Source organism: Aulonocara stuartgranti, assembly GCF_965226115.1.
Source record: "Aulonocara stuartgranti genome assembly, chromosome: 14".
Taxonomy (NCBI): Eukaryota; Metazoa; Chordata; class Actinopteri; order Cichliformes; family Cichlidae; genus Aulonocara; species Aulonocara stuartgranti.
Window position 1 is genome coordinate 35,370,909 of NC_138950.1, and position 72,089 is coordinate 35,442,997.

Sequence of the window (72,089 nt, forward strand, 5' to 3'; positions counted from 1 at the left end):
TTGTAAACCAGATTCAGATTAGGAATGATGGGGTCCCACATGAAGATAATTTTTTGTCACTGTTAGAAATATGGCCATTAATTTTTTAGTTATATAGACAGTATAGCAAATGGGTGAAGCTCACAGGTCTGAAAAGTGAAGCCAACAAGGAATCCTTCTGAACCTGGATTCCTTTCACTCATCTGCCCTGTGGTTCCACTGAGGTTGTATAAGTGTATGGGAAAACTACTGTTGACTCCCTCGCCCTGCAACCTCTTTAAAAGCTTTACTGATGAATTTATTGGCTCAATAACCAGTTTAATTTCATTTGGGCGTAGCATTCAGTCCATTTTGTGCATCTCAGTGGTTATCAGAATCAGAGAGGAGGATTATGCTCATTATCTGATCAGTTGTAAGTTGTTAGCTAGTGAGTGTGCATGGTCAATCCTCCAGGTAAAGACATCCCAGAAAGTTGATTCTGTTCATCTGGACGTAGCGTTTTCACTGGGAGAAACGTTTCGTCACTCATCCAAGTGACTTCTTCGGTCTGCAGGTTTCCCCCACCTTATTTACATGAAAAAGGAACAACCATTTCTGAATAGAGGAGGGGGCCTGAGGGTACATTTTTCACCATGTTACAGTGCTGTGATTGTTGCCATTCCTCAACTCTCTGTTGGCACGGTAGGTAGCTGTCCCTCTGTGATCATTGGTCATGACAATTTGCATATTAATGATCATAGCTGAGCTCGTGGGCCATTGTTGGTCAGTGGTGCTATCTTCATAATTATGCAAACCAACTGTTTATAAGGTTGAGGAAACCCACAGTTATCTGACATAGTAGAAGTCACGTGGATGAGTGATAAAATGTTCCTCCTACTTAAACTCAACACCCAGTTGAACAGAATCAACCTTCTGGCAATGAGTGTGCAGAGTCAGAGTCAGAGCCACAAATACACAATATTCAAAACACCAACATGGCAACAGAGAAAACACTCATCTTAACGCTTCCTAACAGGATTTTACTAACCAGTGGCTGATGTCATGGTGGCTAGCTTCATCTTTTATACCATCTGTAATTTGGATCATTCAGAATTTCAATCAGAATGTGATGTGTAACAATTTAATGGAACCCCACATAGTACATTTAATGAGGAAAAAATGTGTAAATTCATACTCTTTATTCCATGCTTACTGATTTCCAGATGGACTTCTCAACAAGCGGTGAGTTTAAACAATTTTATGTTGTTTACGGATACATTTAATACTGGATATTTTGTAGTTTTTTATTGCAGTTACTGTGCTTTTGACACCAAAATCCATCTTTCAGATTAACAGGTGTAAGGAAACCCTTTCCTCGTTATTTTGAGAACCCAAGTGGATTCACACCGTCAAGGCCCAATTATTGCCATCTTGGCTACATACATGGCAGGGACAACTGAAAAAATTCAACCATAGGAGGACATGTCATCAGCCCAGATGACAATGTCATGGCTAGTTAGTTTTTTTCATGGCATTGTAGGTAAGACCACCTTACATATGCTGTGGTGTTTTTATGTGTTAAAATGGTATATTCTCTGTTAAAGAGTTTAGTATTATATGCGGCCAGATGATCAACATTATTCAATAAAGAACAAAACACTGTAGGGAACAGATTAGGAACCCAAGAGCACAGTAAAACCCTGAGAGTATGGATTTACACATTATGATCTCATCTTTGATCAGTGCTTTATTAGTTGTGAATCCCTGTTACAGAGAGGTACTGAAAATCAGTGATTACTTTTCACTGATTTTAAGGGCTATAAACTGGCTTAGACACTATGTTCAGTAAGCTGGGTTCCCAGTAAATGACATTAAGAAAAAAATGTTCAACAATAAATTTACATCAACATTTAAAATCTGAGCACTTTTTACTCTTGGACTTTGGCAGCTTTGCATAATCTATCTTATGCAATTCTTCAGTGCAGCACCAAAGTTCATATCTCTCTCTCTCTCTCTCTCTCTCAATTGTATATTCTCTGTTAAAGAGTTTATACACACACACACACACACACACACACACACACACACACACACACACACACACACACATATATGAGTGTATCTATGTACAGTGGGGCTAAAAAGTATTTAGTCAGCCACCGATTGTGCAAGTTCCCCCACTTAAAATGATGACAGAGGTCAGTAATTTGCACCAGAGGTACACTTCAACTGTGAGAGACAGAATGTGGAAAAAAAAATCCATGAATCCACATGGTAGGATTTGTAAAGAATTTATTCGTAAATCAGGGTGGAAAATAAGTATTTGGTCAATAACAAAAATACAACTCAATACTTTGTAACATAACCTTTGTTGGCAATAACAGAGGTCAAACGTTTACTATAGGTCTTTACCAGGTTTGCACACACAGTAGCTGGTATTTTGGCCCATTCCTCTATGCAGATCTTCTCGAGAGCAGTGATGTTTTGGGGCTGTCGCCGAGCAACACGGACTTTCAACTCCCGCCACAGATTTTCTATGGGGTTGAGGTCTGGAGACTGGCTAGGCCACTCCAGGACTTTCAAATGCTTCTTACGGAGCCACTCCTTTGTTGCCCGGGCGGTGTGTTTTGGATCATTGTCATGTTGGAAGACCCAGCCTCGTTTCATCTTCAAAGTTCTCACTGATGGAAGGAGGTTTTGGCTCAAAATCTCACGATACATGGCCCCATTCATTCTGTCCTTAACACGGATCAGTCGTCCTGTCCCCTTGGCAGAAAAACAGCCCCATAGCATGATGTTTCCACCCCCATGCTTCACAGTAGGTATGGTGTTCTTGGGATGCAACTCAGTATTCTTCTTCCTCCAAACACGACGAGTTGAGTTTATACCAAAAAGTTCTACTTTGGTTTCATCTGACCACATGACATTCTCCCAATCCTCTGCTGTATCATCCATGTGCTCTCTGGCAAACTTCAGACGGGCCTGGACATGCACTGGCTTCAGCAGCGGAACACGTCTGGCACTGCGGGATTTGATTCCCTGCTGTTGTAGTGTGTTACTGATGGTGACCTTTGTTACTTTGGTCCCAGCTCTCTGCAGGTCATTCACCAGGTCCCTCCGTGTAGTTCTGGGATCTTTGCTCACCGTTCTCATGATCATTTTGACCCCACGGGATGAGATCTTGCGTGGAGCCCCAGATCGAGGGAGATTATCAGTGGTCTTGTATGTCTTCCATTTTCTGATGATTGCTCCCACAGTTGATTTTTTCACACCAAGCTGCTTGCCTATTGTAGATTCACTCTTCCCAGTCTGGTGCAGGTCTACAATACTTTTCCTGGTGTCCTTCGAAAGCTCTTTGGTCTTGGCCATGGCGGAGTTTGGAGTCTGACTGTTTGAGGCTGTGGACAGGTGTCTTTTATACAGATGATGAGTTCAAACAGGTGCCATTCATACAGGTAACGAGTGGGGGACAGAAAAGCGTCTTACAGAAGACGTTACAGGTCTGTGAGAGCCAGAGATTTTCCTTGTTTGAGGTGACCAAATACTTATTTTCCACCCTGATTCTTTACAAATCCTACCATGTGAATTCATGGATTTTTTTTTCACATTCTGTCTCTCACAGTTGAAGTGTACCTCTGGTGCAAATTACTGACCTCTGTCATCATTTTAAGTGGGGGAACTTGCACAACTGGTGGCTGACTAAATACTTTTTTGCCCCACTGTATCTATGTGTGTGTGTGACAGCAATGAAGAAAAAAAAAACATAATAGGTCCCCTTTAATATAATACAAAATTCCTTTAAGTGCAGTATTCCTTCAATCTGAGCAAGCAAAGTGATACTTTCTTCAAAAACACGTAAATTCAATACATAAATCACATGCTTACCATTACGTCACCAACCCTGCAACAATTATATATGACACACTTTCAAATAGTCACACACTGATCAGCACAGTCGAGCTCGATATTCCAGGCCAGACTTGGTGTCTTGGTGTGTGCTGGTTTCTATGGCTGTGGTTCATGCTACACTAACATTTATTCAGCACTAGTGTGATAATAAAATGGGCAGGGGAGGGGGTGCCTTATTCAAGTATACCAGTGGTATTACAAAATGAACTTATAGTTGGAAGGGAAAAGAAGGGTTTACATATTTGTTATAGACAGGGTAAAAAAAAAAAAAGATCAAAGCGCATTGAGATGAGTCTTCTATAAGCAGTGGATGAGCCGGCGCTACAGACATTCATTCCCAAACAGCCACTAACTGTGAATATTTCATTTTGTGGCTGTAAATATAGCAGTAACACTGTCAGGAATCCAGCACTCTGCTAGGTTGCTTGCTATAGGAAAAATCAATGGCACCAAACATCTCACATCTACACTCTTCTAATACAAGATGAATGCTGCATATTAAAATCAATATAACTGTATATATATTCCACATTACTATAATACTACCAGCATCATGAGCTATCTTTGGTGAAATTATATCTGTGCAGAATGGACTATAATGTAGAATACACTATATTTTGGCAGATGAAGCACTAACATTGGAATATATCAGTATTTCACTGTATAGCGTTCACTTCAAAGTAGAACTATTGGCTTAATATCAGTATGAGCCCTTCTGACTGATATACGGGCATTTGCTGATGTTAGTGGCCAATACTTACACATTGTGTACTTCATACTTGTGTTGGCTAACTGTTCAAAAATAGTGTATCAAGGAGGTTGTTTTGTGTTTGTTTGTTTTTTTATTAAGATTTCTTTGTTTTCCAGACAGATGTGGAAATAAATATCTTCCTCCCCTCACCCTTAACCTGGCACGGTAGGTAGCTGCCTCTCTGTGATTTGCTTCTGCCAGATGTCTTTTCCTTCCTACCCACTGCCAAGTGCTTGCTCACAGAGGATTATGAGATCACTGAGGTTTTCCCTCTAATACAGTTGGGTCTTTACTTCATAACATAAAGCTTCTTAAAGCAGGTATTGTTGCTAACTGGTTATATACAAAATAAATTGATTAGACTACATATCAAAAGAAGAAGTCAGCTATCGGCCAAACAGTCATTTTAAACACTGGTATAAATACCCAGTGGGTGCACTTAAATGCCTTCAAGTGAGATCAGCATCTGTTAAACAATGGTTGCTGATTATATATTCTTAAAAATCCAAATAAACTGTAAATAAATTATCCTGATTATGCATTTAAAGTTACATAAAAGTCATTCTTTGGGTGAAAAAAAAGCATGGAGCAGTGACAACATTGAATGCTGTGTCCTAAATGCAAAATTATAATTTCAAACTAATATCATCATGTAGGCCTACACAAAAGGGGGCCTGCTGAAGCAACGTTGCACCGTGGCCTGAATGTAATCAATAATATCTCAAATGCAGATGCTATGATGTCCTGATGACTCTTACCTTATGTCTTTTGTGTACTCTGGTCTGTGTGTGTGTCATTTCTTCCTGCACTGGCAGAACACACATCCAACCAAAAATACAGTGAAGCTTGTAGAAGGCAGCACATATAACATGACACAGCAACAGCTGCTCTGTGTGGGCAGCCGTGAGAGTGCACAGAGCACTATCAATGATAGGAAACGCAGTAGCATCAGTTCTTAATCTCTGACAAAGGAAAACATGGACTGGCAGAGAGTGTGCACTGTTGCTCCTGAAGCCATTTTGTTGCTAGGTGGTGTGCTTTATCTTTTCTCTCTGTTTTGCCTCGTGTTGCTTCATGTGGATGTTTGAGCTTCACTGTAGGGATGTTAAACAGAGCTAATCATCATCCAGTATAGAAGTGCCAAATCTGCTTATTACATTAGTTTCACACAGTGACATTCACGTCACTATGGCCTTTTGACTGAATGTCAAAAGTCTATAGTGAATGCGATTCAACAACCTAACTTAAGAAATTTGCCACATTAAACAAGGCACAAAAAACCCCACCTGACAACAAAATGGAGCTTAATCACCAGTCCTTCAGTTTACAGTGCTTTTGGTGCGAGCCTTCCTCTGCTCTTCCTCGTGTTGTGCCTCAGGTAAAAGTGCAGATGAGAGCAGTTCTTTTCCACTTGGTGGTACTGCCTGACTACCAATCAGTGTAACTTTTGCGACAAGTGGGAAAGCGAGTGATTTTGGAGACTTGCCTACGCAGGTGCTATAGTACATGCCGTGCGCTAAGAGACAGAGCTGCAGTGAAGCTTTGCTGGTCCAGCAGCGGCCCTCCCCTCCGCTGAAACTGCGAGCTGACTGCGAGGTGCTCTTCTCAGCCCGTTCTCAAGTGTGACACGTTTGTGCACTCGCTCCAGTGGTTCCCCCTCAGAGAAAGCTCAATTAAATAAAGACAGGATCCGCTGCATTCCCAGTGCTCACTTATATTTCAGAGGCACTCAGCAGCCATCTGTAGTCTACTAGTCTAGTCTCCTTGATGGTGCTCATATTGCTTTCATAATTTCTGTGTATGCCCTCTCTCAGTGGGCCACTGCTACTGTTCTATTTTCCAATTATTTTGCTGTATCAGTTAACCAATCAGAAAAAAAAAAATTTTTCAATTCACTCTTGTCAGCCAGCAGGTCATCAGCTGTTCACTTGGTTTTGGGCACCACCAGTATTTCGTCACCATCTTGGATGCTGTAGGAGTGGAGAGCTCGCGTGTTGTACTTCATTTCCTCTGGACCGAAGGCACTGCCCTTGTCGATGTAGTAGAGCCTCATGCTGTTGGTAGACAGCTGGACCACTGTCGTGAGCTGCTTTTTCAGCTCAGCCACTGTCTGGTCCAAACGGATGCTCAGCTGGCACAAAGACAAACAATTTCTACGTTTGCGACTTTCAGAGTAACAGCAAGAGCACAGCAGGTTAAAGTTAGGAGCCGTCTGTAGGTTGACAGCTATACTGTTAAAGTGAACCAACACAACCCAGGTCATGAACTCAAGAAACTGCAGTTCACGCTGTTACGAACAGTGTCGGGAAGGTTACTTTTAAAATATATTCCACTACAGATTACAGAATACATGCCCCAAAATGTATTTTGTAACGTATTCTGTTATGTTAATCAACGAGTGTAACGTATTCTGAATACTTCGGATTACTTAATATATTATCATGCTTTTTACAACTACATGAATTGCTGTGTGATTTATTACTTTTACTGAAGGATACTCTTCATACCAATACCAACTAGATTTTTAAATCTTAATATAAAATGAAAAACAGTAGGGTGGACATTAGGTAAGGCTGCGCTTTTTGCAGCAATCTCGTATAGAAAACTATTCCGTGCATATATAAAACGGCTCCGAACCGTAGTAAAGGGACCTCTGGCTTGTAGTTGAAAAAAAGTTTTTGTTGTCTGGGTCAACTTTGCTAGCGAGAGACAGAGAGATGTGTTCAAAGGCTGATCCAATGGAACTTATTGTTTCGGAGGAAAACACGAACACAGCGTACAGTCAAGCTTACTTACAACTGGGCTTGCCAGGCAGTCTTTTTGGCTGCAGTGGTTATTATTATATTTATATTCTTCCATCTCCCATTTCTGGTGGGTGACAACTTGTACTTTTTCTCCCTCCCTCAGACTCACAGACACATAACAGGTATGGCAGTCCATTCTCCCTGCAGCATGGACTACACTGCCCATTAGGCTACATTCTTTAGGGCTATGCCTGTAACACTCTGCCTATTGCCTTCTAATTAAATAATTTTTGTGAATAATTTTTAAAAAATATTTCTCCATGTCATTTTGCGGGCCGCAAATAGTAGTGACATGGGCCACGAGACTGACACACAGGCATTAGAGCCTCTTAATGCTGGCTTTGTTTAGGAAAAAAGAGGGAGCATAGCCTAATATATGAAACAGGAAAAGACCGCCGTGTAATCCATTTATTTCAACAAAGTAACTGTATTCTGAATACCACCCTTTTAAACGGTAACTGTAACGGAATACAGTTACTCATATTTTGCATTTTAAATACGTAACAGCAGTACATGTATTCCGTTACTCCCTAACACTGGTTACGAACCAGAACACAGATAGTATTATATTAATCAGCATGAACACAATGCTTTGACAATCTGCGCATAGACTAACTCTTTCATTTTTTTGTTTTAATAAAAGTAACTAAAATCTACTTTTGACTGCTGCCTTATTCACAAGTGGCTAGCTCCACATATTTGATTTGCCAAATTTTTATGCCAGATGCTCATCCTGACACAACCCAAAGAGATTTGTGACATGAAGCAAAATAAACTAAAACAAATTGCACTAAAATGCTTTGCAGACCTGAAATATATAAGTATAAGTATATAATAAGCTGTGGGGTTGCCACTATCAGCAACTCCCTCTACATTACATGCAGCTGTGGGGTTTATTGGTAATATAAAAATACTGATTCAAGCACCTGTAAACTGTGACTGAAATGTCAGTGTTTGGGACAAAAATGCATATTTTTATATAAATTTCACTACGATTGTGTCTAATATATGTGCAATCTTTTGAAAATTTAGGATTTGCAAATAAATGTAAAACTATTTTTTAAAGGTTTTGTCGTTTTGAGTTTTTGTGGGCTTGAACAAACATGTGCACTGATTACATCATTGATAAAGTATACCCAAGCAAAATAAATCATCTCCAGGGTCCTTCACAGCAAAGGTATTTTAAAATGTTAAACTGGTGCTGATTGAACTATTAAAATTGTTTTATAGTACTAGTTTTTAACACCGAGTTTTGCAAACTCTGTGTTAAGAGATTTCATCTACTTCTAAATGTCAAGTGCTCAGGCACTAAGGGCAAAGTACAAAGGCACAAGTCATTTACTAAAGTGATTCACAGTGGTATGAGTAGTAGAGAAGGAAAAGAAAGCAACGGTTACATTTTATAATTTCCAAAAGGTATTTTTCATTCGAGGATTCTCCAGAACAGCAGATTATTAAATGCCACACTGACCTGTTCTATTTTTTCCTCACAGTGAACCTCCACCTGGGCACGGCAGCGAGGTCGGAGGTCAATCTCAGCAAGTGGTTCAAGCTTGCCATACTTGTTTACGAGGGAATGGTATCTGAGGAGGAGAGCAGGGTGTGTCGTCTGTTTTAACAGCACTTACTGTAACACACATAAACCAACACTCATACCACTGCTCATACAGTGTAAACAAGGGTGTGGGTGTACCTATAAGGCAGCTCCTCTTCAGGGTAGTCTAAGTAGTAACGGATGAAGAACCTCTCTGCGTCCTCTCTCTCACTGTCACTCACAGCACTGCCATTTAGCAGTGATACTGAGGGAAGCCTGAAGAGGAGATATGACATATTGTGCAGGTATCTGTTTATTGACCTTCTGCAGGTCAGAGTACAGCTCAGATCTGTGGATTATTCAAGTTCTCATCAATGTCCTCTACTTGCTGTGAAGGATGTCATTTCTCTCTAATGTCACAGACTTACTGCGCTATCATGAGGCTGCGTCGCTCTGCATTGGTGTAGGCCTGCAGTAAGGGAATGCCCTGCAGGCGCACCTCCTCCAGCCTGGGGAAGAAGTTCAGCTTCTCTATATCTTCCCACTGGTTTAGACCTGACAGTGCACGTGCGCGCACCAGCACACACACAAACACAAACACACATAGATGTCATGTTTCAAGCTTGCACACCAAAAGGGGTGTGAAACTGCATATGTGATGAAAGTTGGACACTGTGCACGATTTTTATTTATTGAGGAAGCTGTGTGATAAATGCCATCAAGTGGAGTCAACTGAGTTGGGATCGGGGATGTAACGTTAAAATTAAGCCAGCTCACCAGACCTCTACAGTCTGGCTCTGTAGTAGCTACTCATGTCCACTTAAGACAGACAACCTGAGCCTACCTTACTTACAAGACATTATATATACAGTATAATATAACAGATGCAATATAATATCACACAAATAATCCTCCATCATATTACACAATATACATATAACATTATATCACTATATTTAAACATGATACTTCATGTTAGTTTTAAAATGGTCCTATTGTGCATTTCCCCATTTATATATCTACTATTACAATGATGGATATGCATATTTAACCTGGTCACAGTTTTAAATGGTGTGATCAGAGCATAAACAAATAGATCCTTTGAGCCAGACGCTCAAGCTCAGACTGCTGTAGCCTAAGCTTTTGTGCCTGACAGTTTTTCCTACCCTTAACTCTGCATGATGTCAATTACAAAGGAGTGTTCTACATTAGCTGATACTAGAACAGCTATATCTGCAGCTGAACCTTCAGAGGTCATGTATTGCAGGAAATCTAGTTGTCAGGTTTTGATAAGGAAGAACTCTGTGCATGTTCATCTATGCTCTCCTTTTTTTCCTCTTCTTTTTACCCGAAGAAGAATACGAGAGGGGTCATTAATAATTTTGGCTGCCTGTCTAAGGACCTGTTGGCTGAAAACCTGTGCAAGAGTTCTGACAGGCAGGCCAATAATTTTTGAGCACGCTCATGCAGTGTCCTGCAGTCTGCTCCTGTTCTGAAGGCTGAGGGAGTGGAACCAGCAGGTAATGGAGACGGTCATGATGCTTTTCAGGAATACATAGTTAAAAAGTCATCATGATGGGTGTGCTGACTCCAAAGGAGCTGTTTCCTAAGGAGGTATAGCCGTTGGTGACACCTCCTGAGAATCTCCTCTGTGTTAGCAGAGAATTTCAGGAGGTTGTCAAAGATGGTTCCCAAGTATTTGTACTCCTCAACTACCTCCACTGGCTTCCCATGGATGGTGGTGGTGACTGAAGCAGCCAGATCCCTCTGCCTACTGGAGAAGGTCACCACCATCTCTTTGGTTTTGCTCACGTTCAGTTAAAGTTTGGAGCTGTCACACCACTCTACAAAATCCTGAAGAGCGGGTCCGTGGTGTTGTGAGGGGCCTGACAGCAGTGACAGGAGAACTGTGTCATCAGCATATTTCACCAGGTGACAGTTGGGCTGTGTGGATCTGCAGTCATCGGTGTAGATGATGAAGAGCAAGGGGGAGAGCACACAGCCCTGGGGGGAGCCAGTGGAGGTGGAACGGAGACCAGAAAAAGAGCTGTCGACCCGAACTTTCTGAGTCCTGTTGGTCAAAAAGTCCAATATCCACAGGATTAGCTGATCATCCAGGTGAAATCGGGAGGAAAGTTTAGTGGCCAGGATATGAGGCTACAGAGTGTTGAACGCTGATGAAAAATCAGCAAACAGAAGTCTGGCGGAGGAGTCAGGGAGCTCCAGATGTTTGTGGATGGAGTCCAAGATGAAGACTTTTGCATCATCGATGCTTCTGCGTGCACGGTAAGCAAACTGAAGTGGGTCCATCAGGGGTTTTATGATCTTCTCCATGGCCTTCATTTTTTTTTACCCTGGTTCTGCCAGAGATCTATTCCTGTTAAAAGGGAATTTTTCCTCTCCACTGTCACCAAGTGCTTGCTCATAGGAAATTGAATTAGTGCAGGGGTTTTCTCTCATTGCTGGGTTTTTAGCTTACAATTAAAATCACCTTTAGGTGACTGTGATTGTGAACCAGTGCTATCTAAATAAAATTTAGAATAAACAAACAATAAAAAAGTACTATATATGCTGCCACTGCTGGTGTGCAGCAGCAGTGGCACTAGTAGGAGGAGGGGGGCTTGTTAAGTTTCTGTAGATAAAACAGGAAAAAAAGTTAATGGAGTCTGATTAGAATAGTGACAGTGCACAAATTAATAATGCTAAACTAGATTTCTCCTAGAGCATGGGAAATATATACGTGTTGATTCTTGGTACTCTCATGTGGTCTAGCTAACAATGCTAATTACCTTAGCACATATATGAGAATTTCCATTTTATTTCCATTATTTTCCATAATGTTATATAGTACCTGTGTGTCATGAACGTAGAAGTAATCCATTAAAAATACACAGGGGACCAGTTTGTGGAAGCCACAAACCCTATGAAACCCTTGGCCATCTCTCAGTGCGCTTCGTGATGTAGTAACCTGAAATGGTTTTCACTTCACCAGTGTGCCTTGTCAGGGTTCATTTGTAGAATTTCTTGCCTTCTTAATGTGGATGGGACTATCAGTTGTGCTGTGCAGAAATTACAAGCTAACAGTACCTCAGATTAGAGCAGGGGTGGGCAACTCCAGGCCTCAAGGGCCAGTGCAGGTTTTAGATGGGTCCTTGATCCAACACAGCTGATATAAATGGCTAAATTACCTCCTCAACATGTCTTGAAGTTTTCCAGAGGCTTGGTAATGAAGTCATCATGTGATTCAGGTGTGTTGACCTAGGGTGATATCTAAAACCTGCAGGACACCGGCCCTCGAGGCTTGGAATTGCCCACCTCTGGATTAGAGCCTAGAAAATGCCACACAGTTCCAGTAGCAGACACATCTCTACATTAACTGTTCAGAGGAGACTGTGCGAATCTGGCTTTTATGGTCAAATAGCTGCTAAGAAAGCACTACTTAGGAAAATCAATGAGCAGAAGAGATTTGTTTGGGCCAAGAAACAAAAGGAGTGAACATTAGACCAGTATAAATCAGTGATTTGGTCTGATGCGTCTAAATTTGAGATCTTTGGTTCCACCTGCCATGCCTTTGTGTGACGCAGATAAGGTGAATGGATGGTCTCTACATGCATGTCCCACCCTGAAGCATGTGATGAGGTAGAGATGTAATGGTGTGGGGATATTTTGCTTGTGACACTGTTGGGGATTTATTCAAAATTGAAGGCACACTGAACCCCCATGGCTACCACGGCATCCAGCAATGACATGCCATCCCATCCGGTTTGCATTTAGTTGGACCATCATTTATTTTTCAACAGGACAACGACCCCAAACACACCTTCAAGCTGTGTAACAGCTATTTGACCAAGACGGAGAGTGATGGTCGCATGTCTGTGAAGGTTCTCAGTCATCCAGGTCATCATAGTCTAAGAAGCTTGGAAAGAAAAGCGTCTGGACCTCTTTAGGTTTCTTGAAGACGTTTCACCTCTCATCCGAGAAGCTTCTTCAGTTCTAATTCAGTTCAATTTTATTTATATAGCGCCAAATCACAACAAGAGTTGCCTCAAGGTGCTTTATATTGTACAGTGGATCCTACAGTAATAGATACAGAGAAAAACCCAACAATCATATGACCCCCCCTATGAGCAAGCACTTTGGCGACAGTGGGAAGGAAAAACTCTCTTTTAAGAGGAAGAAACCTCTGGCAGAACCAGGCTCAGGGAGGGGTGGGGCCATCTGCTGTGACCGGTTGGGGCGAGAGAAGGAAAACAGGATAAAGACATGCTGTGGAAGAGAGACAGCATGTATTTATGGAATGAGTTCAAAGAGCAATTGGTGGAGAGTCCCAGATTTTAAGCCCTATGGGAGTATCCCCAAAAGAATCACAGAACCCCTATTGATCCTGATACTTAATCACACGAGCCAAGGTGCAAAAACAGGTGTGGGTCATAATCAGCCAAGGTTTCCGGTGAACCCATTGTGAAAGCTAGCCCATCCTATCATGTGATTTACTGAGGTCACAAGGTGCCAGATGTGAGTGGGTGTTAAGGCGTCTGGAAAGGGATCTCAAAACTGGACAATTGGTGTCAAAATCCACTTCCTCTGTTCAAAGATGGTCATTCACAGTGGACATAGCTTCTTTCACTCCTCTTTCAAACCATCTCTCTTCTCTGTCCAAGATAGGAACATTGGCATGCTTGAAAGAGTGACCTTTGTCCTTTGGATGCAGATGAATAGCTGAGTCTTGTCCCGTTGAGGTGGCTCTTCCGAGAGACAAGTTGCCTTCAACATAGAGTCCAGACGCTTTTCTTTCCGAGAAGATGCATCCAAACCTTTGACTGATAGCGTAAAACAGATGTAGGCACCTGTCATATTGACAGATGAGGTAGAAGTGAACTGACAGCTCACCTTAAAAACTCCGGAGTTTTTGAGGTGACTCAGGAGTAAGAACATACCATGAAATATTTAATTGCCTTCTATCAGTTTTTAATTTCTGATTTACTGCCAAGTATTGATATTATTTAAATATGTAAAATATTGTGTGTACAAAAATGTTTATATAACATATAAGCTAACTTGCATCTGAATTCATATTGTTGATCCCTCCTTTTTCTCTCCATAAAAAAACAACAACAACAAAACCTCATGAGCCTTTTTATAATAATAATAATAATAATGGATTGGATTTATATAGCGCTTTTCAAGGCACCCAAAGCGCTTTACAATACCACTATTCATTCACTCTCGCATTCACACACTGGTGGAGGCAAGCTACGGTTGTACTATGACACAAAGGAAGTTTTGGTTTTGCTGATGAAAAACCTGCTGCTTAAAATCCTGACAATCCTTGCTGCCTTGTCATTTCTTCTTTCAAGCCACTTCTAAAACACCCTAAATAATGGAAGCTGGACTTTTTGAATGCTACATTTTAAGAATTAAGGGATAAATATGACCCATAATGGCTTGTTCCTTGCCTCAGGCGTAGGAGATATAACTAATGGATGGACTGCAGTCAATATAAGCATGTCTTTGTTTTTGGGTTTTTTTTCCTCTGAAAAGAACTCTAAAAATAGACTCAGGACTGATAATCTCCAAATAGAAACAATTCCTGAGATAAAAGCTGACACATGGATAAATCTGTTTTAATAAACTACAAAGCCTGTAGGATTCAGTGCTATCTTTACTCATGCTAATTTTATCAGTTGTTACCCAACTGACTGCTGCACACTAAGCTATGAACAGGAACATTTCAGCATTCCCTTCTGAAATGACCCTATCATAGCTAACCACTCACCAAGTATAAATAGTCTCATGTCTAAAACTAACACACAGAACAAGCTGGGAATGAAATGCACTTACCTGAGTTGTGCAGGTTGATGCTGCGTAGTTTGGGGAAGAGCCTTTGCAGGATATCCTTGCTGTCCTGGATGGAGGACAAGTTGTTGTTTGCCATAACCAGAGTGTCCAGACAGGGGAACATGGAGCCAAACTTGCGGACCTCGGCCCAGTCCTTGAGGCAGTTGTCGGTGATGTGAAGAAGGCGCAGGGTGGAGCAGGCCACGCTGGAGGAACTCACACTGCTGTACTCATTATGGCACAGAAACAACTCCTCCAGCCTGCACAACAACAAGGAGAGAGCATTCAGTCACAACCTTTTCAATAAAGACCTACATAAAGCCCTGCTCTACTCCAGAATTTCACAGATTACTACATGGCATATAGTTGTCTATACTGTGCTAAACTACACTACAGTGGAATTGATTATACTGTACTATAGTATGTTGTGTTCTATCGTATGTTGTACTATAGTGTGCAATATATATTCACGGGCCACTTCATTAGGTACACCTGTTCAACTCCTTGTTAGGACAATATTCTAATCAGCCAATCATATTGCAGCAACTCAGTGCAGTTAGGCATGTAGACATGGTCGGTACGGTGACGATTCACTTTGATTGTGTCATGGTTCTCAATAAATACCACATGAGCTAGTCTGAGTATTTCAGAAACTGGTGATCTAATGGGATTTTCCTGCACAACTATCTCAAAGAATGGTCTGAGAGAAAATATCCAAAGAGCTGCAGTTCTCTGTGAAATAATAGTCACTTATTACAACCAAGGTATACAGAAGAGCATCTCTTGAAGCAGAAGGCTGCAATTTGCACAGGTTCACCAAAATTAGACAACACAAAATTGGGAAAACATTGCCTGCTCTGAAGAGCCTTGATTTCTGCTGCAGCATTTGGATATTGATGGCTTCTGATGGCTGACTCCAGGAGGATAACATTCAATGTCACAAAGCTCACATCATCTCAAACTGGTTTCTAGAATATGAAAGTAAGTTTACTGTACTCATACCGCCTCTACAGTTACCAAATCTTAATCTAAGAAAGCACCTTTGGAATGTGGTGGAATGGGAGATTCCCTGTGCAGCCAATGAATCTCAGTCCGTGCTGAATTCAAACCATGAAGGTGAGAGCAAACATGGCTGTAATCCAGAACTATCAGGGTGTACCTAATAAAGTGTCTTTTGATTGTATACTGTCTATGATGTACCATGTTGTCTACTAGTCATGGTCCTGGGTTGTTTGAGCTAGTGTTTGAGTTTTTGAATTCTGGTTCCTTTCATCTTAATTATGTGCTTCATTTATTTTTCATCAGCATATTTAGTTTTGTTCCTAGACCCTGGTTGCTTCAGAGTTTAGTTCTCTCTCGGTGTTCCTCTTGGCTCAAGTCTCCCATATTTCAAGTTCATGTCTGTGTTTTCCCCATGTAGCTATCTCACTTCCTACTTTGTTTTAATAGTTAGTTGCTCCTTGTACCTTACTTTTAGTTTCTCTTCCTTTGTCTTCCCTTCTGTCTCATCATGTCCTTTCAGCCTCGTTGTCCACAGCTGTCTCCAAACCCCCAATTCTCCTTCTGTTTATATAGATTTTACTGTCCTCTCATTAACCCTCTCCAGAGTGTCTGGTCAGCTCACCCCAGTGTTTTCCCAGGCTTTATATTTCAGTTGTTACAGTTTTCAGTTCCCTTTTTGAAAAACTGGCCAACAGTGTGAATGAACAGCTCGCCCTGTGTTGAATTCTGTCCATCTGAGATTCTGCACATCGTTCCTCATCTAGACAAATTAATTCAATACTGCACTTCAAATGTTGTTTATCATATGCACAAAACTATGTATTCATTGTACCTGGAAATTTTCTATTCTTCCATTATCACCTTTTACATTCCTACACAAAGAAAATAAATAAATAGTTATGCATTGGTTATCTAGTACACTATTTGGAGGCAAAGATGAGAAAAAAATTTAATTAGTTTTTTCTTTTATGTCTTTTAGTTCTTTTATTGAGGTGCTCACACTTGCTGATGATCAATTAATATATATATATTTGATTAACAGCACATAGCATACTTACCCTCTTAATTCCTATGGAAGCAGTAAGGCGGTACTTTCTTCTATCTTGAAATAAACTAAAACATGGAAGCACGGCTCATGGAGTAAGTAAGAAAATATGTTTGTTATCATTTGGTTAAGCTGCCATCGTCAAATGCATTCAGTGATTTATCAGTGTTAGTTATGGATAAGGAAGGTGTTGTGCTAGTCATAGTGAGATGAAGTGAAATAAAGCAATGCTGTGTGTGCTTGGAGTTACACCCAGCTTAGGGTAGCTGTTCTTCTTACTCTGGTATTTCTCGAGTGAGCAGCAGCACAGTGTCCCAGGACACCTGAGTGTTGTTGAGGACAAGGCGCCGCACGCTGGAGAAGGCTTCAGCCCACCGTGGCTCAAGGGTCATTCCTGCCAGCGGGTTTGAGCTCAGGTTGAGGAACTCCAGGTTGGGGATGTTAGAAACAATTTTACTAATCTGAAAAAGGACAGTAGCATCTTTCTTAAATACACTTGGTGCTGTCGTCAACAGTATCACCACAGGTTAAAGCCTTAAAAGAGAAAAGTGATTTCCTAAAACAAAAAAATGTTACTGTCAGAAACCCAGGGACTGCACCTCATGCCAATCCTGCAGCTTGTTGTGAGACAGGTCCAGCTCCATGACATGAGCACAGAAGGCAGCAATCTCAGCCTGGTCTCCTGACTTGCTGATCCCACAGCTATTCAAAACCAGCACACTGGGCAGGTTCAGACGGTCTAAGAGGAAGGATTGAATTATTAAGAATTAATCAAACAGAAAAGTGTATGCTGATGCTCCAAACAAAAGAACGTGAAATTTTAAACATTTCCCAAAATAACCGCTAAGTATTGTGTTGTATCCTTGGATCATGTCCTTTCAGTTGTGGGTCGAGTTCAATCACACACAGTTTACCTTCGAGAGGGAAAAAAAACCCCATTCTTAGATAAAGATTTTCAAAACCAACAAACTTTATAAGCAGCTTTTATCAGCTCTGGTGACTATATACGTGCAGTTTTTATGTCCTGTAACCACTGACATTTTTCGTATTTTACAGAGTTTCAAAATAAAGGTCCAAACAAAGTGCCTTGTGGTTGCTGAATGTGAAGGCTTGCTTCAAGAAGGACTTTGGCTAGATTTATTCATGTTACATTATTATTTTAAAACTAGATGTCTAGTTAGGTGCTTGAATATTTTGTACAGTGAAAAATGCCTCGCTGTGGTAGTGAGTGCCACAATCCCAAAGTTTATTATACTCACTGACATTTCTTTGTTTATTAGTGAATCATTACCCTTATTTCACTTCATATGCTGAATTATTATTGTTTCTATGAAAATCATCAAATATCAGTCATTCTCCGGGAAAAAGTGAAAATCTTCCAGAGAATCCTTCTGTAAACAGAAAAATCCTTTGGATTTCTTGCTTTAGCTGGTGTGTAAACGGAGAAGTTCTAAGAATAACCCAGTTACCACAGAAATTCAATTTCAGGATCCCAGGAAAGTCCACAGTTAAGAAATATTCAAAAGGCCTGAGTCAGACATTTGGATTTCCCGAGATCCCACACTTCAGATCAAAAGCCAATCTACAGGGCTAGAAAATGCAGCTAACCCAAAGTGCATAAAATTATAGTTAATGTTTAACCGATGCTAGCTCCAAGAGCAATTCAATCCCAACACACTGTCAGATTCAAATGCACAACAAAAACACAAGTAAAACTTTTGCATGAGTATTAATAAGTGAAATTCTAGTATTTCACTGTTACTTTCCCTAATCGCCTGGACGCTAATCTGATACTTAGCACTAATTAGCAGCTCTCTGCCTGTGTGTAGTGCATGTACAGTTTATAGTCGCAACTTGCTAATCAAACTTGCTAATATAAGCAGATAACCTCACTACCTCTTCTCATCCAAAAATGGTAACTTCCAGCTTAAATGTGGAGTCACTTTGCCTGCATCTATCTTTTATATATAGTTTGTAGCTCAGACCGCCAAAATTCTTCTGAAGGAGTTATCAGAGTTTCTAGCTAAATTAACATGAAAACATAAAGGAAACGAGATGACAGCATTTTTAATACTAGGTCTATGAGTTCACTGTCGTGGTGATGACACTGAATAAAGTGCTCGTTATCGCTTGGAAGTGCTAAAATGTGACAAAGGGACCCGTTAGCCTTTTCAGTTGCCCAATAGTTCTCCTTGGCTCACCTTTCATAGGGGAACCTTGAGGACCTCCAGTGGACACTACTACCACCCCCATACCAGGCCCTCTGCGGTATGGGAAGTTCTCTGGGCTATACTTTTCACTGATCACCTCCACAAAGGTACGGCCATCGTTATCCTCTGGTGGCTCCATAGCTCCTTCCTGGTGCGCAGCCTCCCCTTCAGCTGCCCCACAAACAAAGCAAACACTCCCAGCGATTAGCTGCAAGCATATGCATATTTTAACCAGCCATTGCTACAACACACACTTATTTTTATTCACTGATTCATATACAAGTATTTCTGAATAACCACTACATCATTTGACCTATAAAACATGAAACATGTGTAACAGGGTCATAAATCACATTGTTATAATTACACAAAATGTGTTCTAAACCCCCAAACTGCTCCTTTTATACCTGACTTTTAGGACCTCCAAGCCTGTAGTTGTATTCATTAGAGCCCCTCCTCATTCTTTTCTTCTTCTTCTTTGGTGCAATACTATAAATACAGTGTACCCCTTTTGCCTCTCCCCTTTTTCTACAATTCCCCTGTGGGAGAGGTGGGTGTCATTTCTTTCCAACACCTTAAAACACACATAATTCATATTTAGCCACCCTGATGTTTATGATTGCGATGTTAGTTCAATTATTGTCATTATTAAGCCTGTTTTTGTAAGATGTTATAAGAGTGTAGTATGTGTGTATCATAAATGTGTTTTAGGCGCCATAAATGCTAGCAAGAATATATACTCCTTGCTAGCTTGGGAGTTGTGGTGGGTTGAGCTAACCCTCTTCCCCACTGTTTGTATTTGGTCTAGGAGCTGGAGTGGGCAAATTATTTACTTGGGAGGTCTTTCTTTCTTTTACCTTTTTTATCAGGTATGTCGGATTTCATGTTGTTGTTTTATGTCAAATATGTTACGTGTAAATGCATATTTTATGTTTAATGTAAAAATAAATGCCAGCCCTTTTTCTACAATTCCCCTGTGGGAGAGGAGCTGGAGTGGGCAAATTATTTACTTGGAGGTCTTTCTTTCTTTTACCTTTTTTATCAGACACAACGCAGAATCACACCGGTTACACATGCACAAAGTAACATAGTGAAGTGTTCTTGTTTTGGTGCTGAATTTACAGGCACACAAAAATGAGGCAAAATTCTGATATTCCAGGAGCTGAAATCAGAAAATCTTTTACTTTGGTGTCATAAAAAAATTTATTACTCATCAAAAAATAAATAAATAAATCTATTAACTAGATAATTATTGCAGCTCTGGTCCAGACTGGCTTATACAATAAATTCCATGGATTTTTAGAAGGTGACTGGAAGCTGGACTTAAAGCTTAGTAATAGTGTGAAGAAGCTTTAATAACCTGAACAAGCTATCATAACTAACAGAAATCAAAAGATGCAGCTGCCTAGATTCATAATAATGTAATGTAACAATGTACACTGCAGCCACAGCGTTATCTCTACTGAAATGAAAACCTAAAACAGATCTTGGGTAATGTTACCATAAAAATCCACATAAACTGAAGAAAAAGTACAAATTAAATTGGTGGTAATATGGTAATTCACTCATACACACTCAGACATCTGAAAACCCTTTTTTAAATATTACATTTATACAAACTACCTATGCAGCAAAGCAATCACTGTGAGAAATGCACAATTCAATTCAATCAAAACACAGCGCCAAATCACAACAACAGTCGCCTCAAGGTCCTTTCTATTGTAAGGAAGACCCTTCACTAATACATACAGAGAAAAACCCAACAATCATATGACCCCCTATGAGCAAGCACTTTGGCGACAGTGGGAAGGAAAAATTCCCTTTTAACAGGAAGAAACCTCTGGCAGAACCAGGCTCAGGGAGGGGCGGCCATCTGCTGCGACTAGCTGGGGAGAGAGAAGGATGGCAGGATAAAAGACATGATGGGGAAGAGAGCCAGAGATTAATTCAATAGCTGACAACACCAGACTGAAGGTATTCAGTTATATTCAAGGAGCTTATATTTGAACTTAGTGCGCTGCACTTAGGTGGCAAGAAAACCAGCAAAGCCATCCGAGTTGCAAAAGACACAGCCAGAATAAACCAAACACACAGAGCCAGAACATGGAGGAGCAGTTAGAAACAGGAGGGAGATTAAATTAGCAGATGAAGACACCAGAATTCATAAATAAGGTGTGCTGGATTATAAGGGGCACTGTCGATTTTTCAGAAAATCAAAGGATTTTAAGAGCGACGTATTTTCCGAAAAACACGGTAATAAGAAATTCCACATCACTGAAGTTGCACAATTTTTACAAACCAATTCTGATTCATGTCTTTCATTCAATGATCCGCTTTCGCCCTTCTCATTCTCTGTCGCTGCCATGCTTTTTCTGCCATGTGTGTATGAAAACAACGGCACCGCGGATGAATGTTTTACCCATATTCTATCATGATATTTCATTTTCTTATCATTCCCTAACATCATACCGGTATTACCGTGAACGGTATGATATGGCCCAATCCTAAAATACACAATAAAAGACTGAGACATACACAAAGAACAAAAATACAAAAGAAAAGAAAAATCTAATTAACAACAGGGAACAAAACCAGTAACTGCAGAAAAGCAGTAAATGCCTACAGTCACATGATGTAAATGAAAGAACAATTGCCATTTTTAAATTTTTGCTAACCAGATTACCTCTGCAATTGCCTTGCAACTGAAGGTGGTTGCCCAGAGTTTTCAGGTTTTAAATGCTTGTGTAAAAAAGACCCAAACACCAGCTTTTCCTTGTTTCGCTGAGTTACCTGTAATATTTTTGCTTGTGTCACTGAGCAATTAATACAACAGTTAAAGATTAGACAAGAACTTTGACAGTTTGTTGGCTAATTTTCTCTCAACTAATTGTTTTAACTAACAGATATCAGATGTGATCAAATCATTAACCAAGCAATTACCATATCATATCTATAGCCACAGATTTATTAGTAGAGTGCAATGGATTCAAGCTCCAGACACAATAGAAGCTCAGCTGTCTTCTTGCTCTTGACTGACAAACACCAGTCCAATAACATCCTATCGAGAAATTCCACAAGCAGTTCTGCCACTCAGTGAAACTTCCTCACATCACATTTCAGCTATTTATCTTCAATTTTACTAGAACCACAACATAATCACGTTGAACATGACAGGCTCACAACTGTTCACATCTCCTTAATGACACAAATGTATCCAGGCGGACAAACATCTACATTTCTTGAGTTACAAAATGACAATTAGATGACAGGACACAAGCAGGTTTCCTCCTCTCTTTATCAGCAGAGCACAGAGACATTGACCAGTTTAAATGTCCTTGGATTTGCCCAAAAAAGAGGAACAAGAAGGCAGACTATTTCTGCTGAACTTTTTTAAATTAGAAAAAAGACTGTTTCTGCTGAACGTTTAAAATTAGAAAAAGAAAAAGTAAAGAAGTGCTTTCTTGATCTCACTCAGCACTCAAGGCTTGGAGGGCAGAGCCTCACTGTGGAATCTGCACAAGGGAAGCATAAATTATGTAGTGGATTAGACAAAATAAAAAAATAAAAGGCTACTGTTACAATATCTTATTTGTCAAAAAAGGGCTGTAGTAAATTGCAGTAAAGGATGAAATCAATTTGTTACTGTCCAGATAATAAATCAAGACATTTGTTACAATGGTGTGGTTTGTTTTTACTGACCTAAGACAAATAAATACCACAGCAGATGTGTGTTTGAACCAGTGACCTGATTAGAGGAATTCAGAACCATACCTGAATTGTTAAAACAGACAGCGTCTTACCTGAAGCGATGTCTGCCTTAATCTGACCACGATTGCTGCTCGCCGTCTTCTTTTGCTTTTGTACCGATGGCCTGTCAAAGAAACCAAGAAAAGCCTTATTCATTTTCAGTCCACTGTATTATTCCATTTCCATACTGAAACTATGACAGCCTTTGGGACAGGCACTGTGACTTAATCAGCAGGTCTTACTCCAGAGTGGCTGGTGGGGCTGACGGATGACTGCAAAAAAATGCGGGTTCCTCTTTGGTCAGGGGGTGGGATTTGTTTCAGACTATCCAGAACAGGAAGGACTGGTAGGTCATTCACCACATAGAGAGCAAACAAGGCCAAAGGTCAATTTCTGCCTCGTCAGGCAGTATCAATAAAAGAGAAAGAGACGGGAGAACAGAAGCACTCCCAACCAGTACCACTGGATGTGAGTAGTGGTAGAAGCTGAGGTCTCTCTTAGTATTTACTTATGTAATAAAGTAGTTTTAATGTACTTGTACTTTGTAAAAAATATTTCTATATTAACCTGCTTTCTACATTAACCTGCTTTCTACTTGTACTTTACTGTATTCTGGGTGCAAATATTGTTCTTTGGAGGCCACACCATTTATTTTGTACCATCATCATTTTATTCCTGAACTCAATAAATAATCGGGGTAAAAGTCATAAATCTAAATATTTGCGATCTAAATAAATATTAATATTTAGATTTACAGTGTATTTTTGTAATACGGGTTTCAGCACATTTCTAAGCAAAGTCTTTTTTTAGTTCTTGGTTCCATCTCTGTCCATCCATTAAAAAAAAGCCATTGTGTGTGATTGAACGTGAAGCTATTGAACATTCGGCGTAAACACTTTTGACAAAGCATTAATATTCACAGCGATCCAGACTTATTACAATCAATTTTCAATTCTCACAACATACATAACAACACTAAAAGTTGCTTCTTTAATATGGTATCATCTTATCTTCTTCAGATGGATTTAAGCCGATGTAATGAATGCGGATTATTGATTGGGCAAATGTGTTACATTAATCTTATTACACTACAAATAGGCCGAAAAGGCACTTACACTTCAAAATTGAGAGATATTCGAATAGAATTTGGCCTGTCCACCAATGCGTAAAGCTAGCCCAGTACAGAACACAACAACATCCCTTTCCGTTCTAGCACAAACTTAAAGAAATCAGCGAAACAGCTGCTGAACAATGAGCGCGAACTGTGTGCCGCTGACAGCCTGGGAGCAGACAGTGTCCAGTCCGGGCTCAACATCGCAGTGACCCCCCCAGCAGCAGCTCGGTGGAGCCGGACATGGACCACAGAAGCCAGCGACACAAACACACACTGAACAATCGCCTGCACAGTGACAGCCTGCTCACACACCGAGCCAGGACCGCATAACTCACAATCTCCTGATTCTGCCTACCTTTAACGTCTACTTTGAAATCCCCCTTGTTGATGAAAACAAACCAGCTGTCAGTTTGCTCTCCCCTAACTACCGGAAGTGACGTAGCTCGATAGCTGAAAATACGTTTTTTCCCCCTGTTTAATTCAATAATTTTGGGGGGTGATAAAATATTTGCTTGACATCATTTGTATTTTTGAACGTTTTTTTCCGGGATGGGATTAAATGAGAAAAAAATACATGAAAAATAAAACCGGAGGTACCCAGTGTAGTGATCTATGATGTCACTGAGTTTTTACCAATGACTGTATTGGTTTTTACTGCTGCTGCTGCTGCTGCTGATTGTTGGTGTCTTGTTTCCCGTGCAGATGATCTTGTGCAGATGCTGTCTTTTCCTATGATGTTACTATGATGGCAGACATGTTGTCACAGCAGGTGTAACTTAAATGGTGGCTACATTTAGCTCAGCTGTGCAGAGTTTCATGAAATAAGAAACCCATGTCAAACAGCAAAGTTCACTGATACTGTCTGAATGGGACAAGCAATAAATGTGATTATGAATGTGACTTTAGACCACCACTGAATGCTTTCTTGTATCCCTGCCACACACACAGTGTTGTGATCTCACTCAACTGCATTTTGTGCACACACAGATACATGGATCAGTTTAGGGGAGGCAAAAAGAAAAAGCAAGGCTAGGTCTGCTTTTTTAAACCACTACTTTTAGAGTTTATGGAGGCTGTTGCTTGTTAACTAATGTTAAGAAAATGTTACTGAATTTCCTGATTGAAACTGTTATACTGAACGCGACTGACAGAAATTCAAGGTTCAAGGTTCAAGGTTCTTTATTTGTAACATGCATAGTTATACAAGTATAACACACAGTGAAATGTAGCCTGACACGCTCCTCGACATGTGCAAAAATGGGGGGGGGGGGTAGAGGAAGAACATTATATATATATATATATATATATATATATATACACATATAGTATATACACTGGGTGAATGTGCAGTAGTAGCAGCAAGCAGGTGAATTCTGTACATTGATATGAATAGATATCTGACTATTTTACAGGATAGACAATATAAACATATTTAAAATTAAAGGAATTGAAATGTACATTGTGCCTTGGTTTAGTGTCTGGAAGAGTCCTGTCTCAGTCAATTATAGATGATGTGAGAGGGCGGGTGTGTGTGTTTAGGGCACGGATGGCTTGGGGATAGAAGCTCCTCTTGAGTCTCTCTGTCCTTGCCCGGAAGATGCGGAACCTTCTACCAGATTGCAGAAGTTGGAACAGTTTGTTGCCAGGATGGGACGGGTCCTTCAGTATCTGCGCTGCTCTAGTCCGGCATCTCCTGGTGTAGGTGTCCTGAAGCGGGGGGAGAGCAATCCTGCAGCAGCGTTCTGCTGTACGGATCACTCTCTGGAGAGCTTTTTGGTCCTTCACACAGCTGTTCCCAAACCACGATGTCATGTTCTGTGTGAGGATGCTCTCCACAGCGCCTGTATAGAAAATCCTGAGGATCTTTGGAGAGACCCTGAACTTCCTCAGTTGTCGTAGGTGATACAGGCGCTTGCCTAGCTTTTTTGGTCTGGATCTGAATGTGGGCAGCCCATGTCAGGTCTGAGGAGATGTGGACACCAAGATACTTGAAGGACTGCACCCTCTCCACTGGAGCTCCATTGATGATAATGGGCTTGTAGTCTCTGTGCTGACCCCTTCTGAAGTCCACCACCAGCTCCTTGGTCTTGCTGACGTTCAGCTGGAGGTGGTTGTCCTGGCACCACGATGCCAGATTCTTCACTTCATCCATGTAGGCCGCCTCATCGTTGTTGGAGATGGCACCCAACACCATTGTGTCGTCAGCAAACTTCACAATGGTGTTGGACATGACATGTTTCAAAAGTAAACAAAGAAATCTTGCTGGGACATGTGAGCTATTATTAATTGAAATATATTTTATTTTCTTTTATTTATCAGTAGCTATCTCCCCAGTCAAAAGAAATAAAAGCACCTGGATATCAGAACAATTTCGACTCTCACATCTGGAACCAGGCAAACACAAAAAAAAGCACAGAAGAGTGAGGCGTGTCTACATGTCTACATGTCAAAATCTGAGAGCCTCAGTCATTGAGTATATGAGTACCTGATGCCTAATTTTTCTATTTTGCTTTTCATAAGTACAGATATTTGCATCATGAAATGGTGCAGGAAAGGTACAAACTGGGGCATAAAAATGATCATAATGCAGGGAAACTAATGATCACTTTTTCCACCTCCTTCTCTGTACAATTAAACACGTTTATGATTGCAAACAGATATGTAGTTCGATGCAGCCTCTGTATTATCACAGGGCAGTTACATCTTCTAGCCTTCGTTTATGAAGGCAGAAGCTCTTTGCAAATTAAGAATCTCTGAAATCCTTAAAATTAGAACTCACTGAATTTCCAAAGGTTTTGAAGTACTTTGTTTGGTGTTAATTTCTGATAACATTTTATGATTTCCTAAAAACCTCATCTGACTGGTTGTTGGCCCTCATCTAAAAAAAACCCCATTACATTAAAAAACAAATAATTTTCTAAAAAGCGTAGTGCAGTTTCTTTTTTTCTTTTTTTAAAAGACTGAGCAAGTTTAGCTGCGTAGCATTTAGTCATATTTAAGGTTCTACAAGAGAGAAAAGTATTCTAGTTCACACTGCATTTAGTTTCTCTACAAAATGATGGAAGACTGTCTCCTTCAGTTCTGAAATAAGTCCAAAATATCTTTGGTCCATAGATAAAAAGAATTAACAAAACTATACTAAATCATATTCACAGTGTTACTAACATAAAAGTAAAGCAGGGTGATAGAAGTCAAAGGAGCTTGCAAAGAAAAGCGTCTGGACTTCTTTAAGTTGCTTGAAGACGTTTCACCTCTCATCCGAGAAGCTTCTTCAGTTCTAAGGTCAAATGGTGGAGAGTCCCAGATATAAACCTAGTGGGAGTATCCCCCACAGAGGGACAATTGCCTGAGCCAAGGTGTGAAACTGGGTGTGGGTCACAATCAGCCAGAGTTTCGGGTGAGTTCATTGTGAAACCTGGCCCCACCTTATCATGCGAATTCCTGAGGTCAGATGGCCCAGGATGTGAGTGGGCGTTAAGGCGTCTGGGAAGGGATCTCAAAACTGGATTATAGATGGCAGAGAGTTGGTGTCATAAACCACCGCCTCTGTTCAAAGATGGTCGCTCACAGTGGACATAGATGGCTTCTTTCACTCCTCTTTCAAACCATCTGTCCTCTCTGTCCAAAATGTGCCAATGTTCACATTTTGGACAGGGGATATTGAATTCTATAAGATAAAGCCATAAATATGCGAGTCTGAGTCGTCTATCAAAAGTTAGAGCTATTTATATGAAGATGTACAAAAACGCTTTATTTCGTCAAAACAGTGCGTTTCTGGCGAAATCAAATCATTTGAATGGGGAACTCGCCCGAAACAAAGTATAAGTTTTCATTATGTGAATAACTTGAAAATCTTAGCTCAAACAGCTGCAAAACCTTTTTTCCCAGCACGGGGATATTGAATTCTATAAGATAAAACCATGAATACGTATATCTGAATCTTCTATCAAAAGTTACAGCTGTCTTTATGAAGACCATGAAAAAGGCTTTATTTCACCACGTTAGTGCGTTTCTCGCTATTACATGCATGTAAATGGGCACTACTAAATATGTGAGTCTGAGTCGTCTATCAAAAGTTACAGCTATTTATATGAAGTTGTACAAAAAGGCTTTATTTCGTCAAGACAGTGTGTTTCTCACTGTTACATGCATTTGAATGGGGAACTCGCCCGAAACAAAGTATAGGTTTTCATTATGTGAATAACTTGAAAATCTTAGCTCAAACAGCTGCAAAACCTGTTTTCCCAGCACGGGGATATTGAATTCTATAAGATCAAGCCATGAATATGTGTGTCTGAGTCGTCTATCAAAAGTTACAGCTAACTTCATGAAGTTGTACAAAAGCGCTTTATTTCGTCAAGACAGTGCGTTTCTGACTATTACACATATTTGAATGGGAACTCGCACGAAACAAAGTATAGGTTTTCATTATGTGAATAACTTGGAAATCTTAGCTCAAACAGCTGCAAAACCTGTTTGCCCAGCACGGGGATATTGAATTCTATAAGATAAAGCCATAAATATGTGAGTCTAAGTCTTCTATCAAAAGTTACAGCTATTTATATGAAGTTGTACAAAAACGCTTTATTTCGCCAAGACAGTGCGTTTCTGACGATTACACGCATTTGAATGGGGAACTCGCACGAAACAAAGTATAGGTTTTCATTATGTGAATAACTTGAAAATCTTAGCTCAAACAGCTGCAAAACCTGTTTGCCCAGCACGGGGATATTGAATTCTATAAGATAAAGCCATAAATATGTGAGTCTAAGTCTTCTATCAAAAGTTACAGCTATTTATATGAAGTTGTACAAAAATGCTTTATTTCGTCAAGACAGTGCGTTTCTCACTGTTACATGCATTTGAATGGGGAACTCGCACGAAACAAAGTATAGGTTTTCATTATGTGAATAACTTGAAAATCTTAGCTCAAACAGCTGCAAAACCTGTTTTCCCAGCACGGGGATATTGAATTCTATAAGATAAAGCCATAAAGTAAGTAAAGGGAAGTAAAACGTGGACTGCCCAATCAGAAGCTACGCTACAGGACGCACTCAACGACGTAGACTGGGACATGTTCAGAGCATGCGCAGTCGACATCAACGAGTTTACGGAAGTAGCAGTATGCTTCGTCAATATGCTAGTGGAGGAGATTATCCCCACTGCGAGAGTCACCACATTCCCAAACCAGAAACCGTGGATGGACAGATCGATCCGCACTGCAGTAAACGCCAGGACCGCCTCCTACAACGCGGGTCTCGCCACTGGCGATATGAGCGCCTACAAAGCGGCCTCATACGGCGCGCGGCGCGCGGTGAGAGATGCCAAACGCCGGTACCGGGAACGTGTGGAGTCCCGCTTCCACCAGGTCGACACACGGAGTATGTGGCACGGACTACGCACCATTACGGACTACAAAGCCAGGGACACTGCGCTGATCAACGCTGACTCTGCATTCACCAACGAGCTGAATCAGTTCTACGCCCGTTTCGAGGTTAGCCAGGCGGCTAATGCTATCTACCGCCTGACTACCGAGGACAGTGACGTCATCAGCGAGAGACCGGTGACCAGCATCGCGGAGCATGACGTCCGAGCGGCACTGAGGAGAGTGAACACAAGGAAAGTGGCGGGGCCAGACGGCATCACCGGCCGTCTGCTGCGCTGCTGTGCTGACCAGCTAGCAGGTGTGTTCACTTACATCTTCAACGAGTCCCTGGCGAAGTCCGTGGTCCCCACATGCTTCAAAAGATCCACCATCATCCCTGTGCCCAAGAACAGCAAACCCTCATCCCTGAACGATTACCGGCCAGTTGCACTTACCTCGGTAGTAATGAAGGTGTTTGAGAGGCTGCTGAAGAACATCATCTCCTCCTCCATCCCAGACACCACAGATCCGCTGCAGTTCGCCTACAGATCCAACAGATCCACAGAGGATGCCATCGCCCACGTCCTACACACCACTCTCAGCCACGTGGACAAGAAACAGGGTAACTATGTGCGAATGCTGTTTGTTGATTACAGTTCAGCATTTAACACAATAGTGCCCTCCAGACTGTTCACAAAGCTGAGGGATCTGGGACTTAACAGCCGTCTGTGTGCATGGGTGTTGGACTTCCTCACTGGCAGAACTCAGGTGGTGAGAGTGGGCAGGTGCTTCTCCAACAGCATCACCATCAACACAGGAGCACCTCAGGGGTGTGTCCTCTCGCCACTGCTCTACTCCCTCTACACTTCAGACTGTGTGGCCACCCATGGCTTGAAGAAAATATAATCTGATCACACATTATTCAGCTTTAAATATTGTTCAGCTTTAAAGTTACTGTGCAACTGTGTAATAAAAATGTGTGCTCACGACTTTGGCCTTGAGAGCGATAAGAAGCGATCGCCTCATCCTGCAGGCGAAAGATATCTGCAAGCGAAGAACACCCAAGGCCGCTTTCCTTTTATGGAGTTGTTTTTCTGCTAATGCAGCACTTTCCTCACAACCCCCTCCTGTAAGTTTTAGAGAATATATACCCATCCTCACAGAAAATATTAGGAATCTCTTGATGTGAGCTGTTTTTGAGAGGTTGTCTCTGCCTCAATAAAAGTTCACTGATTCCCCCATCTGCTGCAGGTGTCCGGTTGTCTTCATTCTCCGCCAGCCTGGTTAAGTCAATTCCTCCTTAACATCTAAAAGAACCTATTTAATGAAGGAAGACGGGTTCACTTTGTGTTTAATATTATTCTATTGCTGTTGTTTTTTTTATATCCTTCAATTGGCGTCACGGAACAGGATCCGCTCCAGGCCAAACTGGAACGGGGGGGAGGACATCAGCCGTGGTCTGAGTGAACGGAGTTTGGACAAAAGCTGTGTGCACACAAAAACAAGGTAAGCAGACCTTTTATTTCTGCTATATTGAACATTATAAAAATACTTAGTGTCCAAACTCCTAGGAATTCATAACCAAAATTGTCTGGCTTACTTAAGGCTTGCTGAGAATCAGACAAGTGAATAAGAAATAAGTGAATAAGTGAATAAAGATAAGAGTGAACTGAGGTCTGACCACGGTTGCGGCCGACGGGTCGCTCTCCGGTGTCGGATAAATACCTCAGCAGGTCTGGGACCTTGAAAGGGTTTATTAGTAACGCCTTTCTAAACAAATTAAAAGGTTAAAGGCCTTGAGAATATTTTTTAGTAATATTCTCTAAACTACAGAAGGGTTAGGAAGGCCCAGAGGACTTTATTAGAAAAGATCCTCTAAAACTTAAAAAGGAGAAGTACTGGTTGGAGTCCAAAGGAGGGGTCCCTTTGATCAATAGGAGAAAACGGATCTCTTCTTAAAACCCCGATGATTTTAGTGTTTTAAATGTTTTGATGTTCTGTTTGATATTGGACACACATAAATACACGCTGAATGCTTGCTGTGGAACACTGGGCAGGACAGTTTGGTTCTCCGTGTTCACAGATTACACAATTAAAGGAACTAGGTTCCTCTTTTGGTTAAAATAATACACCACACATAGAATTTTTTTTACACATTTATTACATACATAAGGAGGGTAATGAGTGACTGCAGGTAATGTATGAAGTGTGAATGAGACGTGTGAACAAGGTGACAACCAACTAGCACCCCTATCAGGAAGCTCTAGGCAAGGTTACCCGCCAGACTCCGGTTTGGTAGAAGCTTGGTAACACCTGAAGGGATATTTCAGTGCTGACTCACCTTTAAAGCAGCGCCCCAGCTGATTAGTGCCTAACAGAGGCAGAAACCCAGCTGGTCCAAATTCTCCTTTAAAATCAATAAAAGAACACTCCTCCATTGACAGTAAAATGGATGGAGAATTAGATCGACAAACTAATGATGATGGTTGGGGTCCCGGTGTTATTCTTAGCACATTGGGAGAACAATTAACATGTGTTGAGACAGTCATCAACTCCACACACCAGCCTAAAGAAGCAAAAAAGCAGAAAGAGTCATTGAGGAAAACAGCTGAAAGGTTAATGAAAGAAAAGGGAAAGAATGAGGGGAGTAGTGGTAATTGGGGAATAATTTGGCAGAATAAGGCTATGCAGGCAAAAGAGAAAGAGGAAGAAGCCAACTCAGCAGCAGCAGGTGCAGGTGTGATAAGCGGGGTGAGACACAGAAAGGAAGCAGATAAGCACGCAGGCCGCAAAGCTAAATTTAATCACTGGGTGTGTTTATGGGAAACTGCAAAACCACACATGAAGAAAAATAGGTCTCAGCCACCTCCCTATTCTGCCTCAGTCCAGACTCCTCCCTCAGCAGGCATATATCCGGTACTTAATATCTCTGGTGGAATAATGACTATTGGAGAAGAACCGCCCGTAGCTCCAACTCCCATAGATACCAAGCATTTTTGCCCAGGAAGCTCCTCTCTGTCGGCGACACCCTCAGCTAGTAGTAGAGCCCCCTCTTCCATGTCCCATTGTTCTGGAACCGGATCTGAGGGCCTAACTGACCCATTTGCGAGCGCACCATTTGCGGTTCGAATGAACAGACAGGAACCCACTGAACAACAATTAACTGATCTAGAAGCAGCATTACGCAGCTGCTTAAATGAACATAGGTCAGTGGTCCAGGTGAATAATCGTGTTGCGTCAGCCCCTCTTTCCCGGTCCAACCCCTTTGCCAGCACTCCTGTCGCTGTTAAAGGAGATCTGACCGCTACTGCAAAAACTGAGCCTGGCACTTCACCAAATGTCACAGTTACCATGTCTTTGGTGGGCCGTCAGGATCCGGAAACACAGATGAGTTTAGCCCACGTTTTTGCTGACACTGCTACCCCACCAGGCGGGGGAGAAACTGAGGATACTGATGATGAACTCAGTGACCTTAACAATACACCCCCCTCTACCCCTCACAGTTTAGGATATCAGACTAGATCTAAGGGCCCTGTGCCTCAGCCTCCAGGCATGTTTCCCCTGGTCCAGACTAAAGCGCAACGTAGACCAGTGTATCAACCTTATTCATTCGGAGATGTCCAGGCCCTAGTGGACAAACTCCCTGACATAATGGAGGGAGGGAATGCCTGGTTAGCTGGTTTGGATAAATACACAGCTGGACAGGACCTCGCACTGGGAGATTTTAGAGCTATTATAACTAGGTGCACATCCCGATCTCAGGCAGCGGATCTGGAACAAAATGCGGGTACTACCACGCATGAGAACGAGGTGCCACTAATGCAGGCCTTGAGGTTTATTGGACCGGCCCTGCGCAAACAATTCCCACCCAAAAATCAAGGCACCTTACAGAAATTTAAATGGGAGGAAAAGCAAAATCCCACCCATTATCTAAATCAGGCTGTTGAAGACTGGGTGAACCATACAGGTCATCACCCCAGTAGGACTTGTTCACAGAGCATGTGGTTTAGAAGGGCGGTGCTGAGGGGCATTCCGGAGTCAGTAAGCCAGAAAATGGAGGATAATCCTGATTTGCAGGACTGTGACTTTGCAATCTGGAAGAAACATTTGATTTTTAATCTTAACAAAGTGCAGATTAAGTCTGAGGATAAAGCGGAGAGCGTCGAAGATTTACAGTTGCAACTGTTGAAGGTTCAGCTGCAGAAAGCGAAAAACGACCTGGGTGGAAAAGGTGACAAGCCTAAAAAGCAGCTTGTGGCCGCCGCGGCTCCCCCTCCTGGTCCAGTTGCCCCTGATTTGTATCCGAACCCGTGGCCAGCTGATCCACAGCCCCCCCAGTATGGTGCTTATCACGCCCCGGCCCCTTATGGGCAGAGAGGTTCCCCATTTGGAGGAAACAGAGGTGGTTTCAGGGGAAGAGGTCAGATGGGAGGTGGTAGGGGAGGCCAAATGTATGTTTGTTTCCGGTGTGGACAACCTGGACACTGGGCTAAAGCGTGCCCTTTGAACCCGGCTGCTGGAAGAGGCAGGGGAGCCCGTGGTGGGCCCTATCAGCATCCTGGCCACAGAGGTGGACCTCGTGGTGCTTTAGTTGAAGTGCCCCCGGCCCCACAGATGCCTGTGATGGGGTGGGAGTACTACGAGGGTGGTCCCCAGCTATAGGACACCCCACAGACTGCCCAGGACAGTGAAGGGACAACGGCGGACCCTATGCTGTCCATAACTGTAGATAAAAGAAGAAGCAGCTTTTTAGTGGACACTGGAGCTACGTACTCCACCATTAAGGATGTTGCTCGTGAAAGACTTACTGACACAGTGATTACAGTGGTGGGCATATCTGGGGAACCTAAAACTCTGCCTTACACCGTGCCCCTCCCCACAACGGTTGGAGATCAGACTTTGTTACACAGCTATGTTTGTTCAAAACAGGCGCCTGTGAATTTACTGGGAAGAGACTTGTTGATTAAATTAGGAGCCACAATACTCTGCTCTTCGCAAGGCCTAACTGTAACTCTCCCTACTGGGGTTGTGCTTCCCTGTTCTGATGGGCCAGAGGGAGGTGGTCAGTTTCTGCTGCAACCCTCCTCCTGTTTAGCGGACTCTGCTGACATCTACTGGGCATTATTGGAAGTTGAAACACCTGCTGAACCAGGAGTTTGGACTGCTTTTCAGCAATGGCGGCCGTGGCTCTCACTCCTGCATCCTTATGTCCCTCCCCCTGACCCACCTCATGTTACACTGTTTTATGACAGGCATGACACCACCTGGTACCAGCACATGTTCCAAGAGCAGTGTGAGGGGCGGGCTTGGTCTCTGAACATGTCGTGCATTTTTGCGGCACCGGAGGGAGTGGCAGCAGCGGTTACTTTTACAACAGATCAATTACAGTGGTACATGATGTCTGATGAGGCAGCTCCCCATGTGTCACTGGCCTTACATCCTGGACACCAGGCTAAGGAGCTGGGTGGAATGGTTAAACGTTCCCTTGCGGCCACTGACTGGACACCTACAAAACTCCCACAGGTTTTGTTTTCTCCATCTACCAAGACATACCAAATTTTAAATGATTGCTTTAATTCCGCAACACTGCAACATGGAGTAGTCAGCGGGTCACATGGCAGAGAACACACAGACCACTGTGATGCTGCGCCTTTACTCGACTCTCTTCCAGATTGTTTGTGGTCCCTTGGACCCACAGATGTAGGTTTAGTTGATGTGGAGCCAGTCTCTTTTCAACTGTCATCTGCTACCCCTTTGTGGCAGCCTCAGTACCCACACAAACCGGAGGCTGAGGCTGGGATTGCAGAAACAATTTCTGGTTTGGTCACTGCCGGTGTCCTGGAGCCCTCCTGCTCTAAGTGGAACACGCCCATCCTACCCGTTGAGAAAAAAGGCACGGGGAAGTTCAGAATGGCACATGATTTGAGAAGGATTAATGCCTTACTTGGCACTCCTACTTTGCCTGTGCCTAATCCTTATGTTGCCTTGACCAACCTCCCACCATCTCATGCCTGGTTCACCTGCATTGACTTGGCTAATGCCTTTTTCTGCCTCCCACTTCGTGAGTCACTGCGTGACATTTTCTCATTTACATTTAGAGGCCGACAATGGCGTTACACTCGCTTACCACAGGGATTTGCCCTCTCCCCAGGACTGTTTAATCAGTGTTTGAAAGAACTTTTACAAACCTGCCCACTACCATCTGACTGTATGTTAATACAATATGTGGATGACCTTTTACTGTCTGCTCCCACGGCTGACATCTGTTTGGAGGCCACCAGAGTGGTACTTCAACACCTGGCCAACACAGGTTTTAAAGTGAGCAAAACCAAACTACAGATTGCAAGAAAACAGGTTTCTTTTCTAGGCCGCATGGTCTCACAGTCCGGTATTTCCTTGTCCCCAGAACACAGGAACTCCATTTTGCACCATCCAAAACCTCTAACTGTAAAAGACATGTTGTCATTTTTGGGCCTAACTGGTTACAGCAGGACCTATGTCCCAGACTATGTTGGCCTTACTTCCCCTTTGCGCGCTTTGGTAAATGAACAAGGCATGAGAAACCTCTCCGCTCCCCTCTCATGGACTACAGAAACAGAACAGGCGTTTATAAAGTTAAAACAACAGCTTTCTGTCGCCTCTGACCTTGCTGTGCCAGATTATGCTTTGCCTTTTCATCTTGATGTTTCTGGAACTGGAACCCATATCAATGGTATCCTGTTCCAGAAAAAGGGGGAGAGAGAAAAGTGTTGACATATGTAAGCGTAATGCTTGACAACACTGAAAAACGCCACCCACCGTGCACACAACACGTTTCTGGACTTGCAAAAATCATTCAGAAAACAGCACACATAGTGATGAACCACCCACTAAAAATTTTGACATCACACAGTGTGGTGGCCTACGTCTCCTCACAGGCCTTCACACTCACTTCACTCAGGCAGAGACGCCTCAGTACCATTTTGGAAGCACCACACATCACCTACTCACATGAAGGCATAAACATGGCTGATCACATGGGATCTGGGGAACCACATATGTGTGAAGAGGTTGTGCAGGTACAGGAGAAAATCAGGCCAGATTTGCAGGCAGAACCTCTAATGGATGCAGAAAAAGATTGGTTCACAGATGGATGTTGTTTCAGAACTGAAAGTGGAATGTTGAAGGCTGCATGGGCAATAGTGGAACAGACAGACATGAGATGGAAAACAGTGAAGGCAGAGCAGTTGACAGGACAACAGTCTGCACAGAGAGCTGAACTGAGAGCGGTGATTGAAGCCTTAAGGATGGGAAAGGGACAGAAAGTGAATATATACAGTGATTCAGCTTATGCTGTGGGAGCAGTGCATGTGGAGCTCAAGCAGTGGCTAAGAGCTGGTTTTTTGACAGCCAGCGGAAAGCCTATTAAACATGAGATAGAAATGAGGGAATTAGCGGAAGCACTGTTGTTACCTGTTAAGGTGGCAGTGGTAAAATGCAAAGGACACAGTGCCGGATTGGATTTAGTGGCATTAGGTAACAAACAGGCCGACTTAGTAGCTAAGCAGACAGCTGGGTACTTACCCTCCCTGATTATGGTAATGGACCCAGAAGCCACACCCCCTCCAGAAAGACCACCCATACAACTAGGCCTAGCCACAATCAGAGAGTTACAGGACAAAGCCAGCCCCCAGGAAAAATCATTATGGGTAACAAGAGGGGCCACAAACACAGATGTCTGGCGTGGCCCAGATGGAAGGCCCATTCTACCGCCAGGGGTCAGACAGACAGCAATGGAAGAGGCACATGGAGTAGGGCATGTGGGACCTGCACAAATGATGAGAAATTTAGCCGTCTGGTGGCACCCTTATCTAAAAGACATGACAAAATACATGGTTAAAACCTGTAAGGAGTGCAACCAATTTGGAATCAAGCCCGCCTTCAAGCCAATAGCAGGGTACTTCCCCATCCCACTTTGCCCAGGGAAAGAAATAATCATTGATTACACAGACATGGTGGATAGAGTAGGTAGTTACAGGTACCTGCTGGTGGCTGTGGATGCATTTTCAGGTTGGCCAGAAGCCTGGCCGACAGCAAGTGAAAACAGTAGAACTGTGGTGAAGTGTCTGATTAATCATTATATACCACAGCATGGGTTTCCCGAGGTCATAAGGTCGGACAATGGTTCACATTTCAGGAACCACGATCTGCAGAGGGTTGAAGCCGCATTAGGTTTGAAACATAAGTTTGGCTCAGTTTACCACCCCCAGTCCCAGGGGAAAGTGGAAAGGATGAATCAAACTCTAAAAACTAAATTGGCTAAAATCTGTGCACAGACCAAATTAGATTGGGTTAAGGCATTGCCTCTTGCATTAATGTCCATAAGATGCTCAGTAAATCAAACCTCTGGTTACACTCCATTTGAGTTGGAGCATGGCAGGCCTTTTCCTGGCCCCTCCTCTCGCCTGGTAATGTCGGATGAAGCTGATTCAGACCTCGATCCGAGGACATATTATAACATGCTCCGCAGTTTTGTTGCCCAGTATTCCTCACAGGTCGCTGAAAGAAACCAGCAAGAGCTGAGAGAGGCGGCTACACCTGGAATGGACTACGTCCTCCTGAAAGTCACAAAGAGAAAGTGGGCTGAGCCTCGCTGGACAGGCCCTTACCGCATAACAGAGCGGACCTCCCACGCTGTCAGGCTCGAAGGTAAAGGTGACACCTGGTTTCATTACACACAGTGCGCTGCTGCCACCGAACCAGGAAGAACCTTGAGAGAGGTGCAGAAGGACCTGTCAGAAGGAGCTGCAACAGCATCACCAACCACTTGAGGGAGCCAAAGCTCAACCTACAAGCCGGCTGGTTACAAAAGGGGGTGTTCTTCATACTTAACTAAACATTTTTTATTTTTAACATCTTTTATGACTTTGCTTTTATATTGGCTTGAGTTTTTAAGATTTACATTTTACATTGCAATAGTTTTAACCGCTGAAAGCTCATTTAAAGTTGTGTCACTGATACTTTTTGTTGCTCTTTAACTCCTAGAACACGCCCTTGGCGAGGTGGGGGGAACTGGACCACCTTTCTGTGCCCGATCATCCTCTATTAGACGACATCCAAGCTAAGTAAACATGTCTTGGCCCTTCCCCCCTGAAATGACAGGCAGGCAAAGATGTTGCGTCTTTGTTTGCTTCCTGGCCCTGGGTCTCATTCCCATTGGCATAATCCTGATCTGTGAAGGGCCCCCGACACTTCTGACACCTTCAAGTTCAAAAGCTTCGCCCCCTTCTGACAGTCCCAATCTGACAAATGTAGCCCCTAGGGTCTTGCCCACCACTTCCTCTCCAGTTTTGCCCACGCCCGATCCATTTAGAAAGAAACGACACACGGTTACCTCCTGCACCCCAAGTACGACTAGAATGATTACTCTCTGTGTCCCCAACAATAAAAGTTGGGTAGTCGAAATAGATTTCGCTAGCTTCCCAGTCACTCCCGTCACCAAAGACCAAGGGGGGGATCTTTTTAACCTTGCAGTACATCTCTCCTCCTCAGTGTGGTATATAACCCTGGGAGGTTGGCATCAGTGGAAGTGGTCCAGTTTAGTGTCAGAAACGGACCTCGATTGGTCCAAGCACTCTAAGGGTCAGGCTTTGCACTGGAGAAACCAAAATATGCTCAGAATAGCAAAAAAACCGGATCTTTCAGGCTTAATTTTTACCCTAAAGGATCTGGCCTTGACCTCCTGTCAACAATTTATACTTGCCCCTTGGACTGATCGCACCGCCCTGTATTGGCAAATGGAAATATGCCCTAGCGTTGGTGCAGTTCCAAGCTCTGTAGTTAAAGATGATAATCCCACCTTTAATGGCCCTCCGGTGACATATACAAACGGGGGGAGAAACGGCAGAATACGCATTCTAGACACAAATAAAATGTCTAAAGATGACCTCTTCCAAATTCTAACCGGTATTTCTGGAGCAACAAACAACTGGTTACTACTAGCTGAACAAGCTGCTGACACGACGGCTTCCGACTGCATAGTTTGTATGGGAGCACGCCCCACTTTAAGAGTTGTACCGGCGCCAGTCAATAGTGCATGCCTCCTGCATCTTATGAACAACACAAAACGAGGTCATTGCTCATATCTGGAAAACCACTTTCCTAAAACTCAACGCTCGGTCTCTAATAAACCACCTTTCTTTTCTTCAGATGTAGCTGTGAACAATTTCACTTGTATTAACCTGACTGGCAATGCAGTAAAACTAGGTAGCTTGAACTCTTCTTGGTGCACTGAGATGACGGTTATGAAACCAAACTTCCGACCTACGGCTAGGGCTGATTTGTGGTGGTGGTGTGGCAATAACAAGTTATATGATGGTTTCCCTCGGGATGCGTCAGGTCTTTGCGCTCTCATAACTCTTATTTTACCTGTTTCAGTCACTCCAGTAGATCTCTCTATAGAAGTACACGAAGTTGGCCTCCCATCCTCCTCTGAACGCCGCTCTAAACGTTCTCTAATCCCAGGTTCAGCTCATAATCCAACCTATATTGATGCTGTAGGTATACCCCGTGGGGTCCCCGATGAATATAAACTGCGAGACCAGGTTAAAGCAGGATGGGCCTCGATACTTTGGATGGTTGAAATAAATGCGAATGTAGACAGAATTAACTACATTCACTTTAATGTGCAACTGTTGGCTAATTACACTCGAGATGGTTTTGAAGCTGTGCATGCACAGTTATCTGCCACTTCCTTAATGGCTTTCCAAAACAGGGTCGCAACGGATTTTCTCCTCGCAGAAAAAGGCGGAGTCTGCAGCCTTTTTGGTCAGGAGTGCTGTACCTATATCCCCAATAACACAGCTCCTGATGGTTCCCTCACTAAAGCTATTACTGGTCTCACAGCTCTTACTGTTAAAATGAAGGAACACTCGGGCGTTGATACTGCCATGTGGGACTCTTGGCTTAACATGTTTGGCAAATATAAGGCCCTTGTAGCTTCCATCCTAGTTTCCATCTCAGTTTTTGTTGCTGTCCTAGTCACCTGCGGTTGCTGTTGTATTCCATGCATTCGATCCCTCTTCCAGAGACTGATTGTTACAGCTTTCACTCCTGAGGATAAGGATCTCGCCCGGCAGATGCCTTTATTGGCTAGTCAACTTCCCACCTCCTCGCCAACGGATGATGAAAACTCTGATCGTGAGGGTGACGAACATTATCGTCTTTCTCTTGTTTAAATGCTTCTAGAATGGTTGTTTCTCTGTGGTGTTTTGTATTAGACTTGTTATTAATTGTTTCCCTCACCCACTTCCTCTTGAAGGATATATCTGGTTGAACTGTGTCTGGTCGGGTTGTGAGGGTTAAGCGATGTTCTCAGGGTCTCCGGACTTAAGCCTGAGCGAATGTGCACTCCCACCACTGGATATAAATTGTTTTTTTTTTTTACCACACCCCTTCCTCACGTTTTACCATATTCACTTTTGAATGTCCTTAGCAGTTACCGTTCTGAGTTTATTTTACGGTTGATTTATTATTTCACATGTTCACGTTTATATCTCTCATTATTATAGTATACTCTGTACTCTCCACATTTTTATCATTACTTATGTTTTTTGGTTGCTGAGTTACAGGAACTGTTAATTTTGTGTCACTACCCTGGTTGCACTAACTCGTTGTATCCGTGTGTGCAGGACAGCTGTTACTGCTTTCATCGGGAACCGAGACTGCTTGCAGCCGACCCCTGGGCAGGGTGGTGCCTGGACTCTTTTCTCCTCATCTGCAATGACAGATAAAGACAAATGATAAGACCCGAGGAGTTTTTCGAGCCAGGCTTCGACACGTCTCTGTGTTCCTTTGAATGTTACTTATTTTTGTGTGTTGACCCATTTAAGATGGGTCAAAAGGGGGATTTGAAGAAAATATAATCTGATCACACATTATTCAGCTTTAAATATTGTTCAGCTTTAAAGTTACTGTGCAACTGTGTAATAAAAATGTGTGCTCACGACTTTGGCCTTGAGAGCGATAAGAAGCGATCGCCTCATCCTGCAGGCGAAAGATATCTGCAAGCGAAGAACACCCAAGGCCGCTTTCCTTTTATGGAGTTGTTTTTCTGCTAATGCAGCACTTTCCTCACAACCCCCTCCTGTAAGTTTTAGAGAATATATACCCATCCTCACAGAAAATATTAGGAATCTCTTGATGTGAGCTGTTTTTGAGAGGTTGTCTCTGCCTCAATAAAAGTTCACTGATTCCCCCATCTGCTGCAGGTGTCCGGTTGTCTTCATTCTCCGCCAGCCTGGTTAAGTCAATTCCTCCTTAACATCTAAAAGAACCTATTTAATGAAGGAAGACGGGTTCACTTTGTGTTTAATATTATTCTATTGCTGTTGTTTTTTTTATATCCTTCAGGCTCCAACACCATTGTGAAGTTTGCTGACGACACAGTGGTGTTGGGTGCCATCTCCAACAACGATGAGGCGGCCTACATGGATGAAGTGAAGAATCTGGCATCGTGGTGCCAGGACAACCACCTCCAGCTGAACGTCAGCAAGACCAAGGAGCTGGTGGTGGACTTCAGAAGGGGTCAGCACAGAGACTACAAGCCCATTATCATCAATGGAGCTCCAGTGGAGAGGGTGCAGTCCTTCAAGTATCTTGGTGTCCACATCTCCTCAGACCTGACATGGGCCGCACACATTCAGGTCCAGACCAAAAAAGCTAGGCAGCGCCTGTATCACCTACGACAACTGAGGAAGTTCAGGGTCTCTCCAAAGATCCTCAGGATTTTCTATACAGGCGCTGTGGAGAGCATCCTCACACAGAACATGACATCGTGGTTTGGGAACAGCTGTGTGAAGGACCAAAAAGCTCTCCAGAGAGTGATCCGTACAGCAGAACGCTGCTGCAGGATTGCTCTCCCCCCGCTTCAGGACACCTACACCAGGAGATGCCGGACTAGAGCAGCGCAGATACTGAAGGACCCGTCCCATCCTGGCAACAAACTGTTCCAACTTCTGCAATCTGGTAGAAGGTTCCGCATCTTCCGGGCAAGGACAGAGAGACTCAAGAGGAGCTTCTATCCCCAAGCCATCCGTGCCCTAAACACACACACCCGCCCTCTCACATCATCTATAATTGACTGAGACAGGACTCTCTTCCAGACACTAAACCAAGGCACAATGTACATTTCAAATTCCTTTAATTTTAAATATGTTTATATTGTCTATCCTGTAAAATAGTCAGATGTCTATTCATATTAATGTACAGAATTCACCTGCTTGCTGCTACTACTGCACATTCACCCAGTGTATATACTATATGTATATATATATAATGTTCTTCCTCTACACCCCCCCCCCCCCCATTTTTGCACATGTCGAGGAGTGTGTCAGGCTACATTTCACTGTGTGTTATACTTGTATAACTATGCATGTGACAAATAAAGGACCTTGAACCTTGAACCTTGAACCTAAATATGTGAGTCTGAGTCACTTATCAAAAGTTACAGCTATTTATATGAAGTTGTACAAAAAGGCTTTATTTCGTCAAGACAGTGCGTTTCTCACTGTTACATGCATTTGAATGGGGAACTCGCCCGAAACAAAGTATAGGTTTTCATTATGTGAATAACTCTAAAATTTTAGCTCAAACAGCTGGGAATCCTTTTTGCCCAGCACGGGGATATTGAATTCTATAAGATAAAGCCATAAACATGTGTGTCTGAGTCGTATATCAAAAGTTACACCGATTTATATGAAGTTATACAAAAACGCTTTATTTCGTCAAGACAGTGCGTTTCTGACTATTACATGCATTTGAATGGGGAACTCGCCTGAAACAAAGTATAGGTTTTCATTATGTGAATAACTTGAAAATCTTAGCTCAAACAGCTGCAAAACCTGTTTGCCCAGCACGGGGATATTGAATTCTATAAGATAAAGCCATGAATATGTGAGTCTGAGTCGTCTATCAAAAGTTAAAGCTATTTATATGAAGTTGTACAAAAACGCTTTATTTTGTCAAGACAGTGCGTTTCTGACTATTACACGCATTTGAATGGGGAACTCGCCCGAAACAAAGTATAGGTTTTCATTATGTGAATAACTTGAAAATCGTAGCTCAAACAGCTGCAAAACCTGTTTGCCCAGCACGGGGATATTGAAGTCTATAAGATAAAGCCATAAATATGTGTGTCTGAGTCTTCTATCAAAAGTTACAGCTATTTATATGAAGTTGTACAAAGAGGCTTTATTTCGCCAAGACAGTGCGTTTCTGACTAATACATGCATTTGAATGGGGAATTCGCCCGAAACAAAGTATAAGTTTTCATTATGTGAATAACTTGAAAATCTTAGCTCAAACAGCTGCAAAACCTGTTTGCCCAGCACGGGGGTATTGAAGTCTATAAGATAAAGCCATAAATATGTGAGTCTGAGTCGTCTATCAAAAGTTACAGCTATTTATATGAAGTTATACAAAAAGGCTTTATTTCGTCAAGACAGTGCGCTTCTTGCGATTTCAATTCATTTGAATGGGGAACTCGCACGAAACAAAGTATAGGTTTTCATTATGTGAATAACTTGAAAATCTTAGCTCAAACAGCTGCAAAACCTGTTTGCCCAGCACGGGGATATTGAAGTCTATAAGATCAAGCCATGAATATGTGTGTCTGAGTCGTCTATCAAAAGTTACAGCTATTTATATGAAGTTGTACAAAAACGCTTTATTTCGTCAAGACAGTGCATTTCTCACTATTACATGCGCCGATATCATGCACATTTTTCCAGGACTAGTATTGTTAGATGAGGCTATCCTGTGCTACTGGCTGAGACCATAGAAATTACACCAGGGACAGTGCTTCCTGTGACGCCATCTTCACCACACCAGGGCCTGTGGTGCTGGCTGAGGCCATTTACATTTTACCAGGGCCTGTGTTCATGGCTGATCCCATCCACAATATACAAAGGCCTGTGCTACTGGCTGATACCATCCTCATTTCACCAGGGCCTGCGTTGCTGGCTCATGCCATCCATATTACACCAGGGCTTGTTTTGCTGGCTTATGCCATCCACATTTCACCAGGGTCAGTGTTGTTGACTGATTCCATCCACATTACACCACGGCCAGTGCTTCCTGTGAGGCCATCATCACCACACCAGGGCCTGTGGTGCTTGATGAGGCCATCCACATTACACCAGGGCCTTTGCTACTCGTTGATACCATCCACATTTCACCAGGGCTTGCGTTGCTGGCTGATGCGATCCACAATACACAAGGGCCTGTGCTACTGGCTGAGGACATTCACAATACACCAGGGCCTGTGTTCCTCAACAATACCATCCACATTTCACCAGGGCCACTGTTGTTGGCTGAGGCCATACACTTTGCATCAGGGACAGTGCTTCCTGTGACGCCATCGACATTACACAAGGGCCTTTTGTGCTGACCAATACCATCCACATTTCTCCTGGGCCTGTGGTGCTGTCCAAAACCATCCACATTACACCAGGGCCAGTGGTGTTGGCTGGGGACATGCACATTACACCAGGGCCTGTGGTGTTGGCCAATACCATCCACATTTCATCAGGGCCAGTGTTGTTGGATGAGACCATCCACATTACACCAGGGACAGTGCTTCCTGTGAGGCCATCATCACCACACCAGGGTCTGGGGTGTTGGCTAAGGCCATTCACATTACACCAGGGCCTGTGGTCATGGCTGAGGCCAACCACATTTCACCAGGGCCTGTGGTCATGGCTGGTGTGTGGTGCTGACCAATACCATCCATACTTCACCAGGGACAGTGTTGTTAGATGAGGCCATCCACATTACAACAGGGCCTGTGCTACTGGCTGAGGACATTTCCATTTCACCAGGGCCTGTGGTCATGGCTGAGGCCAACCACATTTCACCAGGGTCTGTGGTCATGGCTGATGCCATCCACATTACACAAGGGCCTGTGGTGTTTGCTGAGGGCATTCACATTACACCAGGGCCTGTGGTGCTGGCCAATACCATCCACATTTCACCAGAGCCAATGTTGTTGGCTGAGGCCATCCACATTACACCAGGGCTTTTGATGCCGGCTTCTTCCATCCACATTACACCAGGGACAGTGTTGTTAGATGAGGCCATCCACATTACAACAGGGCCTGTGCTACTGGCTGAGGACATCTCCATTTCAGCAGGGCCTTTCTTGGTGGCTGATCCCATCCACAATATACAAAGGCCTTTGCTGCTGGCTGATACCATCCTCATTTCACCAGGGCCTGTGCTACTCGTTGATGGCATCAACATTACACTTGGGCCTGTTTTGCTGTCCGAAACCATCCACATTGCACCAGGGTCTGTGTTGTTGGATGAGGCTATACACATTACACCAGGGACAGTGCTTCCTGTGAGGCCATCTTCACTCCACCAGGGCCTCTGCTGCTCATTGATGCCATCCACATTACACCTGGCCCTGTGCTGCTGACCGATATCGTGCACATTTAACCAAGGACAGTGTTGTTAGATTAGGCAATCCACATTACAATAGGGTGTGTGGTGCTGACCAATACCATCCATATTTCACCAGGGACAGTGTTGTTAGATGAGGCCATCCACATTACAACAGGGCCTGTGCTACTGGCTGAGGACATTTACATTTCACCAGGGCCTGTGGTCATGGCTGAGGCCAATTACATTTCACCAGGGCCTGTGGTCATGGCTGATGCCATCCATATTACAACAGGGCCTGTGCTACTGGCTGAGGACATCCACATTACACCAGGGCCAGTGGTGTCGGCTGAGGACAATCACATTACACCAGGGCCTGTGCTGCTGGATGAGGCCTTCCACATTACACCAGGACCAGTGCTTCCTGAGAGGCCATCATCACCACACCAGCCCTGGGGTGCTGGATGAGGCCATAAGCATTACACCAGGGCCTGTGCTACTCGTTGATACCATTCACATTTCACCAGGATTTGTGTTGCTGGCTGATGAGTTCCACAATATACAAGGGCGTTTGCTACTGGCTGAGGACATTCACATTACACCAAGGCCTGTGGTGCTGGACAATACCATCCACATTTCACCAGGGCCACTGTTGTTGGCTGAGACCATCCACATTACACCACTGCCAGTGCTTCCTTTGAGGCCATCATCACCACACCAGGGCCAGTGTTCCCTGTGAGGCTGTCTTCACCACACCAGGGCCTGTGCTTTCTGTGTGAGACCATCTTTGCCACACCAGGGTCTGTGCTACTGCCTGATGCCATCAACATTACACCAGATCCAGTGCTACCTGTGAGAACATCTTCACCAGACCAGGGTCGTTGCTCGTGCCTGATGCCATCCACATTACACCAGGGCCTGTACTGCTTTCTGAGGCCATCTACATTACACAAGGGCCTGTGTTGCTGGTTTAGACCAATTAAATTTCACCAGGGCCTGTGCTACTCGTTGATGCCATGCACATTACACCAGGGCCTGTGGTTTTGGCAGTTACCATCCACATTTTTACTAGGGCCAGTGTTGTTGGATGAGCCCATCCACATTACACCAGGGACAGTGCTTCCTGTGAGGCCATCATCACCACACCAGGGCATGTGGTGCTGGATGAGGCCATCCACATTACACCAGGGCCTGTGCTACTCGGTGATACCATCCACATTTCACCAGGGCTTGAGTTGCTGGCTGATGCTTTCCACAATACGCAAGGGTCGGTGCTACTGGCTGAAGACTTTCACATTACGCCAGGGCCTCTAGTGCTGGCCAATACCATCCACATTTCACCAGGGCCAGTGTTGTTGGATGAGGCCATCCACATTACATCACGGTCTGTGATGCCGGCTTCTACCATCCACATTAAAGCAGGGACAGTGCTTCCTGTGAGGCCATCTTCACCCCACCAGGGCCTCTGCTGCTCGTTGATGCCATCCACATTACATCTGGGCCTGGGGTGCTGACAGATATCATGCACATTTCACCAGGGCCTGTGGTGTTGGCTAAGGCCATTCACATTACACCAGGGCCTGTGCTACTGGCTGAGGACATTTACATTTCACCAGGGCCTGTGGTCATGGCTGAGGCCAATTACATTTCACCAGGGCCTGTGGTGCTGTCCGAAAACATCCACATTTCACCAGGGCCTGTGATACTGGCTGATGCCATCCAAATTACACCAGGGACAGTTCTTCCTAAAGGGCCATCATCACCACACCAGGGCCTGTGGTGCTGGATAAGGCCATCCACATCACACCAGGGCCTGTGCTACTCGATGATACCATCCACATTTCACCAGGGCTTGTGTTGCTTGCTGATGACATCCACAATACGCAAGGGCCTGTGCTACTGGCTTAGGACATTCACATTACACCAGGGCCTGTGGTGCTGGCCAATATCAACCACATTTCACCAGGGCCACTGTTGTTGGCTAAGGCCATCCACATTACACCAGGGCCAGTGGTGTTGGCTGGGGACATGCACATTACACCAGGGCCTGTGGTGCTGGCCAATACCATCCACATTTCACCAGGAAAAGTGTTTTTGGCTCAGGCCATCCACATTACACCAGGGCCAGTGCTCCCCGTGAGGCCATATTGACCACATCAGGGCCTGTGCTGCTGGGTGATACATCCTCATTTCACCAGAACTACGTTGCTGGCTCATGCATTCCACTTTACATCAGGGCCTGTGCTACTCGTTAATGGCATCCACATTACACCCGGGCCTGTGGAGCTTTCTGAAACCATCCACATTTCACCAGGAATTGTGTTGCTGGCTGAGGACATTCACAAAACACAATGGCCTGTGATACAGGCTGATGCCATTCACATTACACCAGGGCCTGTGCTGCTGGCCAATACCATCCACATTTCACCAGCGCAAGTGTTCTTGGCTAAGGCCATTCACATTACACCAGGGGGTGTGGTGCTGACCAATACCATCCAGATTTTACCAGGGACAATGTTGTTAGTTGAGGCCATCCACATTACAACAGGGCCTGTGCTACTGGCTGAGGACATTTACATTTCACCAGGGCCTGTGGTCATGGCTGATGCCATCCAAATTACGCCAGGGCCTGTGGTGTTGGCAGAGGACATTCACATTACACCAGGGACAGTTCTTCCTTTTAGGCCAGCTTCACCACACCAGGGCTTGTGCTTTTGGCTGAGGCCATCCACATTACATCACGGCCTGTGACGCCGACTTCTACCATCCACATTACACCAGGGACAGTGCTTCCTGTGAGGCCGACTTCACCCCACCAGGGCCTCTGCTGCTCATTGATGCCATCCACATTACACCTGGCCCTGTGCTGCTGACCGATATCATGCACATTTAACCAAGCACAGTGTTGTTAGATGAGGCCATCCACATTACAACAGGGCCTGTGCTACTGGCTAAGGACATCTACATTTCACCAGGGCCTGTGTTGGTGGCTGATCCCATCCACAATATAGAAAGGCCTGCGTTGCTGGCTGAGGCCATCCACATTGCACCAGGGCCACTGCTCCCTGTGAGGCCATATTCACCACACCAGGGCCTGTGCTTCTGGCTGATACCATCCTGAATTCACCAGGGCCTGCGTTGCTTGCTCATGCCATCCATATTACACCAGGGCATGTGGTGCTGTCCGAAACCATCCACATTTCACCAGGGCTTGTGTTGCTGGATGATGCCATCCACATTTCACCAGGGTCAGTGTTGCTGGCTGAGGCCAACTACATTTGACCAGGGACTCTGCTACTCGTTGATTGCATCCACATTACACCCGGGCCTGTTTTGCTGTCCGACACCATCCACATTTCACCAGGGCTTGTGTTGCTGGCTGATGACATTCACAACACACAAGGGCCTTTGATACTGGCTGATGCCATCCACATTACACCAGGGCCAGTTGTGTTGGCTGAGGAGAGTCACATTACCCCAGGGCCTGTGCCAATACCATCCACATTTCACCTAGGCCAGTGTTGTTGGATGAGGCCATCCACATTACACCAGTGCCTGTGCTACTCGTTGATTCCATTCACATTACACCAGGGCCTGTGGTGCTGGCCAATACCATCCACATTTCACCAGGGCCAGTGTTGTTGGCTGAGGTCATCCAGATTACACCACTGCCAGTGCTTCTTGTGATGCCATCATCACCACATCAGGGCCTGTGCTACTCGTAGATACCATCTACATTTCACCAGGGCCTGTGTTGCTGGCTGATGCGATCCACAATACACAAGGGCCTCTGGTTCTGGCTGAAGACATTCACATTACCCCAGGGCCTGTGCCAATACCATCCACATTTCACCAGGGCCACTGTTGTTGGCTGAGGCTGTACATTTTACACCAGGGAGAGTGCTTCCTGTGAGGCGATCTTCACCACTCAGGGTTCTTTGCTATTCGCTGAGGCCATCCATATTACAACAGGACCTTTCCTACTGGGTGAGGACATTTACATTTCACCAGGGCCTGTGTTGGTGGCTGATCCCATCCACAATATAAAAAGGCCTGTGCTACTGGGTGATGCCTTCCACATTGCAACAGGGCCACTGCTCCCTGTGAGGCCATATTCACAACACCAGGGCCTGTGCTGCTTACTGATACAATCCTCATTTCACCAGGGCCTGCGTTGCTTGCTCATGCCATCCACATTACACCAGGTCATGTGCTACTGGCTGATCAGAATCAGAATCAGAATCAGAAAGGGTTTTATTGCCAAATGTTGAGCAGGTTTACAACATTAGGAAATTGCTGCGGTGCTTCAGTGCAAGCATGCTGTCATAAAATGCGCTTAAATAGACATGAAAAAATAAAAGTAAGAATAAGAATTAAAAGTGCTACGTAGAAAGATATATGCATGAGATATACATGAGATATATACATGAGAATAAGAATCAAAAGTGCTACGTAGAAAGATATATACATGAGTGCAGGTGGTGATCAGTGCCAAAACATGGAATGATGCAGTGAACACAGCGTAGGGTCATGAGTTAGTGGTGGGGACAGTCGTACGTTTATTGTTCATGTGTCCAACAGCAGAGGGGAAGAAACTGTTCTTATGGCGAGAGGTTCTGGTGCGAATGGACCGGAGCCTCCTGCCTGAGGGGAGCAGGTCAAACAGACTGTATCCAGGGTGAGAAGGGTCAGCTGAGATCCGAGCTGCACGCCGCAGTGTCCTGGAGGTGTACAGGTCCTGCAGAGATGGGAGTCTACAGCCAATCACCTTCTCAGCAGAGCGCACAACACGCTGCAGTCTCTGTTTGTCCCTGATAGTGGCTCCAGCATACCACACGGTGATGGAGGAGGTGAGAATGGACTCGATGATTGCGGTGTAGAATTGCATCATCGTCCGTGTTGGCAGGTTGAATTTCTTCAGCTGCCTCAGGAAGTACATCCTCTGCTGGGCTTTCTTGATGACGGAGGTGATGGTGGGCTCCCACTTCAGGTCCTGAGTGATGGTGGTCCCCAGGAAGCGGAATGAGTCCACAAAGGTGATGGGGGTGTCAGTCAGGATGATGGGGGGGAGTGGGGCCATCCACATTACACCAGGGCCAGTGGTGCTTGCCAATACCATCCACATTTCACTGTTGTTGCCTGAGGCCATACACATTACACCAGGGAGAGTGCTTCCTGTGAGGCAATCTTCACCACACAAGGGCCTTTGCCCTGGGCTGAGGCCATCCACGTTACACCTGGGCCTGTGGTACTGACCGATATCATGCACATTTCCCAGGGCCAGTGGTGTTGGCTAAGGCCATTCACATTACACCAGAGACAGTGGTTCCTGTGAGGCCATCTTCACCAAACCAGGGCCTCTGCTGCTCGTTGATGCCATCCACATTATGCCTGGGCCTGTGCTGCTGACCGATATCATGCACATTTCACCAGGGCCAGTGGTGTTGGCTTAGGACATTTACATTACACCAAGGTGTGGTCATGGTTTAGGCCAACTACATATCACCAGGGCCTGTGGTGCTGGCCGATACCATCGATATTTCACCAGGGCCACCGTTGTTGGCTGAGGCCATAAATATCAGGGACAGTGCTTCCTGTGAGGGCATCTTCACCACACCAGGGCCTGTACTGTTGGCTGAGGCCATCCACATCACACCAGGGCCTGTGATGCCAGCTTCTACCATCCACATTACACCAGGGACAGTGCTTACTGTGAGGCCATCTTCACCCGACCACGGCCTCTACTGCTAATTGATGCAATCCACATTACACCACGTCCAGTGGTGTTGGCTGAGGACATTCATATTACACCTCTGCCTGTGGTGCTGACCGATATCATGCACATTTCATCAGATCCAGTGGTGTTGGCTAAGGCCATTCATATTACACCAGGGTGTGTGGTGCTGACCAATACAATCCATATTTCACCAGGGACAGTGTTGTTAGATGAGGCCATCCACATTACAACAGGGCCTGTGCTACTGGCTGAGGACATTAACATTACACCAAGATCTGTGGTGCTGGCCAATACCATCCACATTTCACCAGGGCCACTGTTGTTGGCTGAGACCATACACATTACACCAGGGACAGTGCTTCCTGTGAGTCCATCTTCACCATACCAGGGCCTGTGCTTTTGGCTGAGGCCATCCACATTACATCACGGCGTGTGATGCCGGCTTCTACCATCCACATTACACCAGGGACAGTGCTTCCTGTGAGGCGATCTTCACCCCACCAGGGCCTATGCTGCTCGTTTATGCTATCCACATTTCACCAGGGCCTGTGCTACTGGCTAAGGCCATTCACATTACACCACGGTGTGTTGTGCTGACCAATACCATCCATATTTCACCAGGGACAGTGTTGTTAGATGATGCCATCCACATTACAACAGGGCCTGTGCTACATGCTGAGGACATTTATATCTCACCAGGGCCTGTGTTCATGACTGAGGCCAACTACATTTGACCAGGGCTATTGCTGCTGTCTGATGCCATCCACAATATACAAAGTCCTGTGTTGTTGGCTCAGGCCATCCACATTACACCAGGGCCTGTGCTACTGGCTGAGGGCAACTACATTTCACCAGGGCGTATGTTGCTTGCTGAGGCCATCTACATTTGACCAGGGCTATTGCTGCTGTCTGATGCCATCCACAATACACAAGGGAGTTGGTGTCTGGCTGATGCCATCCACATTACACCACACCAGGGCTTTTGCTGCGGGTTAATGCCATCTTCACCAGACCAGGGTCTGTGCTGCTGGCAGATGCCATCCACATTACACCAGGGCAAGTGATTCCTGTGAGGCCATCTTAACCACACCAGGGCCTGTGCTGTTGGCTGAGGCCATCCACATTACACCAGGGCCTGCGTTGCTGGATCATGTTATCCACATTTCACCAGTGCCAGTGTTGTTGGCTGAGGCCATTCACATTACACCACTGTCAGTGCTTCCTGTCAGGCCATCATCACCACACCAGGGCTGTGGTGCTGGCTGAGGCCATCCACATTACACCAGGGCCTGTGCTACTCGTTGATACCATCCACACTTCACCAGTGCCTGCGTTGCTGGATCATGCCATCCACATTACACCAGGGCCTGTACTAGTGGCTGAGGCCAACTACATTTCACCAGGGCCTGTGCTACTCGTTTATGACATCCACATTTCACCAGTGCCAGTGTTGTTGGCTTAGGCCATTCACATTACACCACTGCCAGTGTTTCCTGTAAAGCCATCTTCACCACACCAGTGCCTGCATTGCTGGCTCAGGCCATGCACATTACACCGGGGCCTGTGCAATTCGTTGATGCCATCCACAATACACAAGGGCCTGTGATACTGGCTGATGCCATCCACATTAAACCAGAGCCAGTGGTTTTGGCTGAGGACATTCACATTACACCTGGGCCTTTGGTGCTGGCCAATACCATCCACATTTCACCAGTTCCAGTGTTGTTGGCTTAGGCCATCCACACTACACCACTTCCAGTGCTTCCTGTGAGGCCATCATCACCACACCAGGGCTTGTGTAGCTTTCTGATGTGATCCACAATATACAAGGTTTCTGTACTACTGGCTGAGGCCATCGTCAAAGGAGCTTGCAAAGAGGCCATCCACATTTCACCAGGGCCACTGCTGTTGGCTCAGCCCAAAAAATTTACACCAGGGAGAGTGCTTCCTGTGAGGCGATCTTCACCACACAAGGGCCTTTGCCCTGGGCTGAGGCCATCCACATTACACCTGGGCCTGTGGTGCTGACCGATATCATGCACATTTCCCAGGGCCAGTGGTGTTGGCTAAGGCCATTCACATTACACCAGAGACAGTGCTTCCTGTGAGGCCATCTTCACCACACCAGGGCCTGTACTGTTGGATGAGGCCATCCACATTACACCAGGGACAGTGATTGCTGTGAGGCCATCTTCACCACACCAGGGCCTGTACTTTTGGCTGAGGCCATCCACATTACACCAGGGCCTTTGGTGCAGTCCAATACCATCCACATTTCACCAGGCCCTTTGGTGCTATCCGAAACCATCCACATTTCACCAGAGCTTGTGTTGCTGGCTGATGACATCCACAACACAGAAGGGCCTGTGATACTGGCTGATGCCATCCACATTACACCAGGGCCAGTGGTGTTGGCTGAGGCCATCCACATTACCCAACGGCCTGTGGTGCTGGCCAATACCATCTACATTTTATCAGGGCCAGTGTTGTTGGATGTGGCAATCAGCATTACACAAGGGACAGTGCTTCCTGTCAGGCCATCATCACCACACCAGGGCATGTGGTGCTGGATGATGCCATCAACATTACACCAGGGCCTGTGCTACTCGTTGATGCCATCCACATTACACCAGGGCCTGTGTTGTTGGCTCAGGCCATCCACATTACACCACTGCCAGTGCTTCCTGTGATGCCATCATCACCAAACCAGGGTCTGTGGTGCTGGCTGAGGCCATCCACATTACACCAGGGCCTGTGTTACTCGTTGATACCAACCACATTTCAATAGGGCTTGTGTTGCTGGCTGATGCGATCCACAATACACAAGGGCCGGTGCTTCTGGCTGAGGACATTCACATTACACCAGGGCCTGTGGTGTTGGCCAATACCATCCATATTTCACCTGGGCCACTGTTGTTGGCTTAGGCCATACACTTTACACCAGGGACACGGCTTCCTGTGAGGCGATCTTCACCACACCAGGGACTGTACTATTGGATGAGGCCATCCATATTACACCAGGGCCTGTGCTACTTGATGATACCATCCACATTTCACCAGGGATTGTGTTGCCGGCTGATGCGTTCCAGAAAACACAAGGGCCTTTACTACTGGCTGAGGATATTCACATTCCACCAGGGCCTTTGGTGTTGGCCAATATAATCCACATTTCACCAGGGCAACTGTTGTTGGCTGAGGCCATACACATTACACAAGGGACAGTGCTTCCTGTGAGAACATCTTCACCACATCAGGGCCTCTGCTACACGTTGATGCCATCCACATTACACCTGGGCCTGTGGTGCTGACCGATATCGTGCACATTTCACCAGGATGTGTGGTGCTGACCAATACCATCCATATTTCACCAGCGACAGAGTTGTTAGATGAGGCCATCCACATTACAACAGGGCCTGTCCTACTGGCTGAGGACATTTACATTTCACCAGGGCCTGTGGTCATGGCTGAGGCCAACTACATTTCATAGGGCCTGTGGTCATGGCTGAGGACATTCACGTTACACCAGGGCCTGTTGTACTGGCCAATACCATCCACATTTCACCAGGGCCAGTGTTGTTGGCTGAGGCCATCCAAATTACACCAGGGAGAGTGCTTCCTGTGAGGTCATCATCACCACACCAGTGCATGTGGTGCTGGCTGAGGCCATTCACATTACAACAAGGTGTGTGGTGCTGACCAATACCATCCATATTTCACCAGGGACAGAGTTGTTAGATGAGGCCATCCACATTACAACAGGGCCTGTGCTACTGGCTGAGGACATTTACATTTCACCAGGGCTCGTGGTCATGGCTGAGGACAACTACATTTCATCAGGGCCTGTGGTCATGGCTGAGGACATTCACATTACACCAGGGCCTGTGGTGCTGGCCAATACCATCCACATTTCACCAGGGCCAGTGTTGTTGGATGAGGCCATTCACATTACACCAGGGCCTGTGGTGCTGGCCAATACCATCCACATTACACCAGGGCCAGTGTTGTTGGCTGAGGACATTCACATTACACCAGGGCCTGTGGTGCTGGCTAATACCATCCACATTTCACCAGGGCCAGTGTTGTTGGATGAGGCCATCCAAATTACACAAGGGACAGTGCTTCCTGTGAGGCCACTGTGAGGCCATCATCACCACACCAGGGCCTGTGGTGCTGGCTGATACCATCCACATTTCACCAGGGCCACTTTTGTTGGCTGAGGCCATACACTTTTCATCAGGGACAGTGCTTCCTGTGAGGCCATCTTCACCACACCAGGGCCTGTACTTTTGGCTGAGGCCATCCACATTACACGAGGGCCTTTGGTGCAGGCCAATACCATCCACATTTCACCAGGCCCTTTGGTGCTGTCCGAAACCATCCACATTTCACCAGGGCTTGTGTTGCTGGCTGATGACATCCACAACACAGAAGGGCCTGTGAAACTGGCTGATGCCATCCACATTACACCAGGGCCAGTGGTGTTAGCTGAGGCCATCAACATTACACAACGGCCTGTGGTGCTGGCCAATACCATCTACATTTCACCAGGGCCTGTGTTGTTGGCTCAGGCCATCCACATTACACCACTGCCAGTGCTTCCTGTGATGCCATCATCACCAAACCAGGGCCTGTGGTGCTGGCTGAGGCCATCCACATTACACCAGGGCCTGTGCTACTCGATGATACTATCCACATTTCACCAGGGATTGTGTTGCCGGCTGATGCGTTCCAGAAAACACAAGGGCCTTTACTACTGGCTGAGGATATTCACATTCCACCAGGGCCTTTGGTGTTGGCCAATATAATCCACATTTCACCAGGGCAACTGTTGTTGGCTGAGGCCATACACATTACACAAGGGACAGTGCTTCCTGTGAGAACATCTTCACCACATCAGGGCCTCTGCTACACGTTGATGCAATCCACATTACACCTGGGCCTGTGGTGCTGACCGATATCGTGCACATTTCACCAGGATGTGTGGTGCTGACCAATACCATCCATATTTCACCAGCGACAGAGTTGTTAGATGAGGCCATCCACATTACAACAGGGCCTGTCCTACTGGCTGAGGACATTTACATTTCACCAGGGCGTGTGGTCATGGCTGAGGCCAACTACATTTCATAGGGCCTGTAGTCATGGCTGAGGACATTCACGTTACACCAGGGCCTGTGGTGCTGGCCAATACCATCCACATTTCACCAGGGCCAGTGTTGTTGGATGAGGCCATTCACATTACACCAGGGCCTGTGGTGCTGGCCAATACCATCCACATTACACCAGGGCCAGTGTTGTTGGCTGAGGACATTCACATTACACCAGGGCCTGTGGTGCTGGCTAATACCATCCACATTTCACCAGGGCCAGTGTTGTTGGATGAGGCCATCCAAATTACACAAGGGACAGTGCTTCCTGTGAGGCCATCATCACCACACCAGGGCCTGTGGTGCTGGCTGATACCATCCACATTTCACCAGGGCCACTTTTGTTGGCTGAGGCCATACACTTTTCATCAGGGACAGTGCTTCCTGTGAGGCCATCTTCACCACACCAGGGCCTGTACTTTTGGCTGAGGCCATCCACATTACACGAGGGCCTTTGGTGCAGGCCAATACATCCACATTTCACCAGGCCCTTTGGTGCTGTCCGAAACCATCCACATTTCACCAGGGCTTGTGTTGCTGGCTAATGACATCCACAACACAGAAGGGCCTGTGAAACTGGCTGATGCCATCCACATTACACCAGGGCCAGTGGTGTTAGCTGAGGCCATCCACATTACACAACGGCCTGTGGTGCTGGCCAATACCATCTACATTTCACCAGGGCCTGTGTTGTTGGCTCAGGCCATCCACATTACACCACTGCCAGTGCTTCCTGTGATGCCATCATCACCAAACCAGGGCCTGTGGTGCTGGCTGAGGCCATCCACATTACACCAGGGCCTGTGCTACTCGATGATACCATCCACATTTCACCAGGGATTGTGTTGCCGGCTGATGCGTTCCAGAAAACACAAGGGCCTTTACTACTGGCTGAGGATATTCACATTCCACCAGGGCCTTTGGTGTTGGCCAATATAATCCACATTTCACCAGGGCAACTGTTGTTGGCTGAGGCCATACACATTACACAAGGGACAGTGCTTCCTGTGAGAACATCTTCACCACATCAGGGCCTCTGCTACACGTTGATGCAATCCACATTACACCTGGGCCTGTGGTGCTGACCGATATCGTGCACATTTCACCAGGATGTGTGGTGCTGACCAATACCATCCATATTTCACCAGCGACAGAGTTGTTAGATGAGGCCATCCACATTACAACAGGGCCTGTCCTACTGGCTGAGGACATTTACATTTCACCAGGGCGTGTGGTCATGGCTGAGGCCAACTACATTTCATAGGGCCTGTGGTCATGGCTGAGGACATTCACGTTACACCAGGGCCTGTGGTGCTGGCCAATACCATCCACATTTCACCAGGGCCAGTGTTGTTGGCTGAGGCCATCCAAATTACACCAGGGACAGTGCTTCCTGTGAGGCCATCATCACCACACCAGTGCATGTGGTGCTGGCTGAGGCCATTCAAATTACAACAAGGTGTGTGGTGCTGACCAATACCATCCATATTTCACCAGGGACAGAGTTGTTAGATGAGGCCATCCACATTACAACAGGGCCTGTGCTACTGGCTGAGGACATTTACATTTCACCAGGGCTCGTGGTCATGGCTGAGGACAACTACATTTCATCAGGGCCTGTGGTCATGGCTGAGGACATTCACATTACACCAGGGCCTGTGGTGCTGGCCAATACCATCCACATTTCACCAGGGCCAGTGTTGTTGGATGAGGCCATTCACATTACACCAGGGCCTGTGGTGCTGGCCAATACCATCCACATTACACCAGGGCCTGTGTTGTTGGCTCAGGCCATCCACATTACACAACTGCCAGTGCTTCCTGTGATGCCATCATCACCAAACCAGGGCCTGTGGTGCTGGCTGAGGCCATCCACATTACAGCAGGGCCTGTGCTACTCTTTGATACCAACCACATTTCATCAGGACTTGTGTTGCTGGCTGATGTGATCCACAATACACAAGGCCTGTGCTTCTGGCTGAGGACATTCACATTACACCAGTGCCTGTGGTTCTGGCTAATACCATCTACATTTCACCAGGGCCAGTGTTGTTGGATGAGGCCATCCAAATTACAACAGGGACAGTGCTTCCTGTGAGGCCATCATTACCACACCAGGGCCTGTGGTGCTGGCTGATACCATCCACATTCCACCTGGGCCAGTGTTGGTAGATGAGGCCATCCACATTACAACAGGGCCTGTGCTACTGGCTAAGGCCATCCACATTATACCACGGCATGTCCTCCCTGTGAGGCCATTATCACCACACCAGGGCCTTTGGTGCTGGCTGATACCATCTACATTACACAAGGGCCAGTGCTGCTAGCCTTCCACATTACACATGGACATGTGTTGATGGTCGAAAACCATCCACATTTCACAAGGGCCAGTGGTGTTGCCTGGCTGATGCCATTCACAATACTCAAGGTGCTACTGGATGATGCCATCTACATTACACCAGGGCCTGTGGTGCTGGCCAATACAACCGACATTTCACCAGGGCCAGTGTTGTTTGCTGAGGCCATCTTCACCACACCAGGGACTGTGCTATTGGCTGAAACCATTCACATTACATCAGGGCCATTGGTCCTTGCCGATGTCATCCACATTTCACCAGGCCCAGTGGTGTTGGCTAAGGCCATCCACATTACACCAAGGTCTGTGGTTCTGGCCATTACCATCCACATTTCAGCTGGGCCAGTGTTGGTAGATGAGGCCATCCACATTGCAACACGGCCTGTGCTACTGGCTGAGGCCATCCACATTATACAGGGAGCATGTGCTCCCTGTGAGGCTATCGTCACCACACCAGGGCCTTTATTGCTGGCTTAGGCTATCCACATTGCACCAGGGCTAGTGCTCCCTCTGAGGCCAACTTCACGACAGCAGGGCCTGTGCTGCTGTCTGAGGTCATCTACATTTCACCAGAGCCTGTGTTGCTGGCTGATGTGATCTACATTACAAAAGGGCCTGTTATACTGGCAAATGCCATCCACATTACACCAGGGCCAGTGGTGTTGGCTGAGGCCATCCACATTACACAACGGCCTGTGGTGCTGGCCAATACCATCCACATTTCACCAGGGCCAGTGTTGTTGGATGAGGCCATCCACATTACACCACTGCCAGTGCTTCCTATGATGCCATCATCACCAAACCAGGGCCTGTGGTGCTGGCTGAGGCCATCCACATTACACCAGGGCCTGTGCTACTCGTTGATACCAACCACATTTCACCAGGGCTTGTGTTGCTGGCTGATGCGATCCACAATACACAAGGGCCTGTGCTTCTGGCTGAGGACATTCACATTACCCCAGGGCCTGTGGTGCTGGCCAATACCATCCACATCACCCAAGGGCCTGTGTTGCTGGCCGAAACCATCCACATTTCACAAGGGCCAGTGGTGTTGCTGGCCGATGCCATTCACAATACTCAAGGACCTGTGCTACTGGCTGATGCCATCTACATTACACCAGGGCCTGTGGTGCTGGCCAATACCACCGACATTTCACCAGGGCCAGTGTTGTTTGCTGAGGCCATCCACATTACACCAGGGACTGTGCTTCCTGTGAAGACATCTTCACCACACCAAGGACTTTGCTGTTGGCTGAAACCATCCACATTACATCAGGGCCATTGGTCCTTGCCGATGTCATCCACATTTCACCAGGGCCAGTGGTGTTGGCTAAGGCCATCCACATTACACCAAGGTCTGTGGTGCTGGCCATTACCATCCACATTACATCAGGGCCATTGGTCCTTGCCGATGTCATCCACATTTCACCAGGGCCAGTGGTGTTGGCTAAGGCCATCCACATTACACCAAGGTCTGTGGTGCTGGCCATTACCATCCACATTTCACCTGGGCCAGTGTTGTTAGATGAGGCCATCCACATTACAACAGGGCCTGTGCTACTGGCTGAGGCCATCCACATTATACCACGGGATGTGCTCCCTGTGAGGCTATCGTCACCACACCAGGGCCTGTATTGCTGGCTTAGGCCATCCACATTGCACCAGGGTAGTGCTCCCTCTTAGGCCAACTTCACGACAGCAGGGCCTGCGCTGCTGTCTCAGGTCATGGTAAATGGCCTGCGCTTTTCTAGTCCCTAAGGACCCCAAAGCGCTTCACACTACATTCAGTCATTCACCCATTCACACACACATTCACACACTGGCGATGGCAAGCTACATTGTAGCCATAGCTGCCCTGGGGCGCAATGACAGAGGCGAGGCTGCCGGACACTGGCGCCACCGGGCCCTCTGCCCACCACCAGTAGGCAAACACGGGATTAGTATCTTGCCCAAGGATATTTGGCATGAAGCCAGGAGGCATCCTGGGATCGAACCACCGACCTTCTGGCTGACCTGCTCTGCCACCTGAGCTACAGCCACCCCCTACATTTCACCAGAGCCTGTGTTGCTGGCTGATGTGATCCACATTACACAAGGGCCTGTGCTACTCGTTGATGCCATCCCAATTACACCAGGGCCTGTGGTGCAGGCTGAAACCATCCACATTTCACCAGGGCTTGTGTTGCTGGCTGATGCGATCCACAATACACAAGGGCCTGTGCTACTGGCTTATGCCATCCCAATTACACCAGGGCCAGTGGTGTTGGCTGAGGACATTCACATTACGCCAGGGCCTGTGGTGTTGGCCAATACCATCCACATTACCCAAGGGCCTGTGTTGGTGGCTGATGCCATTCACAATACTCAAGGGCATGTGCTACTGGCTGATGCCATCTACATTCCAGCAGGTCCTGTGGTGCTGGCCAATACCATCGACATTTCACCAAGGCCAGTGTTGTTGGATGAGGCCATCCACATTACACCAGGGACAGTGCTTCCTGTGAGGCCATCTTCACCACACGAGGGCCTGTGCTGCTGGCTGAAGCCATTCAAATTACACCAGGGCCTCTGGTGCTGGCCAATACCATCCACATTTCACCAGGGCCACTGTTGTTGGCTTAGGCCATCCACATTACACCAGAGACTGTGATGCCGGCTTCTACCATCCACATTACACCAGGTCCTGTGCTGGTGGCTGAGGCCATCTACATTGCACCGGGGCCATGGGGTTGGATGAGGACATTAACATTACACCAGGGACTGTGTTGCTGGCTGAGGCCATTCAAATTGCAGTAGGGCCTGTGCTGCTGGCTGAGGCCACCTATATTTCACGAGGGCCTGTGTTGATGGCTCATGCCATCCACAATACACCAGGGCCAGTGATATCTGTGAGGCCATCTTCACTAGACCAGGGTCGGTGCTGCTTGCTGATGCCATCGAAAATACACCAGGGCCAGTGATTCCTGTTAGGTCATCTTCACCAGACCAGGGCCTGTGCTGCTAGCCATCCAAATTACCCCAAGGTCTGTGGTTCTGGCCGAAAACAACCACATTTGACCAGGGCCTGTGGTGTTGCTGGATGAGGCCATCCACATTACACCAGGGTCTGTGCTACTCGTTGGTACCATCCACATTTAACCAGGGCTTGTGTTGCTGGCTGATGCGATCCACAGTACACAAGGGCCTGTGCTACTGGCTTAGGACATTCACATTACAACATGGCCTGTTGTTCTGGCCAATACCATCCACATTTCACCAGTGCCACTGTTGTTGGCTGAGGCCATACACTTTACATCAGGGACAGTGCTTCCTGTGAGGCTATCTTCACCACACCAGGGCGTGTACTTTTGGCTGAGGCCATCCACATTACACCAGGGCCTTTGGTGCTGGCCAATACCATCCACATTTCACCAGGCCCTTTGGTGCTGTCTGAAACCATCCACATTTCACCAGGGCTTGTGTTGCTGGCTGATGACATCAACAACACAGAAGGGCCAGTTCTTCCTGTGAGGCCATCATCACCAGACCAGGGCATGTGGTGCTGGATGAGGCCATCCACATTACACCAGAGCCTGTGCTACTCGTTGATACCATCCACATTTCACCAGGGCTTGTGTTGCTTTGCATTTCATTCAAAATATTTAACAGTGTCGCAAGAAGCGTGTGGAAAAACCAAGGCGCAAAATAACTGCCCATGAACTGAGAAAAGTCAAGCGTGCTGCTGCCAAGATGCCACCTTCCACCAGTTTGGCCATATTTCAGAGCTGCAACATCACTGGAGTGCCCCAAAGCACAAGGTGTGCAATACTCAGAGACATGGCCAAGGTAAGAAAGGCTGAAAGACGACCACCACTGAAAGAGACACACAAGCCGAAACGTCAAGACTGGGCCAAGAAACATCTCAAGACTGATTTTTCTAAGGTTTTATGGACTGATGAAATGAGAGTGAGTCTTGATGGGCCAGACGGATGGGCCCGTGGCTGGATTGGTAATGGGCAGACAGCTCCAGTCCGACTCAGACGCCAGCAAGGTGGAGGTGGAGTACTGGTTTGGGCTGATATCATCAAAGATGAGCTTGTGGAGCCTTTTCGGGTTGAGGATGGAGTCAAGCTCAACTCCCAGTCCTACTGCCAGTTTCTGGAAGACACCTTCTTCAAGCAGTGGTACAGGAAGAAGTCTGTATCCTTCAAGAAAAACATGATTTTCATGCAGGACAATCCTCCATCACACGCTTCCAAGTACTCCACAGCGTGGCTGGCAAGAAAGGGTATAAAAGAAGAAAAACTAATGACATGGTCACCTTGCTCACCTGATCTGAACCCCATTGAGAACCTGTGGTCCATCATCAAATGTGAGATTTACAAGGAGGGAAAACAGTACACCTCTCTGAACAGTGTCTGGGAGGCTGCGGTTGCTGCTGAACGCAATGTTGATGGTGAACAGATCAAAACACTGACAGAATCCATGGATGGCAGGCTTTTGAGTGTCCTTGCAAAAAAGGTGGCTATATTGGTCGCTGATTTTGTTTTGTTTTGTTTTTGAATGTCAGAAATGTATATTTGTAAATGTGGAGATGTTCTATTGGTTTCACTGTTAAAAATAAATAATTGAAATGGGTATATATTTGTTTTTTGTTAAGTTGCCTAATAATTATGCACAGTAATAGTCACCTGCACACACAGATATCCCCGAAAAATAGCTAAAACTAAAAACAAACTAAAAACTGCTTCCACAAACATTCAGCTTTGATATTAATGAGTTTTTTGGGTTCATTGAGAACATGGTTGTTGTTCAATAATAAAATTATTCCTCAAAAATGCAACTTGCCTAATAATTCTGCACTCCCTGTACTGTTTCGCCGGAAACAAAGTATAGGTTTTCATTATGTGAATAACTTGAAAATCTTAGCTCAAACAGCTGCAAAACCTTTTTGCCCAGCACGGGGATATTGAATTCTATAAGATAAAGCCATAAATACGTATATCTGAATCTTCTATCAAAAGTTACACCGATTTATATGAAGTTGTGCAAAAACGCTTTATTTCGTAAAGACAGTGCGTTTCTCACTGTTACATGCATTTGAATGGGGAACTCGACCGAAACAAAGTATAGGTTTTCATTATGTGAATAACTTGAACATCTTAGCTCAAACAGCTGCAAAACCTGTTTGCCCAGCACGGGGATATTGAATTCTATAACATGAAGCCATAAATATGTGTGTCTGAGTCTTCTATCAAAAGTTAAAGGTATTTATATGAAGTTGTACAAAAACGCATTATTTCGCCAAGACAGTGCGTTTCTGACGATTACATGCATTTGAATGGTGAAATCGCACGAAACAAAGTATAGCTTTTCATTATGTGAATAACTTGAACATCTTAGCTCAAACAGCTGCAAAGCCTGTTTGCCCAGCACGGGGATATTGAATTCTATAAGATAAAGCCATAAATATGTATTTCTGAGTCTTCTATCAAAAGTTACAGCTGTCTTTATGAAGACCATAAAAAACGCTTTATTTCACCACGTTTAGTGCGTTTCTCGCTATTACATGCATTTGAATGGAGTTCTCGCCCGACACAAAGTATAGGTTTTCATTATGTGAATAACTTGAAAATCTTAGCTCAAATAGCTGCAAAACCTGTTTGCATAGCACGGGGATATTGAATTCTATAAGATAAAGCCACGAATACGTATATCTGAATCTTCTATCAAAAGTTACACAGATTTATATGAAGTTGTGCAAAAACGCTTTATTTCGCCAAGACAGTGCGTTTCTGACGATTACATGCATTTGAATGGGGAACTCGCACGAAACAAAGTATAGGTTTTCATTATGTGAATAACTTGAAAATCTTAGCTCAAACAGCTGCAAAACCTTTTTGCCCAGCACGGGGATATTGAATTCTATAAGATAAAGCCATGAATACGTATATCTTAATCTTCTATCAAAAGTTACACCGATTTATATGAAGTTGTGCAAAAACGCTTTATTTCGCCAAGACAGTGCGTTTCTGACTATTACATGCATTTGAATGGCGTTCTCGAACGAAACAAAGTATAGGTTTTCATTATGTAACTTGAAAATCTTAGCTCAAACAGCTGCAAAACCTGTTTGCCCAGCACGGGGATATTAAATTCTATAAGATAAAGCCATAAATATGTATTTCTGAGTCTTCTATCAAAAGTTACAGCTGTCTTTATGAAGACCATAAAAAACGCTTCATTTCACCACCTTTAGCGCGTTTCTCGCTATTACATGCATTTGAATGGCGTTCTCGAACGAAACAAAGTATAGGTTTTCATTATGTAACTTGAAAATCTTAGCTCAAATAGCTGCAAAACCTGTTTACATAGCACGGGGATATTGAATTCTATAAGATAAAGCCATGAATACGTATATCTGAATCTTCTATCAAAAGTTACACCGATTTACATGAAGTTGTGCAAAAACGCTTTATTTCGCCAAGACAGTGCGTTTCTGACGATTACATGCATTTGAATGGGGAACCCGACTGAAACAAAGTATGGGTTTTCATTATGTGAATAACTTGAAAATCTTAGCTCACACAGCTGCAAAACCTGTTTGCCCAGCACGGGGATATTGAATTCTATAAGATAAAGCCATAAATATGCATTTCTGAGTCTTCTATCAAAAGTTACAGCTGTCTTTATGAAGACCATGAAAAAGGCTTTATTTCACCATGTTAGTGCGTTTCTCGCTATTACATGCATTTGAATGGAGTTCTGGCCCGAAACAAAGTATAGGTTTTCATTATGTAACTTGAAAATCTTAGCTCAAACAGCTGCAAAACCTTTTTGCCCAGCACGGGGATATTGAATTCTATAAGATAAAGCCATGAATACGTATATCTTAATCTTCTATCAAAAGTTACACCGATTTATATGAAGTTGTGCAAAAACGCTTTATTTCGCCAAGACAGTGCGTTTCTGACTATTACATGCATTTGAATGGCGTTCTCGAACGAAACAAAGTATAGGTTTTCATTATGTAACTTGAAAATCTTAGCTCAAACAGCTGCAAAACCTGTTTGCCCAGCACGGGGATATTAAATTCTATAAGATAAAGCCATAAATATGTATTTCTGAGTCTTCTATCAAAAGTTACAGCTGTCTTTATGAAGACCATAAAAAACGCTTCATTTCACCACCTTTAGCGCGTTTCTCGCTATTACATGCATTTGAATGGCGTTCTCGAACGAAACAAAGTATAGGTTTTCATTATGTAACTTGAAAATCTTAGCTCAAATAGCTGCAAAACCTGTTTGCCCAGCACGGGGGTATTGAAGTCTATAAGATAAAGCCATGAATACGTATATCTGAATCTTCTATCAAAAGTTACAGCGATTTATATGAAGTTGTGCAAAAACGCTTTATTTCGCCAAGACAGTGCGTTTCTGACGATTACATGCATTTGAATGGGGAACTCGCACGAAACAAAGTATAGGTTTTCATTATGTAACTTGAAAATCTTAGCTCAAATAGCTGCAAAACCTGTTTACATAGCACGGGGATATTGAATTCTATAAGATAAAGCCATGAATACGTATATCTGAATCTTCTATCAAAAGTTACACCGATTTACATGAAGTTGTGCAAAAACGCTTTATTTCGCCAAGACAGTGCGTTTCTGACGATTACATGCATTTGAAAGGGGAACTCGCACGAAACAAAATATAGGTTTTCATTATGTGAATAACTTGAAAATCTTAGCTCAAACAGCTGCAAAACCTTTTTGCATAGCATGGGGATATTGAATTCTATAAGATAAAGCCATGAATACGTATATCTGAATCTTCTATCAAAAGTTATACTGATTTATATGAAGTTGTGCAAAAACGCTTTATTTCACCAAGACAGTGCGTTTCTGACAATTACATGCATTTGAATGGGGAACCCGCACGACACAAAGTATAGGTTTTCATTATGTGAATAACTTGAAAATCTTAGCTCAAAACAGCTGCATAACCTTTTTGCCCAGCACGGGGATATTGAATTCTATAAGATAAAGCCATAATTATGTATTTCTGAGTATTCTATCAAAAGTTACAGCTGTCTTTATGAAGACCATGAAAAAGGCTTTATTTCACCACGTTAGTGCGTTTCTCGCTATTACATGCATTTGAATGGAGTTCTCGCCCGACACAAAGTATAGGTTTTTATTATGTGAATAACTTGAAAATCTTAGCTCAAACAGCTGCAAAACCTTTTTGCCCAGCACGGGGATATTGAGTTCTATAAGATAAAGCCATGAATACGTATATCTGAATCTTCTATCAAAAGTTACACCGATTTATATGAAGTTGTGCAAAAACGCTTTATTTCGCCAAGACAGTGCGTTTCTGACTATTACATGCATTTGAATGGCGTTCTCGAACGAAACAAAGTATAGGTTTTCATTATGTGAATAACTTGAAAATCTTAGCTCAAACAGCTGCAAAACCTTTTTGCCCAGCACGGGGATATTGAATTCTATAAGATAAAGCCATAAACATGGATTTCTGAGTCTTCTATCAAAAGTTACAGCTGTCTTTATGAAGACCATGAAAAAGGCTTTATTTCACCACGTTAGTGCGTTTCTCGCTATTACATGCATTTGAATGGAGTTCTGGCCCGAAATAAAGTATAGGTTTTCATTATGTAACTTGAAAATCTTAGCTCAAATAGCTGCAAAACCTGTTTGCATAGCACGGGGATATTGAATTCTATAAGATAAAGCCATGAATACGTATATCTGAATCTTCTATCAAAAGTTACACCGATTTATATGAAGTTGTGCAAAAACGCTTTATTTCGCCAAGACAGTGCGTTTCTGACGATTACATGCATTTGAATGGGGAACCCGGACGACACAAAGTATGGGTTTTCATTATGTGAATAACTTGAAAATCTTAGCTCACACAGCTGCAAAACCTGTTTGCCCTGCACGGGGATATTGAATTTTATAAGATAAAGCTATAAATATGCATTTCTGAGTCTTCTATCAAAAGTTACGGCTGTCTTTATGAAGACCATGAAAAAGGCTTTATTTCACCACGTTAGTGCGTTTCTCGCTATTACATGCATTTGAATGGAGTTCTGGCCCAAAACAAAGTATAGGTTTTCATTATGTAACTTGAAAATCTTAGCTCAAATAGCTGCAAAACCTGTTTGCATAGCACGGGGATATTGAATTCTATAAGATAAAGCCATGAATACGTATATCTGAATCTTCTATCAAAAGTTACACCGATTTATATGAAGTTGTGCAAAAACGCTTTATTTCGCCAAGACAGTGCGTTTCTGACGATTACATGCATTTGAATGGGGAACTCGCACGAAACAAAGTATAGGTTTTTATTATGTGAATAACTTGAAAATCTTAGCTCAAACAGCTGCAAAACCTGTTTGCCCAGCACGGGGATATTGAATTCTATAAGATAAAGCCATAAATATGTATTTCTGAGTCTTCTATCAAAAGTTACAGCTGTCTTTATGAAGACCATAAAAAACGCTTTATTTCACCACGTTTAGTGCGTTTCTCGCTATTACATGCATTTGAATGGAGTTCTCGCCCGACACAAAGTATAGGTTTTCATTATGTGAATAACTTGAAAATCTTAGCTCAAACAGCTGCAAAACCTTTTTGCCCAGCACGGGGATATTGAATTCTATAAGATAAAGCCATGAATACATATATCTGAATCTTCTATCAAAAGTTACACCGATTTATATGAAGTTGTGCAAAAACGCTTTATTTCGTCAAGACAGTGCGTTTCTCACTGTTACATGCATTTGAATGGGGAACTCGCCCAAAACAAAGTATAGGTTTTCATTATGTGAATAACTTGAAAATCTTAGCTCAAATAGCTGCAAAACCTGTTTGCATAGCACGGGGATATTGAATTCTATAAGATAAAGCCATGAATACATATATCTGAATCTTCTATCAAAAGTTACACCGATTTATATGAAGTTGTGCAAAAACGCTTTATTTCGCCAAGACAGTGCGTTTCTGACTATTACATGCATTTGAATGGCGTTCTCGAACGAAACAAAGTGTAGGTTTTCATTATGTAACTTGAAAATCTTAGCTCAAATAGCTGCAAAACCTGTTTGCCCAGCACGGGGATATTGAATTCTATAAGATAAAGCCATAAATATGCATTTCTGAGTCTTCTATCAAAAGTTACAGCTGTCTTTATGAAGACCATGAAAAAGGCTTTATTTCACCACGTTAGTGCGTTTCTCGCTATTACATGCATTTGAATGGAGTTCTCGCCCGAAACAAAGTATAGGTTTTCATTATGTAACTTGAAAATCTTAGCTCAAATAGCTGCAAAACCTGTTTGCATAGCACGGGGATATTGAATTCTACAAGATAAAGCCATGCATACGTATATCTGAATCTTCTATCAAAGGTTACACCGATTTATATGAAGTTGTGCAAAAACGCTTTATTTCGTCAAGACAGTGCGTTTCTGACGATTACATGCATTTGAATGGGGAACTCGCCCGAAACAAAGTATAGGTTTTCATTATGTGAATAACTTGAAAATCTTAGCTCAAACAGCTGCAAAACCTGTTTGCCCAGCACAGGGATATTGAATTCTATAAGATAAAGCCATGAAAACGTATATCTGAATCTTCTATCAAAAGTTACACCGATTTATATGAAGTTGTGCAAAAATGCTTTATTTTGCCAAGACAGTGCGTTTCTGACGATTACATGCATTTGAATGGGGAACTCGCACGAAACAAAGTATAGGTTTTCATTATGTGAATAACTTGAAAATCTTAGCTCAAACAGCTGCAAAACCTGTTTGCCCAGCACGGGGATATTGAATTTTATAAGATAAAGCCATAAATATGTATTTCTGAGTCTTCTATCAAAAGTTACAGCTGTCTTTATGAAGACCATGAAAAAGGCTTTATTTCACCACGTTAGTGCGTTTCTCGCTATTACATGCATTTGAATGGAGTTCTGGCCCGAAACAAAGTATAGGTTTTCATTATGTAACTTGAAAATCTTAGCTCAAATAGCTGCAAAACCTGTTTGCCCAGCACGGGGATATTGAATTCTATAAGATAAAGCCATGAATACGCATATCTGAGTTTCCTATCAAAAGTTACAGCTATTTATATGAAGTTGTGCAAAAACGCTTTATTTCGCCAAGACATTGCGTTTCTGATGATTACATGCATTTGAATGGGGAACTCGACTGAAACAAAGTATAGGTTTTCATTATGTGAATAACTTGGAAATCTTAGCTCAAACAGCTGCAAAACCTGTTTTCCCAGCACGGGGACCTTGAGTTCTATAAGATAAAGCCATGAATACGCATATCTGAGTTTCCTATCAAAAGTTACAGCTATTTATATGAAGTTGTGCAAAAACGCTTTCTTTCGCCAAGACAGTGCGTTTCTGACGATTACATGCATTTGAATGGGGAACTCGACCGAAACAAACTATAGGGTTTCATTATGTGAATAACTTGGAAATCTTAGCTCAAACAGCTGCAAAACCTGTTTTCCCAGCACGGGGACCTTGAGTTCTATAAGATAAAGCCATGAATACGCATATCTGAGTTTCCTATCAAAAGTTACAGCTATTTATATGAAGTTGTGCAAAAACGCTTTATTTCGCCAAGACATTGGTTTCTGATGATTACATGCATTTGAATGGGGAACTCGACTGAAACAAAGTATAGGTTTTCATTATGTGAATAACTTGGAAATCTTAGCTCAAACAGCTGCAAAACCTGTTTTCCCAGCACGGGGACCTTGAGTTCTATAAGATAAAGCCATGAATACGCATATCTGAGTTTCCTATCAAAAGTTACAGCTATTTATATGAAGTTGTGCAAAAACGCTTTCTTTCGCCAAGACAGTGCGTTTCTGACGATTACATGCATTTGAATGGGGAACTCGACCGAAACAAACTATAGGGTTTCATTATGTGAATAACTTGGAAATCTTAGCTCAAACAGCTGCAAAACCTCTTTTCCCAGCACGGGGACCTTGAGTTCTATAAGATAAAGCCATGAATACGCATATCTGAGTTTCCTATCAAAAGTTACAGCTATTTATATGAAGTTGTGCAAAAACGCTTTATTTCGCCAAGACATTGCGTTTCTGATGATTACATGCATTTGAATGGGGAACTCGACTGAAACAAAGTATAGGTTTTCATTATGTGAATAACTTGGAAATCTTAGCTCAAACAGCTGCAAAACCTGTTTTCCCAGCACGGGGACCTTGAGTTCTATAAGATAAAGCCATGAATACGCATATCTGAGTTTCCTATCAAAAGTTACAGCTATTTATATGAAGTTGTGCAAAAACTTTTTATTTCGCCAAGACATTGCGTTTCTGATGATTACATGCATTTGAATGGGGAACTCGACTGAAACAAAGTATAGGTTTTCATTATGTGAATAACTTGGAAATCTTAGCTCAAACAGCTGCAAAACCTGTTTTCCCAGCACGGGGACCTTGAGTTCTATAAGATAAAGCCATGAATACGCATATCTGAGTTTCCTATCAAAAGTTACAGCTATTTATATGAAGTTGTGCAAAAACGCTTTCTTTCGCCAAGACAGTGCGTTTCTGACTATTACATGCATTTGAATGGGGAACTCGACCGAAACAAAGTATAGGGTTTCATTATGTGAATAACTTGGAAATCTTAGCTCAAACAGCTGCAAAACCTGTTTTCCCAGCACGGGGACCTTGAGTTCTATAAGATAAAGCCATGAATACGCATATCTGAGTTTCCTATCAAAAGTTACAGCTATTTATATGAAGTTGTGCAAAAACGCTTTATTTCGCCAAGACATTGCGTTTCTGATGATTACATGCATTTGAATGGGGAACTCGACTGAAACAAAGTATAGGTTTTCATTATGTGAATAACTTGGAAATCTTAGCTCAAACAGCTGCAAAACCTGTTTTCCCAGCACGGGGACCTTGAGTTCTATAAGATAAAGCCATGAATACGCATATCTGAGTTTCCTATCAAAAGTTACAGCTATTTATATGAAGTTGTGCAAAAACGCTTTATTTCGCCAAGACATTGGTTTCTGATGATTACATGCATTTGAATGGGGAACTCGACTGAAACAAAGTATAGGTTTTCATTATGTGAATAACTTGG

General features: G+C 44.3%; 2 protein-coding genes and 2 long non-coding RNA genes across 8 annotated transcripts; 2 read left to right on the top strand and 2 right to left on the bottom strand.

The window, feature by feature from the left end:
• Positions 1-3,604: 3,604 nt before the first annotated feature.
• tbcela (tubulin folding cofactor E-like a) lies at positions 3,605-24,337 on the bottom strand. 5 transcript variants are annotated; one of them, XM_082502134.1, is made up of 11 exons: positions 24,268-24,333; positions 23,041-23,141; positions 22,852-22,922; positions 19,043-19,222; positions 17,441-17,580; positions 17,121-17,302; positions 14,798-15,054; positions 9,385-9,511; positions 9,116-9,232; positions 8,894-9,005; positions 3,605-6,749 (listed from the first exon to the last, which is right to left on the bottom strand). In XM_082502134.1, the coding sequence occupies exons 4-11, from the start codon at positions 19,188-19,190 to the stop codon at positions 6,543-6,545; spliced, it is 1,290 nt and encodes a 429-aa protein (XP_082358260.1). In that variant the 5' UTR covers positions 19,191-19,222; positions 22,852-22,922; positions 23,041-23,141; positions 24,268-24,333; the 3' UTR covers positions 3,605-6,542. The 5 variants fall into 5 exon arrangements, with proteins under 5 accessions (XP_082358260.1, XP_082358263.1, XP_082358262.1 ...); XM_082502137.1 differs by having other exon boundaries at positions 19,043-19,259; XM_082502136.1 differs by lacking the exon at positions 24,268-24,333 and adding an exon at positions 23,914-24,243.
• Positions 19,279-20,056, top strand: LOC309687302. The gene is made up of 2 exons (XR_014270713.1): positions 19,279-19,601; positions 19,860-20,056. It is a non-coding gene; the product is annotated as an uncharacterized lncRNA (long non-coding RNA).
• Positions 24,338-30,174: 5,837 nt separating the features above from the next.
• Positions 30,175-33,939, top strand: LOC309687648 (uncharacterized protein; the record flags this gene model as incomplete). The annotated part of the gene is made up of 2 exons (XM_082502743.1): positions 30,175-30,560; positions 30,688-33,939. Exon 2 carries the CDS (start codon positions 31,726-31,728, stop codon positions 33,937-33,939), a length of 2,214 nt encoding a protein of 737 aa, XP_082358869.1. The 5' UTR covers positions 30,175-30,560; positions 30,688-31,725.
• A 4,552-nt stretch (positions 33,940-38,491) lies between these two features.
• LOC309687925 lies at positions 38,492-41,650 on the bottom strand. Its single transcript, XR_014270919.1, has 2 exons — positions 40,424-41,650; positions 38,492-38,650 (listed from the first exon to the last, which is right to left on the bottom strand). It is a non-coding gene; the product is annotated as an uncharacterized lncRNA (long non-coding RNA).
• Between the last annotated feature and the right edge of the window lie 30,439 nt (positions 41,651-72,089).

Excerpts from the sequence above, each read along its gene's own strand:
- tbcela (XM_082502138.1), bottom strand. The coding sequence starts at position 19,190 with ATGGAGCCACCAGAGGATAACGATGGCCGTACCTTTGTGGAGGTGATC. Across the intron at positions 9,233-9,384 it reads CGCAGCCTCATGATAGCGCA|GCTTCCCTCAGTATCACTGC; the intron begins GTAAGTCTGTGA and ends TCTCCTCTTCAG. Across the intron at positions 6,750-8,893 it reads GTGAGGAAAAAATAGAACAG|CTGAGCATCCGTTTGGACCA; the intron begins GTCAGTGTGGCA and ends TCTTTGTGCCAG.